The sequence below is a fragment of the Lepisma saccharinum genome, chromosome 2, assembly GCF_977018435.1.
Source record: "Lepisma saccharinum chromosome 2, izLepSacc3.1, whole genome shotgun sequence".
Lineage (NCBI taxonomy): Eukaryota > Metazoa > Arthropoda > Insecta > Zygentoma > Lepismatidae > Lepisma > Lepisma saccharinum.
The window spans coordinates 171,855,235-171,927,323 of record NC_139230.1 but is presented as its reverse complement, the minus strand read 5'-3'; the positions used below and the strand labels follow the sequence as shown (position 1 = coordinate 171,927,323).

General features: G+C 36.7%; 1 protein-coding gene across 4 annotated transcripts; it reads right to left on the bottom strand.

Moving 5' to 3' along the window:
• Positions 1–13,565: 13,565 nt before the first annotated feature.
• On the bottom strand, positions 13,566–70,900 carry LOC145984194 (ubiquitin carboxyl-terminal hydrolase MINDY-2-like). 4 transcript variants are annotated; one of them, XM_083117718.1, is made up of 10 exons: positions 70,706–70,897; positions 69,472–69,511; positions 67,047–67,773; positions 59,835–59,941; positions 58,134–58,324; positions 52,902–53,044; positions 44,751–44,944; positions 36,184–36,294; positions 23,840–23,942; positions 13,566–14,077 (listed from the first exon to the last, which is right to left on the bottom strand). In XM_083117718.1, exons 3-10 carry the CDS (start codon positions 67,761–67,763, stop codon positions 14,063–14,065), a joined length of 1,581 nt encoding a protein of 526 aa, XP_082973844.1. In that variant the 5' UTR covers positions 67,764–67,773; positions 69,472–69,511; positions 70,706–70,897; the 3' UTR covers positions 13,566–14,062. The 4 variants fall into 4 exon arrangements, with proteins under 4 accessions (XP_082973844.1, XP_082973843.1, XP_082973845.1 ...); XM_083117717.1 differs by lacking the exon at positions 69,472–69,511 and having other exon boundaries at positions 67,047–67,776; XM_083117719.1 differs by lacking the exon at positions 69,472–69,511.
• Positions 70,901–72,089: the final 1,189 nt, after the last annotated feature.

Sequence of the window (72,089 nt, the reverse complement as noted above, 5' to 3'; positions counted from 1 at the left end):
GGAGTATATTGTCATTATATTTTTCTTCCTGAATAACTCTTTGCAAGATTCCCTACAGCCTAGATTGTACATTATTCAAGTGCTCTCTTTTGAAGTCTCAGTATTCTGACAGTAGTATTATAAAATGACCCACCCCAAGCTATTATGCTGTATTGAACATAGGGGTAAATTAGTCCATAATATATGCATTTGTTAATTTCTGTTAAATTATATTCACCCATTTCTTTTAGCAGGTATAGATTAGATGATAGTTTACTGCAGATGTTATTAATTTGTTCTTCCCACGTTAATTTTTGATCTAGTGTTATTCCCAAAAACTTTACTGAAGATACAGTTTCTATGAGCACATTGTCTATGCATAGTGTTTACAGGGACGTCGTTAGGGGGGGGGCACGCGGGGGCACTGGCCCCGGCAAACGTCCACGTGGCCCCGGGAAACTGTTCTGTATTTGCTGGAAATTTTACTTCGATGACAAATATTGCAAAATAATTCTTCAGCAAATTTTGCTTGCAGTTTGAAACACTTCTTCAATTTTCAGTAGCACAAACCCAAGCAAGGTATTTCTTTCCTACTTCCCTGTTTCTTGCTTGTTGAACAAAAGCAGATGTATTGGGGGGGGGGGGTGCAGTTAATGGTTTTGTGGTCCGCCCCGGTCAGGGAAGTCTGAGACCTATTGAAAATGAACTTTTCCTCCCTGCTGCACACCAGATCCAGGATTCCCCCAAAACCCGCACTATCTCTTCATCTGGCCCTGCACTGGCACCATAGTGCCGAAAGGACGACCCCAAACAGGAAGATTAGCTACGGGTGGCTAGAACTTTCTGGGTTAATTATTTTATGGTTCAGAAAAGATATCCCCACACGTTTCAAATTCCAAGAACAGAATTCTATTGCTTGTCCCTTTTTCGGCGCGGGAATGAATGACATAGCGACACTTCTCATATGCACTCAACCCTCCTGCTAAGGACCTGCCCTGCAAAGGAGGGGAAAGGCCACTTTCTGAAAATTCGGAGAAACATCGAAGCGGTTGGTTCATCTGTTGATTTGGTGGACAGTTGATATCTGTCAGATAGTTTGAAGTAGGATTTGTGGTTCGGGCGGTGTAAACTTCTGTAGAAAAATGTAGCATTTGTGTGATATTTTTAAACTTTATGTAACGTAATGACCACCCCACCCCCATCACACACATAACTTACCTTCATTTAATATTGTTAACCTTTTGAAAAACGGAATTGATTTACAAAGCCCCCCCTGATAGCCCGTGAGCCCCCCCCCCCCTGGAGATCAATTCTGGCTATGGGCCTGAGCCTCCACCTGCAAATGCAGAAGCTGCTGCTGCTTAGGTGGCTAGGTTGGCTAGACATACAAATATAATCCCTAGTCATACAGCGAATAATACTTATACTTATACATTGTAATATAATCATGAGTTATGGAGAAGCAAATAACTTATCAAGCATTTTCTGTTTCTATTTGTTGTGCAGTGGTTAACAAGGTGCATTACGATGCCAGGGGTCCTGGATAAGAATCCCGGACTGGGCATGTGTGTTCTTTATGATGGTCCTCTCATCAATTTCACATCACTCATTTTCATCTTCATCTTCACGATTAGCCAAAAAGTGTCAGAAAAACGAAGTAAAATAAACCAAATTAATAATTTATATATTTCTATATTACGCCGCTTTTCTACCTCTTGGGTTAAATGCGACGATGAGCCGAAGGAATGGCGATGGGACAGACATGATATAACCATACCTGTCCAATGTCTGAACCTTAGACCTCTGGTTTCGTAGCGTGTTATACTCACGTCAGTGGAATTCTTAGGAAGAAAAACTGTAAAAGTAGGGTGAAAAGAAGCAAAGTTGTACTATGCATAAAAAGCCATGTTTAGTTCTTCTAAAACCTTCCAATTATAGAGTTCGTGTTTTAAGTCCACTGTATGCACAGTAAGGCTAATCGGGGATCCGAACCACTATGTGCCTCCACCGGGTATCGAACCCGGAACCCCTTGATTGCAAGGTGGCGACGCTACCACTGCGTCATCGAGGAGGCCGAGAAAAACTTACAATTAGTCAATAAAATTGATATTGAAGGACAAGGCCTGTGAGTTCTTTCATTCGGTTGCACGTGGTCATCACATCGAGTCCCATAGTTTCGAGAGCAGAATTTGCTTCCATATCGCTTTCAAGTACTTCCCAAATTGTCCTCACTATGTTGAAACAGCACAGAAATTTTCGAACTAATACAAGCAGGCACATATCCAGGGAAGGGGCTCGGGGGCTGCAGTCCTATCCCAAAATCCTACAAATATCTGATTTTTAATAATATGTAGTAGTAATTAAATCTACTTCATTAACAGGATTAAACATCTTGTATATGGTAAGTTGCAATATACCAAGAAATTCATCTTCAGTGCATTTACCCCTCCCGCCAACCTTTTCGTCTTTAGATGGCGGCTGCCGATAAGGTATAAGCCCCTTCCGAAATCAAATTCTGTCTACCTGCCTAACCACCAGGGATCGAACCTTGAACCTTTTGATTGATTGATTAATTGAACTGGTGTTTTAAGTCCACTTTATGCACAGTAAGGCTAATCGGGAGTGAACCTACAGCTTAAAGTGACATCAGAACAACTATGTGCCTCCATCGGGAATCGAACCCGGGATCCCTTGTTGAACCTGCCGAACCAAAGACGAGAGCGTAATCATTTGAGCGTGTGGGCACTTTGTTTTATCCAGTGCAATCATATATTCAGTTTTCCACACACAAATAAGATTAATTCTAAGAAATTAGACGTGTGCATATAATTTCTTATGGTCATCATTTCCCAAGTGAACAATCAGATGCCATAGAAGACTCGGGCCCACCTTATAGAATAGTGCTTAACGCGGTCGCCTTGAACTAAGAGATACCGGATTCGATTCCGGTATGAACTGTATATATGAGATGCCTAGCTTGAACTCATTATGCACACATTTCATATTTGCACTGTTGCCAATACTTGTAAACCTGGTTCCAGCACTTTATATCTAAAACCACGGAAAAGGGTTTTATCTACTTCTCAATTTTCTTCCAGCAAATTTACAAATCTAAAGACTAATAACATTGTTCTTGGTGTATCAGTCATTAAGCTAATGAGTTCATTCTGCATTTAGTTTCCCGAATAATGGCTATGAATTTCGCGAGAGTATATCCGTAGACTGTTGGGGGCTACAGAAGAAAATGATGTTCCTTTCCAATTTATTGATTGATTGAGTTGGTGTTTTTAAGTCCACTTTATACACAGTAAGGCTAATCGGGACGGGTTCTACAATGTAAAGTGGGATCCGAACCACTATGAGCATCCACCGGGTATCGAACCCGGAACCCCTTGATTACAAGGCGACGATGCTACCATGCGCCACCAAGGCTATTGCTCCTTTTCTTTCCAAGACTATATATATATATATATAAAAACACACACATGCATATATAATGTATGTATACAGCATAGGCCTATATGGTGTATAAATAGTTTGTTAATTTATAATAGTTTGATAGAAAAAATCATACGTTTGGCCCCCCCCCCAAACTGATCAACCTGAGTGTTTGTGACTCAAAATCCATATTTCGGATTGTATTGAATATCATAAATTTTGTTTTATTGTTTTTTATTATTAATCCGTGTGAAGTTAAATATTGTGCCAGTTGGTTTATGGTGATAAAAGTGTTTATTTCAAGCTTCCTAGGGTCAATACCTCTGGCAAGAACGGTTGTGTCATCTGCAAAGGTAACAATTTTTGTGTTTGGGTATTCTGGTACATTGTTTATGTACAGAATAAAGAGCAGGGGCCCCAGGATTGATCCTTGGGGTACCCCATTAACAATTTCCTACTTTGTGATTTAAAGTTAGTGACTATACCATGCATGTTGTAGCTTATTTGAGTAATTTGCATTCTGTCCTGTAGATAAGATTGGATAACTTCATAAGCTATCCCTCTTATTCCTATGTTGCTTGGTTTGACCATAAGCAAGTCATGCTTTACTCTATCGAATGCCTTGGAAAGATCTAGATATATAGTGTTTGCAGCTTTGTGTTTCTGTTACATAATCTATTAACTGTGCTAGAGCTGTGTTTATTGATTTCCCTTTCTGGAATACATGCTGGTTTCTGTTTATTATGTTATATTTGTTACAAAACTTTATAATATAATTTGATAAATTTTTTTCCAGTCTTTGAAAAAGCAGATGTTAGGGAGATAGGTCTGTAGTTCTCAATGTCTGTTTCAGCTCCTTTTTTGAATATGGGTATCACTGTGCTGTTTTTTTTAGAACTTTGCGGAATCTTCTATTGAATTGTTGACTGCATACAGCAGGGGTTCTAAAATAGATTCTGAACAGGATTTAATAAGTTCAGCTGACCATTCATCAGGTCCGTGAGATTTTTTGTTTTTTAAACCTTGTACAACTTTTTTTAGTTCATTAGCACTCACTTCTGGGATATACATACTGTTTGGCCGATTGGGATCTCTAGTGTTTTGTCATTATTTTCATTCTCTCTGTTTGTATTGGTTAAGTTTATAAAATATTCATTGAATAAGTTACATATGATATTCGGGTCAATTACTTCAGTGTCATCCTTAATGACTTATATGTTTGCTTTATCATTGTTTGTGTTTGATACACGGTGATTGTTTACAATTTTCCAAATTGCTTTTTGTTTATTAACAGACTTTTTTATTTGTTTACTGAACATACAGCATGCGCCAAAATATACAGTACTGAAATTAAAAGACGAACATTACATTGTTGCCGTCTGTGAGTTTATTTATCCTGAAAGAAACACTAACATATACACTATTAGAAAGTTTACAACTTTCTTTTCACTACTGAGAACACGAGCGGCTGAGTTATGCCCCATCGACAAACACACATGCGCGTTCGAAGTGCGTGAGTTTCAGTACTGTATATTTTGGCACATACCGTATTTGATTTTTGTTTCTTTATGGCTTTCTTGAATAGTTTTTTTTTACATTTTTGTACTTTTCCTGGTGCTTAGTGTCTTTTGTAATTCTACATTTTTCATATTACTTTTCAAAAGTATAATTTCTTCTGTTAGTGGCACTTTCTTCTTATTAGGGTATATTAGTTTTGTTGTTTTGGGACAAGCTACATTTAAATAATATGTTAAGTGGCTTATTAGCAATTCCCAGATATCATTCGTGTCAGTTAGTTGGTAAAGGTATATCCAATTTTCCTGATGTAAGAGGTATTTAAGATAATCTATATTTTGCTCACATGTATCCCTACATTATATTGTGTAATTTTTTGAGAATTCTAACCTTTTTGCTTGTATTGTAATTTTTTGAGGCGTGTGGTCAGAGATAAGTGTATGTAGGACTTCAGCTTTAATGTGATTTCATTGTATGTTTGTTATTACATGCTCAATTAGGGTTTCTGTACTTTCTGTTATTCGAGTTGGTTCTTGAATTATTTGAGTTAGGTTGTTTGACTTCAAGGTATCCAAGTATTGAGCACTGTTTGTGTCTTGTTTTAGAAGATCTATGGTTATATCTACAACTATTAATAGTTTGTTATGTTTTGTCAGATGGTTTAGCATGTTGTCCAAAGCATTTACAAAGAGATTTATGTCACTGTTTGGTGATCTGTATACTGCTATAATCTTAAATGTATCTAATCCTATATTAAGCTCTACACCACTAACTTCTAGTATATTTTCCATACAGTATTTGTCAAGGTTTAACACTTTTTTTATATTTTGTACACTATTTTTGATGAAGATCGCAGTGCCACCACTTTTTTAAATTGACCTGTGGTAAACTCCATGTAGATTGTAACCTGTAATTGTGCATAATTTATAATTTTCAGACCTGAGACCATGTTCAGTAACTACGAATATATCTGGTGTGCATTCACTTAGCATTATTTCCAGTTGGTCAATTTTGTTAGAAATGCTCTGTACATTGTTATGGAGAACTGTAATCATTTCTTCTTGGTTTGGCAGGCTGATTTTATTGGGCACTTGGTTATCATATGTACACTTCATCCGTTGAGATGACCGTACACTTGGAGCATTCACTTTTTCACTACACTTTTCACTGATATCTTCGGTGTCGTCACTGATTATAGCACAATCGGTTTTTTTTTTCAGATTGTACTTCTACCATCTGACAATGTCTTCCTTGTTAGGTTGCAGTGTTTTTGAACTAAACCTAAGAACGAATGGTTCCTACCATTACATAAGAACACGAAGGTGTCTGGTTTGAGTCTTCAGTGCCATGGCAGCAGCCCCCGCAATTAGTAGAAAAAATGAACGAAAAAATGGCCTAACCCGGAAATAATTGCAACACAAATGTCTTTTTTTGCGAAATGGTATTGTAAATAATATATTAAAAACCCATCTTTGAAAATTGCGACAAAAATTCACCTTAAAAATTAAAAATATATATTATCTCTAAAACTGCGCATTGTGCACAAAAAGTAAAGATAACCGAAATGAAAGAGCAGAAAATTTCCTAAATTAAGGTTTTTGTTTGATAGAGCTACCATAAATTTCAATTGAATTAAAAAGATTCAAATATTTTATTTTATTTTTAAAAGTTGGTTTCTGACACAAAAACAGCAAATATGTAAGAAACTATGTAATTTACATCCTAAAGTCACTGACAAATTCATAGCTTATAATTTCCTCTAGAGAATTGTTTTAGTTTCGTGTCTTTAGAGTCAGGGGTGGAGGAGATATGTAGTTTAATGCAGTCATGTGCCTCCCTAAATTTAAGTGTTCCAATTGTTATGATATTTGTGAGAACATAAATATATTGTCTTCTGCAGTGTTTCATTCACTTGCGTTCATTAAATGTTGTTTAAAAATGTATGCACACAGTATCGGTGGTTAGGTGTCTTAACTGAGCGATGGCGGGGGGCATGGACAGTTTACTTTCTACTTACTGCAATTAGAAAGAATCGTATTGAAAATGGAATTCGGGCAGATGATTTTGGGTCAAATCCACTGGTAGACAAGGCTTAGCATTAAGAGATCATAGTGTGGGGGCAAGTGTGTATGGGGGAGGATAAGGTAAAATACGGTTCTAAACCGGTCACTTTGCCTTCGAGTCCATTATAGAATTATTCGTAGATACCTGGTACTAACATGTTAAGTTCAATCATTTCCTCTACCTATAGACGTGCACTTGTAGCACAGGTGTTGGTTGCCCTTATGAAGCAAAAGGAGAACATATGTTAACTGATTGAAGATATGAACTCCAGTTCCCAATACACTTGGCTTGAATGAAATTCCGAAGTATATCGAGCATCCTAATGTATTGCAGCTCGAGAGTTGAACCAAATGTAGAATTTGTAGATATAGATTTTTCAGCACCTTGGAGCTTGAACTTACATCAGCGTCTACTTCTGAATTGAGCAGGCTAAGGATTATTGAACATCTCAGAAATATGTTAATTTGCAATGCATTTTGCTTCTTCAAGTAGCGTGAAGTGTTGCATAAACTATGAATGACCCATTGTGCCTCTTGCTATGGCTTTCTCGGATTGATTTGATTTGTTTTAATTTATATTACGTTGTTTTCTGCCATGTTTGGCTAATCGCGAAAATTAGGACTGATGATTATATGATGAGATTGATGAAGGGACAATATGGATGACAACTCGAGGCTCACATAGGATTATACCAACGGAGTCTAGACGCCAGAGCCTCGCTAGCCTTCAAAATGCAGTCCAAGGCATACTATTTCGAAGTGAGAAGCTTTTCCGGTGATCATAGGTTTAACAGTATTACCTCCATAAATGATCCCAAGGCTTTGTTGGAGGCCTGAATCTTCCATTAGATAACCAACACATCTCAGGAAACTGACCTTGATATGAAGACCACCCAGCCTCAACATGGGCTGCATCAGAGGCCTATCTGAGTTCTCATTGGCTACGATAGTGTGCTTTCAGAAATATTGGTTCATCAAATGTGATGATGTCGGTGTGATTTACATTTTTGATTGACTACAAATATAGCACAATGTCGAGATTGAATGCATATCTGGAAGTAAGGAAATTGCTGGTTTCCCTGGATGATCACCTTTTTTGATTATTTGCCACAGGACCTGCCACAGACAGACTTGTGTTGTGTCGTCCACGTGTGATTGTGATTGTCCATGATTTGATTTAGTTTATAGGTCACTTTTCTGCCACTTTTGGCCCCCCACAAGACACTGATTTGTGAAAGTCTTCTTATCTGTCTTCAGTTGTCAGTTGTGATTAGTCAGGGTATGTTGTTCACATAATCAAAGCGTGGAACATTATTGACGACTTCAGTGGCATATTCTGAAAATTTGACCTGGTTTACCACAACAATTCTTACTTATTGCATATATTTATTATATATTAATTAGATACAATAGAATAAAATACCAATGCAGGCACGCAAGTAAAAACTTCAAATTTTGCAGCAATTTCTATGTACATGAAAAAAGGTTTGTATAATGGCAGTAAACCAGGTAACATGGGAGAATACGCCACTGGATGAATTGTTTCACGCACTAAATGAAATTGAAGATTTTGTTAACCATGTAAAAACAAAACAAAATCAAGAACTTTTTTTAAGTGAGAACAGGTAGCTAATGTTTGTACACATGTATGATTTTGTGTGTTAATACAGTGTACTTACTTAAATGCATTTTCCATTTATCGGTTGCTTAATTACTATTGCGAGAGGAATTGCACTACAGGATCACACACAAAATACAGTATAATTTTATGGTAAAATCCACTGCATGTTCATTATTTTTGTTTATACTGTACTACAGGAATTATGTTCCATTGATTTTCTTCAATAATGCATGTTTCAAATTTAGGATAGTTCAAACTTTTTTTTGCCTCTCTCCTCAGAGTTCGAATTAAATCGAGTCCACTTTATTATGTAAAAAAATATATTTTCTTTTCCTTTTAACTGTGCTCGATAGGATGGGAGTTTCAAAATTTCATATTTCATGAAAGCCAGTTTTCCCCTCTCCCAAAGTGTCTTTCTATGATTGTTTTTTATATATCACTACACATTTGAAAAACATGCACCTGAATGCCTGTAAGCTTCTCATCCTCGAAAGTCTTACAGGTGTAACAAGCAGCTGCTTTTATCCTACACAGGTTTTTCTTCCCTTTGTTAACAGAGCTGTCAATGTATAATAAAGATTCTCACTATACATCCTATCGACCATTGCTGTTTTATCACATTTTTATGGAAATATAAAAACCTTTTCTACATTATCATCCTCATATGGGCATGCACATGTATATTTTATAATCCACATCATTGCCAGGGGCATGTAAATGTTCAAAAATACACACATATTTTAATGCATAATTTAATAACGAAATTGAATATAACAAATTAAATTTTATCTTTGTATCACTGTAGGGGTTACATTGTACATTTAGCTGCTTAGCAGGAATATGCAAACATCAAAAATATTCATCCAATTCAAACTCTTACAATAACTGTAAAGTTAAGCACATGCCACATTGCTGTTGGAAGATCAAGATCAACGGAGGTAGTCATGACTAATTTGAAGTACACATTTCCAATGAAAATACAAACATGAAAATAACTTTTTGTATTGGTATATATTTTGTTTACACTTAAAATGAATTTTGAACAGCAAAGTCACAAAAACCTGTACAACACAACAAAATATGTGTGTGTGTGTGTATATATATATATATTATATATTTACAATTCTCGCTTCTTCAAAAATCACTGGATCAATCACAATACACTAAAACCATTGAGCTTATCATAGAGTTCTCTTAGTTAATCTACAAAATCTCTAATTCTACAAAGTGCATTGTATTACAAATATTTTTGTATTTTGTTACATGCAAGTGCAACCTTAGACTTTGGCAGTGTATAGTGCATTTTACCAACTTACTTACACTGACTGCATTTCAATTTCAACTTTTCTGTGACCACAGGAATGGCATATTGAACCAAAATGCAGGATGAATAATTTCAAACGGGGGGGAAAAAAGAGAATAAACACACAAAAATAGTGAACACTAGCTTCTTGAAGATACTATACACATAAAACTTTATTATGCAAGGAGAAAAAATAAATTTGAAAAACACATACAAATCAATATGAATATAGCTTGCCATTTCTTACTCAAATATCTTCACATTTCTAACAAGTGTTCATCATTTTCCACCTGATAATGTTGTCACCAAATCTTTCACGGCAAAAATCTCCAATATAAGTGTGTATATGTGTATGTATGTATAGGAGTATATAAAGATGAAGGTACTTCTCCATTTGTAACAACAATGTTTAAGAAAAGAATACTTACAGTTATACGTACTGCTAGCACATATCCATTCAACTAACATTGGCATATTAACCCTAGAGTCTATATTACATAATATCCAATTAACCAGCAATACAGCTAGTTCTGACACACAGCTATTACCTTTTCTCTAAAACAAGACTTCTTGCCCGGCAGTGTGAAGTATGGGGGCTTTTATAACTTTTGAGTCAGGTTTTATCACACAATTTTCTAAACTAAATCTTTACAAAAATGAGGCTCCTCCAAGACTTGAATCAGGTGTTTGGCATACTGTGCCATTGGCCTACCAACTGATTTTTTGCTTTTGCTACTTTCCTCATGACACCATAGTATGTCAGACATCTGGGCTTGAGTCCTGGTTCAACCTGTATTTTTCACTTAAATTTCAACATGGAGCATGAACCAAAACATAAGTTAAATCCCCATAACTTATTTTCAAATGGTTAGAGAAAGCAATTTACACCCTCCCCCACCCACATACAAAATCATAATTTTCAATTGTGCACAAAATGGGCATTATGCTTGAGCATCGTAATGAAGAAACATGACATGAAAATGAAGAAACATAAATAATGGTAATTCAAGAAGTCCCTTTATTCTTAAAGCTGTTATCAATTTTCCTGAATAGTATGTTGGCATAATTTCAATAAAATAAACAATATTCATGCCAAGTACTACACCAATGGCATAGTCCATCTTCCACATGACAGTTCAAAACATTCAGATTTGTAGAAACCTTACTAACTTCACCTTATATATAATAGGACATTTGTCATAATAGTAATAATAATAACAGGAAACGTTACACACAATGCAGAGAAGCCAAATGCTTCAATATTTTCTTTGCCAAATTATATTAATTTACATATTAATGTTTATTTCTTAGGAACATTTAAAATTTAGCTACATAATGTATAAAAGCAATAAGTGCATGATATAAAAAGTATTTATTAAATAAGTAATTTGTGCAACACTGGTGGAAGTATTTTACTAAAGAAAAAGATTTCAGTAGTGAGTGCTCTATTATCTTACATGCAGAGATACACATAAAAGAAATAACACAGAAAATATAAAATGTAAGATCTATCTACAATGAGGGCAAAAATTCCCGAGTGCAGGCTTTCACAATATTCATGTGTAACTTAAATAAAACTTAACTGTTGGAGTATCTGGTCAAGACTCAAAAGTCTCATAATAACATGTGAATAACTAAATTGAAATGTTCAATGACTGACTAATATTATATCTTGCAGAGTCCTTGTTCTAACTTAAACCAACAAAAAAATAAAATTTTACAATGCATAACAATACTTTCTATTTAGTACATCCTATTCTTGTTCTACTGATGTGAGTGTAGTTTGTATGTTCTGGATCTTTACATAAAATAAACAATAAATATCATCTTAAAATAATATTGAACAATAGTAGTAAAGTCGAAGAAAAACTAACTGAAGCAATATGCATAGCATCTATATATACATGTAATTGTGCCTAAAAGACTAAAATTACTCACATTGTACCCTCAATCTGACAGCATAAGAATTGTGATATTAATATTCTATAACTAAATTAATACTGAAATTTTGACTTTATGTACTCAATGAAAAAACAAGACATCACACACACACATCTCTGGGAGAAGCAAGGTTTAACAAAACAACAGAAATGAAACTATTTCAGATATCTAACAAATTTCACTACTTCAAAAAAATGCTAATAAGACTACTCAATTTGATACTATGTCTGAAATTAAAACACATAAATAAAATCAAATTACAGAATATATTTAGTGCAACACTACTTTTAGTGGGTGGATAGTTACTAATGAAACTCCAATCATCATATTGCAGTACGATACATAAACTAATTTTCATGTGGTGCATCCACATTTCAGATCAATTATCATATAATGAATTTAACTCTACATCCAAAAACAAAATACCATAACATGGAGAAATTCAGCAATATGAAATAGAAAATCCGGTTCTTAATTTCCTATCTGATCATTCCTTCTAAGGAATATAAAACAAACAAACACTGAGATGAAAATGTAGTAAAAACAAGGCTCTACTACTGAAATGTTCAAATTAATTTAGCCTTAAGGTAATTTACTTATTAAAGACACATTTGATTCATAAATTTCCATCTGATTGTAAGCATATGACATACATAATAGCAGCTATACATAAATAAAACTGTTTTTTTAGACAATACAAAGACTGACGTCAACATGTAGTTTTTCTTCTTTACATTCTCATTTCAATTTACAAATATACAAATATAATATATGTATATATATATATATATATATATTTATTTTTAAAAAAAGTGAAATAACAAAAACATATTTTTATTTAATCATACATTTCACTTTCATATTACCTTTATGAAGACCTATTCTCAAAAAGCATCATGATTGTTTTGCTTTCTTATGCTGTTGTGAAGCTACCATTGCAGCATTATTGACCAACACCATTAAAACACCATACTAGTTTCTAAGCCCATCTCAATAGGCATCAATTTCAGACCAGAACAACTTACATATACATAATCCACATTCCTTAAAGGCACACTATTTGACACTGCTTATTATCAAAGTTTCAAGTGTACTAAATTGTAAATTCTTACCCGTAAAGGAAGTAAACTAAAAAACAACCACCACAATGGGAACGGATAGAATCTCAACACCCACCTTTTACTACATTCCTGTCAATGCTATTGCGGCAAACCACTGTGAGTGATTCAAAAATAATTTAAATAAAAAAAGAGCAAAGTGACCTTGAAATCATGTGCAAACCTATCTGCTTATCATTCCTTGAACCCATTCCTGCTTAACAGAAATACAATTGACAGGAAGTTTAAACAAGTGTGAGTCATCATCTTAATTCCTATTGTGTTGTTTGCATTTTTTAAATTGCTTTCCTAGGTAGGTTAAGAATATGACCTTACCAGCACAGGGTGCAACACATTATGCATAAAAGTGTATATTATTAAAAGAACATAATAGTTCCGGAACACAGACTTAAAATATATTAATGCTGTTTACTTTTAGAATTATGCTCATGAAATGCACTTAATAGTATTAAGATGCATTTTAGACAAATACACAACTTCATAAATAAAACAGAAAAAGTATTATCTATGCAGATTATATTATGCTACGTTTTTTGATAAATTTATACTTTCTGAAAATCAGAAACACTACATTACATTGCAGAACCTTCATCTCATCTCTTCACTCCGCTAAATAAAATGAAATTTCAAATCAATCCATATTGAACTATACTCTCATCTACAATTTTTACCTCACTCATATTTCTTTCTTTTCAGATATCTATCAATAACTTACTTGGTTACTCAGAATTTTAGAATACAGAAACAAAACTGAAAATGTGAGAGAAGAGAGAACTAATAGTAAATATAGTTTGAATTGAATATTGTTTTTTCTTGAACTGTTTGCACATACCTACTTCCAAATTTTTAAAACCATTTCAAATAGCTTTCAATTTCCTAACAATTCTAGCTACTTCTTCTCTTTAAGACAATTAACATAATAAACAATAAATATGAATCTCGTGGATGAAAATCCATTTTCCTTTCTTTTTCAAAAATGTTCTTAAAATATTTAAATCTCCTGGGCTGTATAACAATAAAGGCTTCAAAGTCTTGGTTTAAGTAGAATCACAGCATTCACATTATGGCTACTTTCTTCATGATGTCAAACAATTGTACACTGCAAAAAGAAATAGTTGTTAATGCATATTAGTTTTTTCATAAATGAATTTCTCAATTTTTTTCTTTTAAAAATATGGGGTTTATTCAGGTTATGCACAAATGTTTGCTACATTAACTCAGATTGGTTTACAGTAAATTTCATATCAATATTATTGGAGATTTGGTAATTTTGCACACTGTATTTCTACTGCATGATATGCACCTCCAAGGGTTTAGCTGGGACCACAGGTATCCTCCCCAAAAAAAGTAGCAGCTTGAAGAACACCATGCGGAGGTTGCATTTCACACATAATTTCTCAAAAACCAGAGATGATACTTCAGTTGTTTTTCTTTGGGGGGGGGGGGGGAGGGGTCATTTATACATGTGAAGATATGAGACACTAATTTAATGCAATGCGAGTGTTGGGAGTTTGTCAAAAGCTGATGTTATTTTTGTCTTCTTAAGAATTTTAAAGTGCAGGCTTTTCAAATGTATGCAAATGTTTTTAAAACTTTACAGGATGAAAACCATTTATCTCAGAGAGTTGAAGTTTATTTCACTTTGGATGGAATGGTTAAGGCTTTCATGGGAGCTAAAATGTCAGCATTCAGTCTCGATACACTTGTAACTGGAAAAAGAAAAGGGTAACTTACTCCCAAAATCCCTTTTCAGGCAGCCCTTGATCTCCCACATTACTCCAAAGTGAATAGCAAAATTCCAAAATTTAGGTTACTATATCCCTACAATTGTGCTAAGTATAGGTGAAAATTGTAGAAAAATATAATTAATATTGCAATAGCAAAAAAGTAGTGTTGCCATCTATTCATAAGTAGGCTATTGGTTCCAACAATGCCTACCTAAACTGGTTACTTGAATTTACATATTATAAAAGAACTAGTGGAGAACCTCGATTTTACGTTTTTGAGGGGACCAGGCTGCAAAAACTTAAAACAGGAAAATGTAAAATCAAGGAAAATTTTATAACATTTTCTGTGCCGAGACCATCAAGATTGAATGTGTAATGTGAAAAAATGTAAAATCTTGGAACGTAAAATCAGGGTTCCACTGTATTACTTCTTTGGATTTCTTGAAAATGGTCTACAAAAAAAATATAAAAACCTAATTTCCTTGGAAAATGTATTATTTTAAAATATTTTGTCAGCCCCTGTGACCCCTATTTAGTGCATGGTGCCAAAAATGGTTTGTAATAGTAGTACAGACATATCTATGCACAGTATCTGCAACAAAACAATATTTACCTATCTTACTGCTAGACTAGGGCACTTATCAGCAGCCATCATGCTTTCTTTTTACTATTACATAATCAAATTGATTTATTATTTCTTTTTACTATTACATAATCAAATTGATTTATTTTCAAAGAACTACTGTATTATCAACAAAATTTTGCATGGTTGTATGTCCACAAGAGAACTACATTCTATTTTTTTAAAAAAAAATATTCACATCTGTTTATTGCAAGGGCCACAGAGGCTTAATTTTTGTAAAATTTTAATTTTCTTCTTGTAGCAGTAATAAAAACAATTCTGCCTTTTGGGAATGAGATGCCATAATTTCCCTTCCCACAAGATGTACTTTGAGGATAAAAACAAAACCAATCACAACTGTCTATGGCAAATAGTTATCAGTCTACATTTTTTGTGCTGCACATCTGAAAACCACCTGCTTGAAAAACCTCCCATCATAAGAGGCTTAAAGGCAGGATAGGCTCTCATCCACTAAAGGATATGTGATAGTTTATTAAAAAGTAAATACTTATTTGTATGTTATAGCATAAATTTGCCTGTTTTTGACTAATTTCCCCAACTAATTTCCCCTGTTGTAACTTTGTCATACATAGAATATCGAACTCAATATTTTTTACAGGTACCTCTCACAGAGTACTCTTTATGCTGTATAGATCCAATTTTCATTTGGCCCCCCACCAGAGATATTTGGGCTCAAATTTTGAAAAAAAAATAAGGAAAACAAGCATTTTCAAAGAGCTATAACTGAAAGAGGAAACCAGTAACAGAGCTCAAATATTTGCTGCTAAAACTTTGGATGTAATGTTTCCACTAAATATATATACAGGGTGTTCCAAAATGAATATCGGGGTTTCAATGAAGTGTATCTTCTATTACATATACATTACAGAAATGAAACATAACTTTAAAGGAAAGGTAACTCAAACAGTTTTTGTTTCTACTTCGCAGGTGATGTTTCGTAACTCCGCCGCAGCACGGCGCTAGTAGTAAAGATGGAGATGACTCCTGAGCGTAAAGCCTTTGTCTCTTGGAATTCGCAGGGTGTAACTCAGCAATTGGAGCGCAACCTACTTTTCGGCGGGAATATGGATGTGATCCCCCATCGGATAACATCCGAAGATGGTACAACCAATTTAAGAATTGCAATATGCCTGTGCAAAGGGAAGAGCTCCGGAAGACCACGTCTACCAGATGAGCAAGTGGAACAGGTCAGAGCAAGTTTCGGTCGGAGTCCCAGGAAATCTGTAAAGCTGGCGAGTCGAGAACTGTCAATGCCGTCCACCACTGTTTGGAGGGTGTTACGAAAGAGATTGCACATGAGGCCGTACCGTCTACATCTGTTACAGGCCCTAAAGCCTGAAGATAATGTGACCCGTGCCAACTTCTGCGAGAATGTACTGGACATGGAAGATGATTTTCTTACAAGTGTGATCTTTAGTGATGAAGCCTCATTTCATCTTAGTGGACGAGTGAATACGAAAATCCACACCAAACAGTGCAGCACATGAGGGATTCGCCAAAAGTGAACGTCTTTTGTGCTCTATCCAAAGAACAAGTGTATGGACCTTTCTTCTTTGTGGAAAACACTATCACTGGTACTGCATATTTGGACATGCTCCAGCAATGGTTCTACCCTCAACTGGATCGTTAGCAAAAAAGAAACATCATCTGCCCCCACACTTTCATCATGAAGTAAGGAATTGGTTGAATGCTGTTTTTCCCCAACGATGGATCTGTCGTCATTGTGAGGATGCCATGGCTCTTCTGCAATGGCCCCCAAGATCTCCCGACCTCACCCCCTGCGATTTCTTTTTGTGGGGGTATGTAAAGGATAGTGTATAAGTGCCACCGCTACCTGCCGACCTCCCTGAATTGCAACGCGGGATTGATGCAGCTGTGGAGTCTGTTACAACAGACATGCTAGCGTCAGTGTGGGAAGAAATTGCCTACAGACTAGATGTGTGCCGTGTCACAAGGGCATCCCACATTGAACACTTGTAACTTGTGACAAAAAACTGTTTGAGTTACCCTTCCTTTTAAGGTATGTTTCATTTCTGTAATGTATATGTAATAGAATATACACTTAATTAAAACCCCGATATTCATTTTGGAACACGGTGTATATACAGAGGTTGTTCAGCGTATATTTGACCAAACGCGATTCCTCCCCCCCTGCACTCAGAATGAACTCACCCAACCTTGGTCAGGCATGTTTGTCAGTGTAGTGTGTGAGCTGTAAAAGAGTGGTTGTGTTTTCTCACTGAGCCAAAAATCCCACCCAAACTGAGCCGCTTTTTGGGAGGAGTGCGTTGTATAACTTTCCAAGTGTTTGAGTTTTCTCGCTTGGCCGAAAATGCTGCCAAAACAGTTGCTTTTGGGAAGGTTATGTTGTAGCCTTTTATGACGCAAAGTTCAGTGTGTCAATGATCAGGAAGTAGTGTAAGAGCAAGAATTGTGACGTTAGTTTGACTTTATTCAAGAATGTGATCGGCAAGTATAAGGATTGCATGGCCCCAGCGTTCGGTTCTCCAACAAAGGGGACGAGAACACGTCCGTGCACACAAGCCACCACCAGTATGCAGGTGCAAGGTGCAGTTAACAGTTTCCAAAGACATATTTAGATGATTTTCCATCTGTCTTTGGGTCGGTGGATTCTCTTGCATGCCCATTCTGCGAAGTTTCGCAGAATATCGGTTATCGGTATCGGTAAATTTTATATCGGTACTGTATCGGTATCGGCCAAAATTTCTTATCGGCCCATCCCTAATATATATATATATATATATATATATATATATATATATATATATATATATATATATATGAAAGGATTCATACCAAAATTGGATAATAATGGATAAAAGCAAGGAGGGCCAAAAGGGCTAAGTAAAAATCAAATAAGGTAAAAGGAAACACTCACCGGACAGTAGGAAAATTCAAAATTTTCGCTAATTTATAGCATCATCGGTGTGAGAAGAAACACCGTCTTCTGTTTCTTCTCACACCGATGATGCTATAAATTAGCGAAAATTTTGAATTTTCCTACTGTCCGGTGAGTGTTTCCTTTTACCTTATTTGATTTATATATATATATATATATATATATATATGTAGCTCTGATATTGCATTACTTTGCTGCTAAAATAATTTCAAAACTTTGAGTTTTGTTCAAAATCGAATATCAGTTTTGGCCCTAAATTTCAGCCATTTGCATTAGAGATGATAAAAAAAGGGTACAGAACAAAAAAAAAAACGTAGCTTGAAATATACTGAAAACAATGTTCTTTATCCAAGCTTTCTATCATTTTTCTTAACTGAGTTAACATAATTATCACAACTGTCTGCAAAGGCCAAAATTTCCACACACTATGAAACAAAAATGGCCACCATTTTCAAAAGAAAGTTAATTTTTTAAAAACATAATGCTTGTTTTGAACTGTCCTTGCTTAGGGTTACAAACAAAAAAAATATTTTTAAAAAACTGTCAAAACCAATTATAGTATGCATTGACTCACATGTAAATGTACTTTTCTAATAATTTTAAAATCATTTTCCTGCCTCTTTACGCTAATTATGATGATGAGGATAAACAATTATTAGATGGAATTGATGGACATTCACAAAGGAACGAGTTTTTGACACTGAACTGGGTGGAATCGTTCACTTTATTAGTCCTATTCACTAAGAAGGAAGTTAAGAAATCAATAGAGAGCATAAAAATTGAGAAAGAGGATGAAATTAGCAGCTTTGACATGGTCAATTTGTATCCAAGTGTACCCAGAGGGAAAGCAGCCAATTGTCTACAGAGATCGCTATTAGAAAAAGGGGTTCATATATTAATAGCTTGGGAATATGTTAGATGGTTTACACTGGTAACTGGATATAACTTTTTATATGTGAATGATCAGATTTATAGGCAGAAAGAGGGGCTAGCAATGGGCAACCCGGTTTCTGGTATTGTAGCCAGCATCTTCATGCACTATATAGAACAGGCTGCTCTGTTACAAACAGGGGTTGATATCAAATTTTATGGGGGGTACGTCGATGATATACTAATTATTTATTTATTTATTTATTTCAGAAATTGAACGCAACAGGTGTATTACCCATTAATGGCATTCATTATACAATAATTTTGTGATAACATTATTGAAATATTGCAGAGATGAATGTAGTATATAGACAGAAAACATTTAACAAACATACAAGTCTTAGGTTCTATCGTAATTTATGTAATTTTAGTATATTCCTTTTCAAAATTGCGGTCGGGCAAAATAAGTCCACACTGTTTTCACTTTTGATGGTATCATTAAATGTTTTACACATATTCTAAATTGGGGATATTGTCAGAGCGTAGGTTCTGTTACGACGGAGGCTGAAGAGTTGCCTTCTTGGTCGTAATTTGCTTGAGGGGACGTAGAAGTCGAGCTGTGACAGGGCGAAAGGAGCTTCAATGAGATTATTTAAAATTTTTTGGAGGAAAATGAGCTGATGCATGATGCATCTGTTGTTGAGAGTTGTTAGGTTAAAATATCTAAGAAGATTCTCACGGGATTCCATTTGAGGGTATATACCATCTAGTTTGTACTTTAAATGTCTTAAGAATTTACTTTGAATTTGTTCTATTTTGTTTATATCTTGCTGGGTTTGAGGGTGCCACACTATGCTTGCGTATTCAATTCATTATAAAGCATCATTAAGCTTCAGACATTTTTGAACTCTTGGCATGTACGCATTATAAATCCCAGAAATCTGTAAGCCTCGTTTGTTACAAAGTTAACGTGCACATGAAATGTAAGTTTAGAATCAAACAGAACTCCTAGATCTTTGATTGTTTCTACCTGTTTTAATTTTTGTTTATTTATGCAATAGTCATATTTTATTGATGTAGTGTTTTCGAGTATATGACATTTGGTTACATTTTTTTGCTATTTAAGATTAGTTTGTTGCTTTCACACCATTCCACAAGACTGTTTATGTCTGCTTGTAACTCGGTGCAGTCACTGTAACTGCAAATTCTTTTGTATATTTTTAAATCGTCCGCAAAAAGTAGTTTACCCGATTGATTCAGATGTTCGTGAAGATCATTTATGTACATGAGAAAGAATAAGGGACCAAGGTTAGAGCCTTGGGGAACTCCGGATGTAGCTTCAAATTCATCGGAAGTATTTCCCTTAAACGTGACGTACTGTTTGCGGTTTGTTAAGTAGGATTGACACAATTGTAACATCGGATTCGATAGATTGTATGATTTCAGTTTTCTATTAAGATTCTATGGTTTACGGTATCAAAGGTTTCAAAAAATCTGTATATATTACATCTACTTGAGCTCCGCTATCCATCGTGGTTGCGATAAAATGAGTGATTTCTGATAGGTTGGTACAGACAGACTTTTACATAAGAAACCATGTTGATAAGGAGAGATCACTGATCGTATGTGATAAGAAATGTGCTTGTAAAGAATTTGCTCTAACAGCTTGGCAGGTGCTGCAAGGACTGCTATCGGCCTGTAATTCTCTACATCATTTTGCTTATTACTTTTTGGTATCGGGGTAATTTTTGCTAATTTCCAAATATCTGGAAGTGTTGAGGTGGAAAGTACAAGATTGAACAGCGTGTCCAGGGGGTATTTGAGTATCTCACCGCATCCTTTAAATATGTAAGGTGGAATTTTATTGGAACCAATAGATTTTTTCGGTTAAGATTTTTAATGGCATATTCGATTTCTTGAAGACTAATATCTGATAGGCTTAGTTTATCGATTTCACTGTAAGATTGAATATTCAAAGTCTTATTTTTTCCATCATCCTCCTGGTACACAGATTGAAAATATTTAGCAAATGCTGGTGTTACTTCTAGAGTGTCAGAAAGTACTTTACCTTGATATTGAAAAGGTTCTGCTCTTTTTTGTTTTTTCATATTTTTGGCAAAGCTAAGATGAGATTAGGGGTATGAAGTATGTTATACTCTGTGCTTGAAATATAATGAGTATATGCTTTTTGAATCCCTCGTTTAACAATATTCCAAAGTTCTTTAAATTTCTCATAATTATGTTCAGCGTGGGGAGCGTTATTTTTCAATTTTTGCCTATGATATGCTTTTTTCCCCGATATTCTTTATAATTTCCCGTGAGAACCAGCTCGGAAATTTCTTCGATTGAGTTTTTGTTGAAGGTACACATTTGTTAAATATGTCATACACCATTTCATAGAACTTATCAATAGCGGCATTAATATTAGTGTATTTCTTCAGATCATTCCAATTTACAACTCTCCTAAGATTATACATTTTTAAAAAATCTGCATTCCTAAAGTTATAGTTATATTCTGCTTGAATTGAATTTTTCGTGATAGATTTAAATTTAGTCTTGGAAATGTCAATATTTAAAGCTGGATGATGAATGTCTTCTGGTACGAGAGGATTGGATTCCCTTGTGACTGTTATGCTATTAACGTTACTTAAAATCAAATCTAAGGTTCGTTCGTTATCATTTTTTATGTCATTGAAGCTGTTTAGTAGGTGGAGTGACATGAAATGACTCAATTCTACGCAAGCTTCATTTGAGAATAAGAGATTGTGATCCGCCCCCTTTATCTGAGGGAAATTAAAATCCCCTGCAATAATAAGGGAAGACCCCTGCTCAAAGTGATTCTAACGTTTGATAGAAGGAACTGTATACAGATCGATTCGTATTTGGGGGGGGGAAATAGGCTACACAAATATGCATATTTATTTTGGTAATTTTTGCTAACAAGTAATTTATTTATAGGAAAGAAAGGAAGCTTGATAATGTTTTTGAAGAGTTAGGAAAACAAGACCCATGGATTAAATTCACCAGGGAAAACCTTGTAGACGATAGGATTAATTATTTGGATCTTAGTATTACAAAATCGGATAAGGGAATAAAGACAGGTGTGTACCATAAACTGTTAGCTGAGGACATGTACATAAATAAAAAATCAGAACATCCCGGGAAAATAAAAACAAACTTTTTTCTCAATTTCTTCATTACAGCAGGAAGATTATGCAACAAAGAGAATGAAAAAGAAAAGGAAGTAGAATGGATTATGGAGGTGGGAAGAAAGAAAGAATGGGTTCACCAAACATGAATAGGATAGCCGGGAAAGCACAGACATCATCACAAGAGAGACAAACGTAGAGAAAAATGGGAAAGAGGAAGAAAAAAAGTAAGGGGGTGGTTAGTTTTGTTGGGATCCCATACTTCGAAGGGGTATCGCAGAAAATTGAAAAAAAGGTAAGGGAATATGGGATTAAATGTGGGATGAATGCCCCCAAAATTTGGAAAAACATTTTACAGAGTATAAAAAGGGGGATAAAGGGAAAGGAAACCCCGAGGGATTTAAAGGTGTATACAGAACCATGTGGAAAAGAGTATATAGGACATGTAAGATGGGGTGAACATGATAATATTAGATTTTTGGATTGGATTGATTTGGTGTTTTAAGTCCACTTTATGCACAGTAAGGCTAATCCAGACTGGACCTACAGTTTAAAGTGGGATCCAAACCACTATGTGCCTCCACCAGGAATTGAACCCGAGACCTGATGACATTAGAGAAAGGGTCCCCAAAACAGGGCTATCGGAGCATATAATCGGGAGCGGGCATAAAATTATCAAGAGGGAGGGTATCAGAAAAGAAGGGAATAAATTGAAAAAAAAATTGAGAGGCTGCAAATATTTGCATGGGGAGAAATGTAAAACTTAATTGGGATGATGGTAACTTGAAAGAGGCTTTTCAAAAAGTGGGACAAAGCAACGATAAAAGAACCTAACATTGGATTCCATGTTACTCTGGAAGTCGTCAAAGCTGCAGTGCAGAACAGAGTTTGCGCTGGATTGGTGACGTAAATGTGAGAGTAGGAATGGGATAGAGGGGAAATAGCTTTCACCTCTTCTCCGATTGTAGTTGTTTCACCGGTGCCAGTTGTGCAATCGTGCGTGTTTTTAACTCTTTTACGAGTTTCCGTTTCTAAGGGATCTTAATGGATACAGGTGTTTTCAGCTTAATGGGTCTTTTAAATAATGAGTTTTTTTTAAAATTGAAATATGTGAAGGACAGTTTTTAAGTGTTTTTATCCCAACCCTCCACCTAATCCTCATTTTACACTTTACAAGGCAGCATTATGTTTTAGTGCTTAGAAAGAATTGTGAACCTGATGAAGGGGGCAGTTGAACCCTGAAATGTCATTCTTCAACAATTGCATACTCACTTACGTAAGTAGTTCTTTAAACTAATTTTATACTATTTTTAGTATTGTCTATACATTAGTTAGATATAATAATAGAAATAAAACATTGATGCAGTCATGCAAGTAAAACAAGAACAGAAGTCTGACAACTTCAAATTTTCTGTCAGTTTCTATGTATGTGAAAAAAATTGGTTTACCGAATATGCCACAGGCATGCACATCTGTTAACCTAAGTGTCATAAATTTATTTTTAAAAAATCTTCAAGCTGACAAAATATTGCCTGAATCAAAAGCATCTTACATAATTCTTCTTTTTGTTGTCATCTGGAGAAGAAGGTGGATTTGACCGACTTGAACGTTGACTACATGCCTCTTCCTCTTGCAAACGCAGTGCCAGCTGAAGGCTGAAAATGAAGACAACATTTGTTAGCCCTCTCAGTCAAATCACCAATTATTGTTCACATTGTATAGATAAAGAAGCAATAAGTCAGTACACAACACAAACAACCATGAATATATACTGTCTGCAACACGCAGAAATGTTCCTTGAACATTGATTCTCAACACTGATGATTAAAACCACTTATCACAACATCACCTCCTTCAGCAACACAACAAACATTATCAATCGAATGATACCAGATATCCCCATCATCAGAACATACTCAGAATTACCTACATTAATAACAACTTTTTAAGATGAATATAGAAAACTGAAGCAGCCTGCACCAGGGAAACTTTCACCAAGCTACAACACCTAGACAGGCAAATTTCAACTTTGAGATGGAGTCGGGAGAGCAAAGTGAAGAAGGCAGCATCAACCTCCAAACATATATTTTTCCATTATTAAGTTTCATTAATATGTGTACATATTTCTTTTGAGGGTCTCGACTGCACTAGGTTACTGTTTTTGAATCCAAAGGGGGTAGGGGGAAGTGTATGGACTATAGTGAGAGTGGGGCTATCATTTTGCTATCTCTCTCTTTCATTTGTGCCAGTTTCATGGAATCACGTTTATTATTGCCACCAGAGGACAATAAAATTGGTACACAATGAATGGAACCTCTGTGCAACCTTGCAGCCATTCAGGCAGTGTATTTTGAATTCTGACACAGGGAGAGGAAGTAGTTTTCCTCAAGGATCAACCATGATATGCAGGAGAAGGCTGTTTTAAGTTCCAAACTTGCACTCACTATTCACATAATTATATTTAGTTCCTGAACCTTCTCTTCCATGTAACGTTCAGAAGTAATTTAATAGTGAAGCATTGTTCCTTTGGTTATCTTTAAAAGCGAGAGACCCATTTAGTTCATTGAATGAATATCAAACTGGCACATTGAGAAGAGAAAATGTTTTTCTTTCAGAGAGTTTATCCAAAAACCTATATTGATGTAGTCTTATGGTTCTTCCACATTATGTAGATAAACTCACCTCAAATGTGAGTGTCATCTCTACATACATTCGTAAAGCATAACTGCCTCATAGCAATTTAAGTAGACCTCGAAGACCTGAATCTTCCACTGCATGTACCTACAGGTTCGTGTGCATTAAACAAGCCAGTCTAACGTGCATAATATTCTATCACAAATTCCTCACAAAATTACTACATATCCAATATTCACAGAATCTTATAATTGGCTCCCTCATCCAGTTTGATCCCAATATTTTAATTCACAGGCAAGTACCACAACTTCAGTAGAATCGCTACCACAAAAGTTAATAATTTTGGATGTATGATAAATATACTGAAATATTTTCAAATACAAAGAAAAATTCAGAATATGAATGAATGATTTATTTTACTTCGCATTTCTGCCACCTTTGGCTAATTACATAGATGAGAATGAATGGTGATAAGATGAAATGATGAATGGGTCCAGTCTGGCCATGGGTCCAGATGCCAGAGCCTAGCAAGTCTGCAAAATGCAGTCCAGGGTGCACTATGTACAAGGGAGGTTGACATTTGGGTGTCTTGAGAAAGGGTCATCTCTTACACTCCAAAACTTCAGAATAGTTTGCAGCCTTTGAATATGTGGCGATGGAGATTCTCAGCATGACTCATCTCCAAACCACCTGAATTAGAATTATGGCTGCACTTGTCAAGTGTACAATCAGTAACAAAAAACTATATTTAAAAAATTTCTTGATCTTGAATAATTGTGTGCAGCTCATTCTCAGTTGATTCACCATGAAGTTTGAACAGGCTTCTCTGCATTCCCTACGTGCTGCACAGAGAGGCTTGGAGTGAGTGGGTACTATCTACACTGAATTCCCATCCTCATGCCAATATTAGTGAACAGACCTCGGGTTTTAGGTTTTTAACCTATTTTTTTCCTTTACAGGTATGTAAGAAATAATAAGTTACGTCAGAGTTTTGTTAATAAATGCAACGACTGATGAAGTTTTATAGTGCCTTAAGAAACATATTTTGCTTGTTAGAACTAGAACCTATTTTAGGTTTAAGTGTCTAAATCAAGCCTTTTTTAGGTTTTTATATATTTTTAAAGGTTTTACAGGTTTTTTATTGTCACAGAGGCATTTGCTTTGTTTGGTCACGAAAAAACTCAATGACGAACGTGTTTGATGAAATGTAGTCGATTTACCTTTCTCCAAGTCCATTATGATTTTTCAAAGCTCTAAACAAAGCAAAATGTCTGGTGCCACTGTTACCTGTACAATCCAAAGTGGTCCGATATGTGTGGTCTTGCTTACTCTTGCTTCACTTCGGTGCTTTGTAGCATTCACGTCTTGCAAACTAACATTTCAGCATTGAAGTTTGCACTACTAACTATATTTTGTTGAAAGACTATTTTCAGCACATAAGATGATCCTCACAGACAAAATTGCGGAGTTTGACTGTGGATAACATGAAAAAAGATTGTTGCCTAACTATACGTCGAACAGTGGATTTTAGTAGCAAATTTCCAATGGTAAGTTCTGCCATCGCCGTAGGGTTAGGCAACAAACATAATGTTATGCAAGATAGTGCGTATTTCAGGATATAGGTGCCCCATTTTCATTGCCGGTGACTATATGTATTCAGCATTTTTCAAGAAATTTGTACTATTTTAAGTTTTTTAACCTACTTCAGGATTTTTCGAGCCTAACTTAGGATTATTAGGACCTATTTTACGATTTTTAGAACCTATTTTAGGATTTTTAGAGCCTATTTTAAGGTTTTCGAACATATTTTAGGATTTTTAGAATCTCTTTTAAGGTTTTTCAAACCTTTTTTAGGATTTTTAGAACCTATTTTAAGGTTTTTTGAACCTATTTTAGAATTTTTAGAGCCTATTTTAGAATTTTTAGAGCCTATTTTAGGAACCTAAAAGCACACTTTCTAGAACCTAAAAATCTAAAGTCTAGTGATGAGAGAGAAAATATTGTAATATAATGAGTAACAACAGTTAGAACATAGCCAAATTATGTTGTCCCAACTCATAGTAAACCCATACATTCAAAATATTGGTGTTTGTGGTATTCCTTCTTTTTTCATTTATAGCATCATCATCATTATTATTATTTCATTGTTGCACTGCTCCTTCCCTTACAAATTGAGATATATATATATATATATATCAAGTACAAAGCATGAAACAAAACTTGAACTCTGCTAATTTCAAGGCATGATTTGTTTTCTTCCACAATAATTTATCAGTTTGCACTTCTTACCTCCTACCCTGGCAAGTAAGTAAAACTCAATAGACAAATGTATTTTTAGTGCAAATATGCATTATTTGTTGGGAAGTATATTAAATGTGATGGAACCCTCAGAAAATATCCCCCCCCACCACACCCAACTCATATTCTGCACTCATTACTATATGTTGATATTAGCAACCTACATACAAAAATTAATGTTACTGAAATCAATTTTACACATGTTATAAAACCTGACACTCCAATTTTGTGGTACATAGGCTTTGACTTTCCTCTTTTCAGGAGATAATTATGCAAACTTACATACCTCACACAAATTCAAAGAATTTAACCTGGCTGGTAACACGAGAACACTTGTTCAAATCACGTTGGCAGGAAAGCTACAATTCCCAAGTACCTTATAATTTGGTTGATTGATTGATTGATTTAGTTTATTTTACTTCGCGTTTTGTGCCTCTTGGCTAATTTGCAAAGATGGGGATGAGTGATGAAATGATGAAATTGATGAATGGACATTCACAAACAACCAAGCCCGACTGGGATTCGAACCCGGGACCCTTGGCATCGCAGCGCGATGTGCTAACCACTCAGCCACAGGGTCGGGCTTTATAATTTGGCACACAGGAGATGTACTATGTAGAAATATAAGTGATAAATGCAGGCTTGACCAGGTCTTGAACCCTGCTCTCTGGCAAACTGGGCAATTTCTATACCAATTGAGCTACCATGTCAGACACCCAGGTTTGGGTCCAGTTGAGCCTGCATTATTTGCTGAAATTTCTATGTAATATCAAAGTGTCATCAAAGCCAAAATGGGTCTGTACATTTTAATCTTTAGTGGACACACTTGGAAAGCCTCTGCAGATGGGACCTTTTCAAGTGCACACTTTTCAAACTTACTGCTAAGTGCAAAAAAAAAAAAAAAATCTTAGCTGGAGAACTAATTGTCACAGAGATGAAATTCATTTTGTAGCAGATGTAAAATGTATACATTGTGCATCCCAACAATAAGTGCTAAAGGAAGAAAGAAAAGAAGAAAATTAATTTTTTTAAATAAAACTTGCATATGGCATGCCCCCACAACAGACTGAAGTGAATTTTAAAAATGTAGTATGTAGTAATTGTACATTCCTATAACTATGCAAAGTTTTGTTGAAAACAGGCTGATACTTCTTGTGCAAAAAAAAATGACAATGTATAAGAGCAGCAGTGTTGCCAGTTTATGGAGACAACTTCCAAAATTTCAATAGTTACAATGGATATATTGTTTTGTAATTCAATTATGTAATACCTTTAGAGGTATACTAATGAACCAAAAAGACAGAACTGATGTTGCATAGTTTTCAAGATATGGTGCATTAATTGCTGCCACATGTTTTGGGCAAATTTTATCTTTGTCCATGCACCTTCCCCCCCCCCCCTGACCCTTAATTGTTACACGTTGCTTAAAGTGCTTCTTTTTAGTCATTACTACATGTATTTTTTTTTTAAAGCAGTAGTTTAGGAGTTAATAGCCATTTTTATAAATCTATCTCATAATATTACGAGAGGTAGCATAGGACTTTTTCAATCTCTGCTTGTTAACATGGATGTATTGTTTTGTAATTTGAGTATGTCCATGTGTATACTAATGAACAAAACAAACAGAACTGAAGTATCATGTGTAGTTTTGATCGAAACCAGCCATCTGGAATGCCATAATTTGGGTGGTTTCATTCAAAATCAGCCGTCCACTAAAGGTTAAATGCAGCAGCTTAATGTGTCATGTATAAGACTCAAGATCCAAAGATATTATTCAAGAATAATTTTATATTTTTTTGTTATTTGACTTAGTTGGTGAATTGTTGAGATAGATAGAGCAACAAAACCATGAAATTCCCATACCTTGCCCAGGATTTAAACTATGCTTATTGTTATTGATTTGGTTTATTTTACTTCACTTTTCTGCGACTTTTTGGCTAACTGCAAAGATGAGGATGAATGATGATATGATGAGGTTGATGAGGGACACTCACAAAGAACACCCATACCCAGACTGGTATTCGAACCTGGGACCCCCGGCATAATAGCACGCTATGCTAACCACTCTGCCACAGTTAGACTATGCACTTCTGGCATGTAGCATGCATGCTATACCACACACTCCACCACAGAGGCCGGCAATGTGAAAACAAATTTAATGCATTGTACAACTGTAAACGAACTAATTTCCAGGTGAAAATCATAATCTGGAATGAAACACTTCAAAACCACAAGTGACTAATTCGCATGCACTCAAATACACCACGCTTCTGAACATTTCATTATTCATTTAACCTGATTAGAATGAACATCAAGTATTCATAAATATGAGCATATAATCACAAAATATTTTATATGTTCAATACATGGTACAATGTCAAATAATTAAACAAACTGAACTTATAAATCAGCACATATTTCATGCATTGCATTACCAAAAAGTTTAAAACTTAAAATCAGATATTCTTTCAGACTTCTAAGTTTGAACAACACCCATTGTCTTCACAAAAATAGCTTCTTACACCATGTGCTGAACAATACAGGTTTGTCTCACAAAGTGTATTTTTAACAGTTTTACTTTTGTATGTTCTGCATTTCTTTTTGCAACCCTGATTACTGACAGGCAAGACAAACATCCACTGTCTTCTTCAGGGGAGGAAAATAATATTTAGAGAAGACAACAGGCGTTGCTGAGAATGTGAACTCAAAAATTCACGTGTGTGTATGTTAGGGCTACCATATTTTGAAATGCTAAAAAGAGGACATTTTCTTCGAAAGCCACACACACCATCAATTTATTCACAAACACGAAAACATTACATAAATCACACAATTTATCACCATTAAATAAAATATTATTCTCCATGATATTATACTGCCACTAACCTAACCTAACTTTATAGTATTGACGTCCACCCTGTTATATTGAACTAACCTATTCTTATGATTGTGTATTCTGGATTAGTCTTTTTATATATAGAAACACAGTACCTTGTTGTTTGTTTCCTTCCAACTGCTCCTTGTTCACAGTAGCCCAAGCATACTTTTCTGTAGAACTTATCTTTTTCAACAATTCTTTTTCATTCATCAGGTAGGCATCGAATTCTTTACAGCTGATGTCCTTGTAATTGTACTGCACTTTCAAAATTCCTCGAAGTGACTCCACAGACAAACTATTTCTTTCTTTTGTCCACTGACTCTGCATTAGGGAGAAGAGTCTTTCTACATTTGCATTGTGGGATGGAATGGCGAAGAAAAACTGAGCAATTTTCAGCAGTAACGAATGGCAGGAAGAATGTTTGGACTTCTCAAAATACACATTCCACTTTTTATGAGCTTGAAGGTTAAGAAAATCATGGTCATGTTCAAGTTCTTCGCTCACAAATTTCTTGAGGTTGCATACTTGATCAAAACATTTTTCATCATCTCTATCCAAAAGGTACTTAATAGTTGATTCCACATCCTTCCACTCAGGTGATTTTTCAAGAGACATCCACATGAAACCAGTAAACTCTTGCATGGGTGCCATCCATTTTCCAGATATTCTATGCAGCTGTCATACAGTCCAACTGCTGCTGCCATGAATTCGTCACATTCAGCATCCAGTCCATTTTTACGCCTTTCTTCCAGCAGAATTTTCACCTTTATTGACATGAATTCACTGGCTTTACGTTCAGTGAGCATGCACTTAATGGACAACAAGATTCCAAGAACTTCCACAAGTGAATTTGTTTCTCTCTCACCAGTGTTTTTAGGTGGTACAAATAAATTTCGCTGAATTCATTTTCAAAGAATTTCTTGATCACTGTAGGTGGCTTAGGTTGCGAAAGAAAGAAAGATTTGAGAGCTGGGAACATATGGATGAGTCTGGTTATGCCTGGAATAATGACAACCATCTTGTCTTGCTATGTGACAACAACTTCTTATATTCAACATCAGCAAATTCTGAGAACTCTTTAAGTTGCTCAGTCCGGACTGTGTAGATGTTAAAATCCTGATACAATTTGAAGATGATGCCTTCAATATCAAAATCCAATGTGTCTACAGCTTGATGTACACAATTATTCAAGATGTGTGCAGGACATCCCACACCAATTACGAGGGTCACTATTTATATTTTGAGCCTAACAATGAAAAAACAGGAATTTGGCATTGAAAACTGCTTTATTGTTTTTCGAAGTATTCTCCTTTATGGTCAATACACTTTTTCATTCGTTCGAACCATTTGTCAAAGCAGTTTTTCCAATCTTCTTGAGACACCTCCATAATATGGTTTTTAAACTCATCAACGGCGTCTTCCGCCGACGAAAATCGTTGTCCACGCAATTTATTCTTGACATTCGGGAACAAGAAGAAGTCATTGGGTGCCAAATCAGGACTGTACGGTGGATGACCGATCAATTCGATTTTTTGACTGTTCATAAAGTTGGTTGTTAGACGAGATGTGTGACAGCTGGCATTTTCTTGATGAAGAATGATCCGACGGCGTTTGTTTGTTTTCCATATTTGACCGAAGACCTCTGGCAAACAAATTGTTGTGTACCATTCAGAGTTGACCATTCTACGTTCCTCTAAAGGCACAGTTACCACATGACCAGTTTTCCAGAAAAAACAGGCGACCATTTGTTTCGATGTGCTTCGAGCGCGAACAACTTTTGTTGGATTGGGTTCATCTTGAAACACCCATACAGTCGACTGCTGTTTACGTTCCAGCTCATATGCATATATCCATGATTCGTCACCTGTTACAATCTTATATACGTCTTTTGAAGCACCACGATTGTATTTATTGAGCATTTGTTTGCACCAATTGACGCGAGCGTCTTTTTGAGTTTTTGTCAAATTGTGTGGGATCCAACGAGAACATACCTTTCTCACAGCTAAATGATCACGTAATATTTTATATATGCTGGTGGAACTAATGCCTATGGTTGCCTCAATCTCACAGTATGTCACATGACGACCTTGCAGTATTAGGTTTTGCACAGCATCAATGTTTTCTTGAACAACAACTGATTTTGGACGACCTTCGCGAATCTCGTCGGTGAGCGAATGGCGGCCACGATGAAATTCGTTATACCAGCGTTTCACAGTGGCAAAGGATGGGGCTTCATCGCCAAATGTGGAAGTAAGTTGATCGATGCACTCTTGTCTTGATAATCCACGTCGAAAATCGTAAAAAAATCATCGCACGAAAATGTTCACGAGTTAATTCCATTTTATTGTTGTCGCGCAATCTCCAAGGTAACTAAACAACACAAATCAAGCTATTGACAAAACATTTGAAGTACGTTATGGTCAATAATGCCAGACGATTCCGTGCCAACGTCAAATCGCGCCTAACTTCAGTCAGTGTTGCCAAGGCTCAAAATATAAATAGTGACCCTCGTAATGTCTTGTTTCCTAACAATTTCTTCAGTTTTGAGAAAACATTTTTCCATTCTGCATCCCGGCGTAGTTCTCCAAACATGGTATTGCAATTGTCTCCAGTAAATGCTATGCACTTATCAAGCAGCCCCTTACCCTCAAGTGCATTCCTTAAAAAGGAAAAATAGTGTCTGCAGTCTCATTAGGTTGCTGATCTAGTTCAATTAATTTGGATTGCAAGCCACCAGTTTTCCAATCAAAATACTGAATAATTATTGGGAAGATTTTTACTGAACCATGATTACTGCTGTCAGTAGAAACACCACAATAAGCAATCTCATTATCTTGAATTCTCTTCGTGGCACTATCAATAGAATGAGGACCTAGCACAGAGTTTACAATTGCTTCTGTTTTCGTTCTTGCAGTTGAGAACTTTCTAGCTACATTGGAATCAGGAAATAATGATTTTATCAAGCTTGATGTGCAGTCCATCACTTTATAACTATTGTGATGCTTAACAGTATGAAACGCGAAAGAACCTTCTGCAGCACTTAACTTTATCTTCATGTTCACTGCCAGGTTTCGTGAAAAACTGAGAGTCAGTTTTGTAGATGAAGCTTCACCTCTGACGGCTCTTTTGTGCTTTTCGCACTCCACGTGTGCTTGCAAGTCTAGCCCTCCTTTGTTTGCCACACACACATACATATGTACAGCTGACCACTCAGGAGAAGATCCCTGACGGAAGTGAAGTGACGTAGCAGCAGGCGACTCCACTATTAGGGTCGGGGGTGTGCACCCGAGTGAAAAACACATGTGGGCTCGCTGTAACCGGTGCAGAGACGCAAGTCGTTTAGGGTTACCAGAAGTTCTCTTTTACCCGGACAAATCCTGTTTTTCGGGTACTAAAAATGCTCCGGGCAGGTTTTTAGGAAAATTTGGAAATATCCTGTTTTTTGGGGTATAGACAGCTGCTTAAGATTAGTAACAAAATGTTATTTGTAAACAATTATTAATATTGTTTCCGTTTTCAATTTCAAAGTAAAGAAATACAACACTCTCAGTTGCAAGCGCAAAGAAAATAAACTTTTCTTGCAACAAAGAAAAATTGTTGGACCTTTGCGTCTCTTCTGTTGTCACCGCCGCCCCGAGTGAGATTTTGATTTCAAACCATTTGTGACATCTACCGCGGCTCTTGGTGAGCAGCAAGTTTCTGACAATAGGTAAGAATATGCAATTTGCCGCGGCTTACTTTGATTTGACTTTCATGGCAGAATTCAGAAATAAACAGTATTTTTTAACTGTCGTACATTTGTTGTTCCATGGCAGTGGAGTAGTGAAATTCTGTCGATCAGCAATCTGAACCATGCCAAAATGCAAATGTGTTTTTAGTGACGTCTTACAAAAACGGTTTCGTGAATTAAGGCCTGGAAGAAAAAAAAAACTCCGAGGCAGAATGTCAATTTATGCCATTTTTTTAAAGTAAGAAACCAAGCTTCACAACCGTATAATATTAGGAGCATAGTGAATAAATATTAGAATATTAAGACATTTGCCTACAATGAGGCCTATTATTAGTTATACGGAAAAGGTGTAAAATTATTTTACAGGAGTGTGTGATCTGCAAGCCCACCAAAACACCAGTAAGCACAAAACGTGTGTCTTCGTCTAAAGTTAACAACATTTTGCAATCTAAAAATGCCTTCTTTTTTAAAGTTTGTCATTTGGTAACCCTAAAGTCGTTGCCGTATATTCTTTTAAAATTCTTTGAAATACAGTGTAAATAATGCACAGGATAAGCAATACAAAAGTATTCTGGCCACTGAAAGAAAAGCAGTAAACTGTTGCTGCGGACACACGCTCTGCGTGCTTGACGCAAATCAACTCAAACGCACTTCGAAAAACCGGAGCGGAAGGCTTTCTGCTACCCCTAAAATCTGCAAATGAACCGGTCCTTTCCTCCACACCCGCTCCCCGTCACCCCTCGTTTGGGTATCTTCTCGTGAGCGGTGAGCTGTACCGGGTTTACAAACCATACACTCGCCTTCAAAATCGTCTCTACCACGTCTAAAACATGAATACTTTTCTTGTAACTCATTAGTAAACTTGCACTTTCATTTAGGCATATTAGTAGCTTACACCGTGTTCGCAAACTCTAACTTCCACTTCGAAACACAAACAAAAGAATTACGCGGAAATCACATCGACCGGAACTTGAAACTGTAACAACAAACGACTAACGCTTAGCACATAGTCCAGTACTGCAAACATCAGACGTTTAATGACTTGAAAAGTTGTAACTTCGTGATCTCTGACCTATGATGATTGGATAAAAGTAAAAACCCGGACATTTTAACAGAAAGTAAAAACCTGCCCGGACGCAAATTTCAGGGTCTGAAAAGAGGACATGTCCGGGAAAACCAGGACGTGTGGTAGCCCTAGTGTATGTAGAACATTTTACACACAAAATGATAATTACTACAAATCTCTAGATATATATTTTCACTAGGGCTGAGCTGACACCAATTTGAAACAATACTGATATCAGTTACCGATTCTCACTGATACAAATACCGATACTTGAAAATTGTAACAATTCAAAACAGTTCATAGTATTTATGAATTTGAATTTATCAGTTGTTTTTTTTTTAATAAAACTATAACATTTCAATCTACCAGTTTTGCTTAAAAATATTAATAATTTCACATGAGAAAATCCATTTCTCCTCACAAAATTGGTGCAAAAATAATGAAAATAATGGTATAACTTACAGGATATTTAGACTCTGCAGAAGTGTTGCACGACATTTTTGAATACCATGGAAAACATCGGGACTCTTAAAAGTATAGGAGAGTATCAGTATTGTCTCAGCCCTAATATTCACCAATATGTTTTGTATGAGAATTACATTATGACTGACAGCAGTTATGGACAATTAATTAATTTAGCAAATACTACATTTAGGCATGCCACTAACATGTCTACAAATACTACGCTGAACTCAAGCAACACTGCAACAAAGCGTAAGTTGGTTTCTCTGCTATGTATCCAAAAATATGTTACTACCATGAATGCATTATCTTTCATCTCAGTCATGCATCAGTTATTTCAGCAAAGACATGAGTGTCAAACTGTCTCTGAGAGAAGTTTAGGGAGCTTTCAGACCAAAACGACAAGTGACATTTGTCTCTTGGAAGCGAACCCTCAGAAATTAATGCAATTTTTCCAAGCAAAGCACAACAAGCTGCATGTGTCTGTTGCTTGTATGTTGCTCAGACTGGGGTAGATTTCTCAATGGTGTGCATCGTGCTACCTCAGTTTGTTGTTCAGGGCCAGTGACACTTGTCACTTTGGTGTGAACGCTCTCCCCCCATTGTCACTTATCAGCTGTCGCTCATCACTTTGGTGTGACCCCCCCCCCCCCCCCCCGCTGTCACGTGCCGCTTTGATCCTCTGAAACCTCCATTAAACATGCATGCAACAATAAACACTATGATTCAGCAACAATACTTGTTTCTAGACTAGCACATGAAGCAAGAGCACAGCTGTGAAAAAAAAAGGGAGGAGGGCAAGCAAATATGTGTCATGCAAAAACTTACTCTGTTACATTTTCTTCTGGGCTGACTAAATTCTGTTTATATTCCTCCCATGAAGTTTCCTTAACTTGCTGTTGCTTCTGTTCTTCTTGCAATGACAAAGCCACCAGGTAACTATTGAGAAAAAGTTTTTCAGTGGTGGTAGAACATAGAGTTCTCTCTCCCTCTCTCTCTCTCACTTATTAGAGTATTCAATTTATATGCTCCCATTTAGAAGGAACGAGTTCATTTGTGCCTCACATATTTAGTTATCACCATTCTTTTGTAGCATGTATATATGCGAGAAAACATACAATTTTGACAAACATTTTACAGAGGCAATAATGACATAATAATTTTAGAAAGCACCCAAACTTTTCTTATGCAACTCTTAACAGAAGAGATTGATGAAATTCTGAAACATTATGGTAGAAAAAAAAATAACAGGTTGGTAACAGCACAGATGAGGGATATGTAAATTCTGGTTTCTATAACCATTTCTGTTTGTGGAGAAACTTTTCCTTATTTGTATAGCATACACAGGATGTATATAAAAAATGTTAAAATTGTCAATGTATAAAGAATAATGGGAGGAAGTGAACCAGCGAATCTGACAAAGCAAGTTCAGAGTCAAATATCAAAAATATAAAATTCCCTTAACCTTGTAATTTTTCCTGGTAATCTGCAAATATTTACTATGAGCAACTGCCACCATAAAGATCTCTGTGTGTAATGCAGGAAACTTATAAATACAAGATATCATATATTACACAATATATATACAGGGTGACTTGTAATTAGATGTATTCCCTGAAAGGGGTTAAAGTAGAGGCAATTTGCAATAAATTTGACTATATGAAACCCTGTCCGAAAATTAGTAGTTTGAGATAATTGAATTTCTATTGTTTTTTTTTAAAAAATGACAATTTTCCACATAAAATGATGAATTGAGAAAAAACTGCTCTTGTATGGCACATATTTCAGCATTTTCTGATAGCTAACAAATAAGTGGTTCGTTGAAAAAAAAAGTTTTTTCCCAAATAACAATCACATGTAAGTAATGGGTGGGTCTAAACTTACAAGTGGTGATAAAAACATACACTCTTAGTTTACTAGGCAACGTATTAATAACAAAAATGGTATAACACAAAGCATACAAATTACTTCCTTGAGTCATCAGCTATCCAACAAGGTACAAATGTTGCTAACATTCACATTTGTGTGCAAGAAATAATACTTCATCTTCATGTGAATGGAATCAATGAACAATACAATTAAAGAACATTACACGTCTTCCTCAAAGTGGGCACCTCCGTTACGAATGCATACACGCAGGTTTTTACGGACATTTGGTCTCCTAACTCGTGATGTGATGGTGTCCTTGATGTGTTGACCAGCTGTTAAGATCCTCTCCCTGAGCTCTTCTTGCAAGTTTACCGGTGTCTTGTAAACTAAGTCTTTCATGTGGCTCCAAATGTAAAAGTTGCAAGGCATCAAATCGATCGGGGGATCGAGCTGGGCAGCCATCATGCTGGTAAATTATGTCACGTCTTGTAGCTAGAGGCACATCCTCCAACAACATCGCCATCCTGTTCCTCAAAAAATGTTCATAATGATCAAATGATTGTTCATGACACCCATCCATACTTCTGCCTGGGCGTGTGACAGTGGCTGGATAAAAATTACCCAAAGAAATGGATTGGTCGAAGCAGCAAGATTCCCTGGCCGGCTCGATCTCCCGATTTGACGCCTTGCGACTTCTTAATTTGGGGCCACATGAAAGACTTAGTTCACAACACACCGGTTAACTTGCAAGAAGAGCTCACGGAGAGGATCTAACAGCAGGTCAACACATCAAGGACACCATCACATCACGAGTTACGAGACCAAATGTCCGTAAAAACCTGCGTGCCTGCATTTGTAACGGAGGTGCCCACTGTGAGGAAGACGTGTAATGTTCCTTAATTGTAATGTTCATAGATTCATTTCACATGAAAATAAATCAAGTATTATTTCTTGTACACAAATGTGAATTTTAACAACATTTGAAAGTTGTTGGATAGCTGATGACTCAAGGAAGTAATTTAAGTAATTTGTATGCTTCGTGTCATACCATTTTTGTTATTAATACGTTGCCTAGTAAACTAAGAGTCTATTTTTTTATCGCCACTTGTAAGTTTAGACTCACCCGTTACTTACATGTGATTGTTACTTGGGAAAAAACTTTTTTTTCAACGAACCACTTATTTGTTAGCTATCAGAAAATGCTGAAATATTTGCCATACAATGAGCAGTTTTTTTCTCAATTCATCTTTTTTATGTGGAAAATTGTCATTTCTTAAAAAAAAAAACAATAGAAATTCAATTATCTCGAAAACTACTAATTTTCGGACGGGGTATCATATGGTCAAATTTATTGCAAATTGTCTCTACTTTAACCCCTTTCAGGGAATACATCTAATTACAGGTCACCCTGTATTTGTACAACTATTATCAATCACAGTTTTTATTAAAATATCCTATATTTCTATAAAAGTATACTGTCTTGCTAACCGCTAGGTTATTAGGATGAACTTGCATTTTTCTTATTTTGCATCACTTTCCACTTTCACTTTAGGGTAATTTGATGATGAAGATGAATGTGAACAGATGAAATTAATATGTGGTCATTGAATGCAAAAGGATGAGAGCATAGGTAGAGAGATGTGCATACTCAGCTGATTAGGAAAGCTAACTAAATCATATTTTGAAAGCTATTTTTATCCATCATCTTGAAATGTGATACCTCTAATAAAACAATCTATAGATTTATGTATGGAGGAAAAATCAAGAACACCTCATTATACAGGGTGGCTCAATAAGTCACTTAACACCCTCAGTACAAGGCCACTGCGGCATGGAATTTGAAATTGGCAATGACCAATCGTTATCTGGCCAAGGGGGAACCACATTGACGCCACCCACACGGTCGGCGGCCATCTTGATGTCCGCCATCTTGAATTCAACTTCAGAATTTTAAATGGGAAGGGGGTCGTGCGACATATCAAAATGGGCTAGAATTTCACGAGAAATGCAATGGTGAAGGTTTCTTCAACGTATCTTTAACCAGTAAGTTAAGTTATTTGAATTCTTGTACCAATTTGCTCCTTTTCGAGGTGTTAGAAAAATGACTTAAAATTTGTTTAGCGCTTCGGTAATGCATCGAGATCAAAGTGACGTCTATGGAGAGACGTTCGCATGCCATTGCACATTATTTTAATCAGATACATCCATGAAGAGCTGTGCATTATGAATGGTTGTCGCGAACAATTTACAGTGTGACGCTTCCATTGAATTAAAAGTCCTTCACAGTGACAAGGCTAATGTTTATGTTCATAAGGAAGTTCATAAACAGAATATGTGACCCTTGTCATCTGATAACTAACTTTGGACAAAAACTGGTTCATAACGTTCCCATAAGTGTTCTGGTGTTCTTCCCTATTGAAAAAACTCTGTAAAAAGTACCTTCTTCCATAAGCAAGGATGAAAAAAACTGTTTATTTAACAAATCCAAGTAGCCCTAAGCATTTAAGGTTCCGTTGATGAAAAATGAAAAATTGACTAACCAATCGTGTTCCACACAGCATGCCACACCATTAACTTACCAACACTAACCATTCAGCTTTGATCTGTCGAAAATGGGTTATCAGATAAAAATCATCGAATATTCTGTTTATGAACTTCCTTATGAACATAAACATTAGCCTTGTCACTGTGAAGGACTTTTAATTCAATGGAAGCGTCACACTGTAAATTGTTCGCGACAACCATTCATAATGCACAGCTCTTCTTGGATGTATCTGATTAAAATAATGTGCAATGGCATGCGAACGTCTCTCCATAGACGTCACTTTGATCTCGATGCATTACCGAAGCGCTAAACAAATTTTAAGTCATTTTTCTAACACCTCGAAAAGGAGCAAATTGGTACAAGAATTCAGTCAACTTTTTACTGGTTAAAGATACGTCGAAAAAACCTTCACCATTGCATTTCTTGTGAAATTCTAGCCCATTTTGATATGTCGCACAACCCCCTTCCCATTTAAAATTCTGAAGTTGAATTCAAGATGGCGGACATCAAGATGGGCGCCGACCGTGTGGATGGCTTCAATGTGGTTCCCCCTTGGCCTGATAACGATTGGTCATCACCATTTCCATGTTGCGCGCTGCAGTGGCCTTGTACTGGGGGTGTTAAGTGACTTATTGAGCCACCCTGTATATATATTCCCATTCCCCCAATCACTTTCATCAATACTTCAATTACAAGACATCACTTCTACATAAAAATAAATAAATTCAATAATTTTAAAACATGATGATATTCATGCAGCAAAGTATAATTTCATCCTGGTTAAACTACTGTATAAAGAAACTATCTCTTGCATTCTAACTGATCTGATGGTACCTGAACTGTCTGTAATACAGTGCATTCATTTCCTGGGTTTTGTTAATAGACATGTAAACTACACTATACAGATTTTGACCATCACAATTCTAAAATTTAATGAATACAGTACAGTAATAAGAGAACATGTTTGCTACAATCCAATAAAACAAACTTCAAATGCTGCCTCAGATTATCACCATTGTGCATGAGTTTATAACAAGCCAACTAAATACAAGTTGACGTCAACAAATTACAAACTTAACTAGTACTGTATGTGTAAAGAAATCACAAAAGAACACATGGGAATCAACAAGTTTGATATTTTCAGATGTACTAAAGGAAAACAGCAATCTATTTTCATTAACTTATCACAGTGTCATGCATATCTCTACCAAATGAACTATTTCACCATCCTCCTAGGTTTTTTTTAAATATGAATGGGCCATAAATAAGTTAATGACAATACATTATCTTCCTACACTTGCTAAGCTAATTTAATTTGATGTAATGGAAACAGGGATGTTTGCAGGTTAGGTCTTGGCTAGTATATGAGGGTGTGGATGTGTAAGAACTAGACAGAATAGTACAATAGGACCTAGGAAAAAGAAAAAAAAAACCTTCCCTGCCATATAAACAAACCAGCACACCATTTCATGAAAGTCTTACTCCGTAGACTCTCATTATCCTTTTATTTAAACATCTACAGCTTATTACTTATGTGAAATTTAGAAAATTTTGCACTTCCGCATTGCACAATTTACTGGTTAAATCCTATTAATTTCAAAGATCCACTGTCATCATTCACAAAAGGGTACGGCGTTTGAAGCGGAGATGGTACCGCATCACTGCATTGTTTGTTCCCAGGTGGTGGTAGTTGTGATTTCTCCCGTTCAGCGGCACTGGCATGAGCATCCTGGTTTGCGTAGTCTGCTTCCTGTTGTCAGGTGGTGTTGCCAGTTGGTGGTTGGGGGGCTGGGCTGTGCTGTTCACCTGACCAAATGGCTCCTCCAAAAACTGACCGCTCAGAATGACAAATTTACCTACTGCCTAAAAAACAGCCTTGAAGCAAAATAATTTGTCACCTCTTTCGTCACAGCCAACAACTGCAAACTAGCCAGCATAGACGTAGTGGATATGTTCTCCTCCATTCCAATCAGTCTTGCACTTGACTCCACCAGAACATGACTCCTCAGCAATAGCATGCCGCCATTTGTAACAGATGAAATTTGAAACCTTCTACAAGCCTGCGTCACCCACAACTATTTCCAGTTCGAGGACAGTTTCTTCAACCAGACAGGAGGCCTAGCGATGGGCAACACCCTTTCTGCACCCCTATCCAAAATTGTACTGCATGTGGCTGAGAAGTCAATACTCACCCAACCAGAGTTTGCTCATATAAAATACAAAAGATATGCCGATGACACCCTAGTCATTTAAAAACAAGAAGAGGACCTAAACCATCTCCTAACTGCCCTCACTTTCTCGACCTCAGCATCCGATGACACCAAGACAAATTCATCACATCCATATACAGGAAACCAGGTTCGGGCACCCAGTACATCCATGGAAAATCCAACCACCCACCAAAACAGAAAGCTGGAGTATGGATGAACTTTTACAGAAGAGCCTTCACACACAACTGCACAGTAGATGACCTCCATATGAAATAGCATGGGTAACTGAAATAGGACTAAACAACAGTTACACCAAGTGCCAACTATCCATGTAGTGTGCAAAAACAGAAGACCAGCTCAGACACCCAAGAAACAAGAGATAACCCGAACCAAAATCCTAAACCAAATGGATCGCTTTTCCATACCACCCCACCACATCTGGCAAATTTGCCAAGGCCCTCAAACCTTTCAACATCCGAGTGGCACACAAACCCATATCCCAAATCGGAAGAGCACTACCCAACTTCAAGAGATACTACCTACACAAACTTGCATCCCCTGGTGTCTACAAGACCACATGCCAATGCTACAACACCTACATTGGCAAAACCATTCCACTGTCCAAGAACGGATTAACAAACACGTAAAAGATGCCAAAAATGACACACCAAAATCTGGCCTCTCTCAACACCTCCACTCCACTAACCACACCATCTCCTCCATATCCATACTTCACCCAACCGGCTCTGTCATAGAAAACACTATCAAAGAAACCCATGCTATCATCCAACAGAAACCAGCACTGAACCTGGACAGGCACACCCGACTTGGCACCCTGTCCTCAGAAAGATCCCGACCTGAAAAAAAAACTCGACCCCCATCCAGCCACGAGGGGAACAGAAATGGCACCATGCCAAGCAGCACACCCCAGCCCCCCCCCCACCCCCAACCACCAATTGGCAACGCCACCTGACAACAGGAAGCAGACGACGCAAACCAGGATGCTCATGCCAGTGCCGCTGAACGGGAGAAATCGCAACTATCGCCGCCCGGGAACAAACAATGCAGTGATGAGGTACCATCTCCGCTTCAAACGTTGTACCCTTTTGTGAATGAAGACAGTGGATCTTCGAAAAAGTGCGAAATTTTCTAAATTTCACATAAGTAATTTTAAACCACGTTTACCGCAACCATCATGAAATCTACAGCTTGTTTGGATACTGACACTCAGTCTTTCCTTAACTGGCTCCATTATTTCAGATTTGTGATGGCTGGAAGTGTGGTGTGGGATAAATGTTTCATTTTATCACTGCCCAAAAGAATTTCAGTACCGTCAGTGTCTCATAAGGCACTACAACAATTTTACTTGAACAAATATCAACACAAAATATCGAAACACTTCCTGTGGTGATGTTCTCACCTATTACAGTGGAAACATTATTATACATTCCAATATTTAAGTTTTGTCACCTAATATGTTCAATCATTCAGGTCCCAGCGAAAAGTAATTTTAAGCCGGTATAATGTACACCTATACATTTGATGCATGACTAGCATGAAACTGCTGTTAAATGTCATCTATTGAATGTAGAGATAAACTGAAACAGTTGTACACAAGAGGCCTGAACTTTATTGCCATCTACAGGGAAAGAAAATACTATTTGTTCCTTGATATTTCTATAAATCAAAAAATCACACCTATGAATCAAATGTTAACAATGGATGGCTTATTGTGACTTGTAAATAAGGAACAGAACAAAATCTTGTTTGGAGACAGTAATATTAGGAATTTAGATTTTTACTTCCGATACAGCAAAAAAGTGAACTAGATTATGTGCAAGAAGAATTATTGCAGATAGTGAAGGAGACAAACATGTATGCCAAACTATTGCAAAGCAGTGACCAATTTAAATATCACAGTGGACTCTTTTTAATTTGAACTTGGATAATTTGAATTTTTCAGTAATTCGAAGAGAAGTTTATTCCCCTTGAAATTCTTATTGAAACCAATGTTAAAAATTTATATGTAATTCGAATTTTTGAACCTTTTACTTGGATAATTCGAAGGCAGCTATCCAGAGACAGCCATAGGGAAGAGAAAGTTTATGTTTGCTGGTATGCAGCTTCCCCCCTCTCCTCAATAATGTGAGATTGCCCACCCCTTTTGTGTGCAGGTGTTCATCCATGAACCCTTACTTACTAGACAATGATTTGTGAGCCTTATTATCTGCCTTGTGCTGTCAGTTGTGGTTTTCTCAATAATGCATGTTTTTGTCAATTCAAATTTTTGGATAATCCAATTTTTTTGTGTGTTCAAATTAGAGAAAATCCACTGTACTAGGATTACAGCAGGAAGGACATTTAGAACTTGGTTTGAGGGATTAAGGAGCTCTCACAAGTGCCACATATCACCTGAGAATGCACTAGTCAATAGTAACATTTCACACTGCAACATCACATGCTGCATAAGCCTACAGCCCATTCAGAAACATGTGACGTGTTTGCTTCAGTGTAATATCGAATGCCTGATTCATACTTTGTTAGTTCTCTTGAACTGTATATTGATTGATTGCATTGGTGTTTTAAGTCCACTTTATGCACAGTAAGGCTAATCGAGATTGGACCTAGAGTTTAAAATGGGACCCAAAGCACCATGTGCCTCCACTGGGTATCAAACTTGGAACCCTTGATTACAAGGCAAGACGTCTTGAACTGTACACATTTCATAAAATATGCTATCAGTATCATTGTTAAAATTAGTAACTACTTACTCAGCTGATATCTGTTGCTCTTCTGTTATATCACGAGGTAAGGCTGATGAATATGGACTAAGATCTTGAGGTGGCACTCGTACAAACTGATGGTCCACAAATATTCCATCACCTTCTATATTTGTTAATGTTTCCCATACAACACGAGGCTCATGCAAAAATCCTTGGTCAGTAACCAGCTGGTACAGTGAATCCTGAAAATAAAAATGAATTACACTTTAAGAAGCATTATTTACAAATTTTAGTTATTTTATGGTCACATAGGCAGTGAATGGGTGTCCAAAACAGATTTGTTTGCAAAATTTAATTCATCCACACTATTTATGCAGTAGTTTACCAATTAATAATCATTTTTGTATGTGGGATGTAAATAAATTAGTGGCAACACACTCAGGAAAAGGTAATGACACCATGCATGTGCTATCAGGCAGTGAGCAATGTCAGTTTGGAGCCATGCTGATGTGTGGAGCAGGGACATATTTTGAAAAAATTGGAAAAATATTCTTGCACTAGTTAACCCTTAACCGGGCAACCAGTGTCTATCAGACACTGTTGCTTATATTTTTTTGTCCCATACTCCAAACTATACTTCCTGCGAACATGATATTTCTTGACTTTGTTTGTTTCTCTTTTTTCTCATTTCACAATATTTGACTTTGTTTGAAAAAGAAGGTCAGGCGTAGAAAAATATTTTCCGTTTCACTTACGTAAATGGGCAAGCAGTCTGTTGGACACAGTGTACGAACAAAAGTTGTAATATTACTTGAATATGTATTAACAAATGTTCAATAAAAATAAAGTATTTAATAAGAATTAAGAATTCACATAAATATATTATTAACCCTACAATAGAAAAAATGAAAAATATATGAGCAAATAAAACAATTTCCTCACACTACCTTCCAGCCTAACAGGTTTCATATACTATGCTGCAAAAATGCAACTACAATGATGATTAAGTTAAATATCATGTTACTCGCTTGTTTCCAAAGCGATGAAACATAAACATTTCGCATTAGAAGGGAAAGATCCATTTAAAACAATGCAGTGTCCAACAGACACTGCTTGACCAGACACATTACAAAAATAGCTTGCCTGGATAAGTGTTAAATGAACATGGACTCAAGTTTTCGGTACCAGCAAGAAGTAAGTGACAGGAAGATCCATTTGCAGATAAGAATCGCAGCCACATCTCAGCAAATCAAAAGTAACGTGCAATTATCCCTGTAGGAATTCGTTGCTTCTGTTTCCAGTTTTCCTTTGAATCTTCCAGGTATTGTATGTTCAGGTGCGGTCGGTGTCAAACAATAAACCCAGCATACCCCGGTGGAAAGGAGGGGTGGGGGGAAGAGAATTTTAAATCTCTTCTTTTCCATCTACAACTACATTGCACAGATGCAAGGACTCCAAATCAGGGGGGCAAGTGGAGGGAGCTTGAGCCTTCTAGGTAAAAAGTTGAAGGTGGAAAAAATTCGAGATGAATGCCAGACAATGCGGTGGTGTAGTCGGTAGGGCTTCTGACTCCCACGCGGAGACCCAGGTTCGATTTCCGGGGTGGGTGATCTAAGGTAGGAATTTTTCTGCCCTTGTCCCTGCATAAATCGACTCCGCAGCTCACCCAGCCTGAGAGTTCAATGCAGTCAGAGCTTGGTGCTGATCTCACCAGCTTTGAACATGACATCTAAAACAAGGAGTAAACTTTTCGTAAATCTAAATAGCCACTCTATATCCCTTGTTTGTTCCGCCTCTACACAGTGCTTTCAGTATTGCCTGATGTGAAGAAACCACAGAGAAAGGACAAGATTTGTCAATTTGCTCCCCCTTTCCCCCACTTTCACCCTAAAAAATGAGACCATATGTATTTCGAGTTATCTTGGTTTTGAAGAATATTTGGAAAAATATTTTTGCACTAGATTTGTGAACCAGCACTCAAGTTTCCGTTAACAGCAAGAAGCATGCGACATCGCAGTCAGGTCTCCGCAAAACAATTATCCCCGTTGGAATTCCATGCTTCTGTTTCCAGTTTTACTTTGAAACCTGCCAGGTTTTGTACCTGAAAGTGTGCTCACATTTAACAATACACCGGGGAAGGGGACAGAGGACAGCTTAACATTTAAATCTTCCAGTGCAATTTCTGAACACGAGCTTCCTTTAAGGACCCCTTGCTGTGAGAAGATGCATCTTGCAAGTTCTTGGAAATTCAAATGTAGGGTAATCTCCCCTTCCCATTCCAAATTTAGATGGGATGTCACAGTCATTGTTCAGAGTAAAATAAATGCAGATGGTGTGTTTCAGCAGTTACTCTGCAAATTGTAGTGATGAGTTTGGATTTCCTTCCGCACCAAACGATACAATTGTGTAAATCATGTGCAGAAAGTACACGGATTGCATCGGAAGATCACTGCACTCCACTAGTTGCCTGATATAGAATCAAAATAGTGGTAGGTTTTACTTCACTCCTTAAGTTTTCTTTACTAATTAATATTTTTTGTGTGAAAGGATAGACTAGAGACAGACAAGTATCGTCCATTTCTTCTCATCAGGCATCAAAATATCTATGGTGTCTTTGAGTGTTTTTACGAAGCTGTTACACATGCACGGGATGGACAATCCAATCGACAATCCGAGATTCAAACTGTGGGCTGCGAACTGGACGCAGACAGTTCTCGAATATTTCTCTCAGATTCGAGCCTGAACACCACTAATGTGTCTTGTCCTCCCATATTTGCAGCTCTTATAAAAGCCGAAACACACCAAATTGTTCATATTCAGGCCTAAGCACTTGCAAGTGTTCAACATTGTCTGTCACAGCTTCCGCAGTCTTGTCATATATCGGCACAAAGTAAAAGAAGTCTTCTAGAATACAGCTCGATTGCAAAACAATTAATGCACAGTGAAAACCCTTTCACATCTAATCTAATCTCCCAATCTAATGTTTCTTCTCCCAATATGATCAAATGCTTACTCATTTATCTCCAGTGACATGCCCAAGGGAGGGTTGGTGGTGTCATAACCCCGACCCAGTATTAAAAAAGAATGTCAAACACAGGAAAAGATGGCAAGATGAGGGCTGACCACCAAAAATAGTATGCGTAACCCCTCTCCCTTCCGAAAATCCTGAGCACGCCACTCTTTATCTCGGACACATTTTTTAAAATCAACTCACCAGAAGTTATCATCATTTCGTATTGGAGACTGAAATAAGATACGTTCTTCCTGCAGGTTTGGATGTTATCCTTTAGCATGCTGTCGCCTGCCTTCGCACCTCACCTTAACAAAGCCCTAATTTTCCATCCTTGTGACTTGGATCTTCTGGACTTAGGAAGATTGCAGACCGAAGGGACACGCGATGCATGTCGTTTGGAATGAGCCTATCAACAGCAACGTTTCACACCATAGCGACACAAAAGGCTGCACAAACATACTTTTGACTTGTGAAATCCCCAGGCGACATGGTGTGAAATCTCCCTTAGTAGGTCACTGTCATCGTCACCTCGAAGTTGTAGATCTTATTGACCACAGAATAGAAATTTATCCTCAACTGGTGGGAATGCCCCTCACTATACAGGCAACATCTTACGATTTGATATACACAGGACATGTACTATGTAGACATTCTAACGAAAAACAGTTGAAGTCAAGGGTGGCTCAGCTGGTAGAGCTATGATTCAGGTCCTGGTAGAGCCTGCAATATCCGCTAAATGTCTACATATGCAACATCTTATTGCTTTCTCTTCTCGACATTCATAACATTTTCGGCTGTCCCTTTGTGGTAGTTAAGTGTTTGAATGTGTGTCGAACCCAGTAGGCTTAATCAAAAGTATTTTTTATGCCATGAAATTCTCGGGACTGCATACACGAAATTTGGTCCTGGCAGAACTAAAGCATCACTGGAAACTTTGATTTTCAGTTGATCTATGCAGCTTATTTCCTTTTTAATAAACCACTCCAATACCCACTCCTGCTGAAATATTCACTTTTGAGAGAGAAGCCTTCAATCCCTTCAGCCCTTGACCCGAACTAGCACTACACTGAGGTTGTAGCCACGTATTTATATCCTCATTATATTCTACAACTTTCCGCAGATAAAACGATTCGTAAGTATTGTCAGTAGTTCAACTCTCCTTATTCAAGAACGTTCAGTTCCCCTGGATCCCACTTTAAACTGTAGGTCCAGTCCCGATTAGCCTCTCTGTGCATAAAGTGGACTTAAAACAACAAATCAATCAATCATTCAAGAACGTTCCCTCTCTCGCTTTCCAGAGATTAAAAATTACAATGAATCGCCCTACGTGTGGCGCTACCTTTGCTGTGCAGCTTATAAATGCTGACAAGTCTCTATATAGTGCTCAAGTTCGCTGTGATAACAACACCGAAAAGCGCAAGAAAAGTTTATGTGCAATATTATCAACAACAGGGTTATAGAATATTCTCAGTCTTGCCGTGATAAGTATTTCTCTCCTTAAATTATCGTCCCTTTATTCAAGAAGACAAAAAGCTAATTTTATGTAGTGTAAACTGAAAAATTTCCTGGGGGGCTCGAGGCTCCTGATCCTTAACTTGGATACATGCTATTAACAATAACAGGGTTATAGAACATTCTCAGTCTTTTCTCGATAATTATTTCTCTCAAATTTTCATCACATTATTCAAGAAGACAAAAACCTAATTTTATGTAATGTAAACTGAAAAAAATTCTAGGGCAGAGGGGGGCTCGAGCCCTCTGATTCCCACTTTGGATATGTGCTATTAACAATAACTGGGTTATAGAACATTATCTGTCTTGCCTTGATAATTATTTCTCTCATTAAATTATTGTCACATTATTTAAGAAGACAAAAACCTAATTTTATCTAGTGTAAACTGAAAAATTTCCTGGAGGAGAGGGGTGGGGGCTCGAGCCACCTGAAGCCCACCTTGGATACGCACTATTAACAAAAACAGGGCTACAGAACATTCTCCGTCTTGCCTCGATAATTATTTCTCTCCTTAAATTATCATCACAATATTTTATTTCACACCACAAGAAACGAAAAACCTAATTTTATCTAGTGCAAACTGAAAACTTTCAGGGGGAGGGGGGCTCGAGCCCCTAAGCCCCCCCCCCCCCCCCGGTTGGATACATGCCTGCCAAGAAGCACGTTAGGAGATAGATTGAGAGCAATTCAATGTAGTATGGATGTGGACCTGACACCTCGGATGGGCTGATTTAAGAAGACGTTTGATGACAAAATGGAAAAACAATTACTTTCGTATATGAAAGACTTGGACAATAAGTTTATGCCTTCAGTAAATAAGAAGACAAAAAAGACAACTGTAGAAACTGCACAATGTATAATTTGTCTAGAGTCCTTTGAGGAAGATTGGGTTCAGTGTACTGAATGTGGAGTTTGGTACATGTTAAATGCGTAGACCAAGAAAATATTTTGTATTTTTGTGACTATTATAAAAATTTAAAATAAATGTAAAATAAAAATGTGATTTCAACTCCACTTTAACGGACTTTATTTCCACATTTGTTAACTACCACACCTTTGTACACATAGTTCAGGGTTTCTTCATAAAACTGAAGCATTTATCAATAGTTACCACCATCTAAAATTAATATATTGACTGGCCGATACTGGACGACAATTTTTCCACTCATTGAAAATTCAGCTTTTCGTTTTTTGTATATATCTTGTAGTTATGAAAACATTTCATAGAAATCAAACCAGTGTTCCTTAAAGTATGCATTGAGGTATCATATTACTATGTTCAATCCAACTATCTGCTAATCCTTTATCAGTTATAATCAATAAGCTTAAGGTGGCCGGTACTGTACGACACTCCCCTACTGCTTAATTTAAAGCAGCTGCATCATTTGGAACAAAAATATATCGAATCAGTATTTCTAACTTCTTGTCACAGGAAAAGTTTACTTTAACAAGTTAAATTTGCACTGAAGATAAATTCCACATAATTATTGTTATGGGTTAGTAATATAATTATATTTACCCCAAGAAAATGGAGGGGAAGGGGGATGAGTTCTTTGAAAGAGGAACCGTATTATATTATTGCCCTGAGCTTTACTTTGTGGGGATTACTACTACGTATATGGTTTGAGTGCACGAATAATATAATTTGGGGTGATGCATGACATGATTTTTGGGGGGGGGGGGTTGTTTTCTTTGCTTTTTGGTGCCATTCAACACATGCCAATTTTCATTGATACCAGCTCACGCAGAATGCACACCCACCCCAGTCCCATCAACATCTTTGTTCGCGTCCTTTGGGGAATCCCTTGTGCTGACATTGCCGCGTGATTTTTTGACAAGAGCGTATCCAATTTCTTAGTGGACTGCCCAACACCGACGACTTCTCTCCACCCGTTTTGCCATTATTCACTTTGGAAAATCATTTTCCCACGTTTTCAAACGTCAATAACTCGGCAACAAAGCAGTTTCCAGAATTTCGTTACAAGAACTTTTCACCTTATTTTCACTCGTACAATCACCTCCCAAGCATTGTAAACGAACTTACGAAACACCCTGTATATTTATTATTTATGTGGGGGGGAAGATATTGTAAAAACTAGTTGATGGATTTGAAAACCTGCCCCCCCCCCACTCCAAAATAAGTTCAGACACCCCTGGTGTGGAGTTTCAAAAGTGGTCAGTGCAGAGAGTGCTGTTGTGTATGTGGGAGGTTGAAATGAACACCATTTTCTGTACTGCTCTAAAACATGTAAAAAAGTGATTGTGGATCGAAATCCAGGTTTGATCATGGCAAAAATGCACAAGAATGTGATCAAAACTTGCATGAAGCCTGAAACAACAATAACTAGCCTTACCTGATGGTTACACAATGTTGACAATATCGGAAACCCAGCATGATGCAATTTTCCTTATGTTGAGGTTGTTCTCACGGATGCGTCGCAACCTCTTATAGAAATGCACTTACCCATTATGCAACCATCAGATATGGCTAGGTATTGTTGCTACAGGCTTCATGCAAGTCTTGCTGACATTGTCATGCATGTTTCCCACAGGCAACCTGGATTTTGATCCACAATCAATGTTCTACCTTTGTAAACATGTTTTAGAGCAGTACAGAAAATGGTGTTCATTTCAACCTCCTACATACACCACAGCACTTGCTGTACCGACCACTTTTGGCACTCCACACATCGACATGGGCCCAAACTGACATTACTCACTGCCGGATAGTACATGCACGGTGTTATGACCTTTTCCTGACAGTGTTGCCACTACTTTATTTACAACCCACGTATGTTCTTTCCACTTATAATATAGAAAAATTAGACCAAGAATATTTTCACTACTGACCTAACATTTTTACCACAAATTTGTGTATAGTGCTTTAAAAGTATTCCTACATAACTCAGTAAATTACATTTCATGACAAAAAAATAATTACCAGTTAACCCAAGACTCCAAAACTGTGATAAATCATACAGATCATTGATGGTGAATAAAATTGATCTTTACACATGCAGCATAAATATTCCTTCTCTCTCTCTCTTATGTTGGGCATACCTGTACTTTTCAAATGTCACATGTTGGTACAGATTAAGTGAAGGGCAGAAAAGGCAATTTTTACCTTTCCCCAGAAATATAAAACTATCCATAAATCATCACTCAACATAGGAGCAAACTGAAATCACCCTTTTAGCATTTAAAATTTAACCATCAAGCTCCATGAGATGTCTTCAATGAACCTAGTAGGTTGCAGCTAAAAGAACATAACTCCTGTTGCTACAGACTACCTGAAGCAAGGTTAATCCACATTTTCTACCTACTAACATCTGGTTCCTCTTATATCATTTTTAAATATTTTTTTTTGGCACACAAAGCAAATTAAATTACTAATTGGACAGCAGTGGTTTGAAACTGGGACTAGTATTTTGTGCTAATGCTTTAAATAACTGAGTTACCAGGCTAAGTTAAGATTTCATCACAATTCTCAGTTTTACTATATTTTATTTATATTATGTCTAATTCAGGCAAACAACATTTGTCTGTTGCTATTCACTAACCTGAAAATATATATGGCTTAAAATCTGTGAAGCAACTCAACAAAAATTCTCTCCTTATGTGTTCATTTATTTATTCACTGAAATAAAAAGAAATGAAACAACAATGAACTTACCCCAGTCTTAATAACAGTAATGAAATGATTGTTCCGAAATAATATGGCCACCTCAGCATCATTCATAGTATTATGTAGTTCACACAAACCATGGTATGTAAGTTGTGAAGCTGAACGTTCTAGAAACTGTTCTGCTATTAAAGCTAAAATGGAGAGAAGAAACAGTATTAAAATAAGTGTTACTCATCAATACTACTTCAGTATTAGAAATCTGATAAAATCATTAGTTTAATAAATATGTAGTTGTTGATAATGATGATGAGTGAGAATTACCTGTGTGGTATGAATTTAAATTAGCACTGAGCTGATAACAATACTAGTGTTGATACTCATTGATTGCCACCAATATCAGTACTTGAACACTATAAGCTTTCTATTGGAACTATCAATTTACCAGAACTTTGCTTTAAAATATTCATAATTTCACGAGTTAATCATGTAATCACAAAATCCATTTCTCCCTACAATTTTGTTGCGAAGATAATGAAAATCATGCATTGTGCATAATTTCCAGTAAATTTAAGACACTGCAAAAGTGGTGAGTGGCAATTTTGCAGATTGTGCAAAACATCCAGACTCCCAAAAGTATTGAGCAGTATTGTTGATTAAATTACAACCAATACTTTCTGATATTGATACAATGGCACTGGTATTAGCTCAGCCCTAGCACATTGGCATGATGCAAGATAAAATGTAAAAATAGGCAATTAAGTTTGAGTGCATAATTCTGTCTTACAAGAGTGTGGACCTGAGAAATATGGCTTTCATTGTTTAGCATGGTAAACACAATCAAAGTTTTGTACATATATAGTTTCATATGTCCGCATTGCTATCTTTGTTGATTGTCAAATTAATCTCCACCACAACCTCACAGAAATATTATCAAAGAAACACATTCAATCATCGAGCATTAAACTTAACGGGGGGGGGGGATCTTTCTCTCTCCCTCTCTTAAAAGACACCGGACAAACCACACACAACACCCCCTGGCCAGAGTTGGCCCAGCCCAGTTTTTTTTCCAGAAAACCCCACCTCAAAAACCCAAGTCAAAAAGTGTTCCTTTTTTTTCAAAAAATGTAAATTATTGATTTAAATGCTTGTGAGGTTCTACGATTGTCAAAAAAAAAAATTGAAAACTTGTGAAGAAAAGTTTTCGTAGAGCTTATAATACTAAAAATAACACTGTTCTACAAAAAAAACCTTTTTCTTTTTTCTGGAGGAAAAAGTTCTGATTCCTATTGCAAATTTTGCACCGATTTCAAATCTGCATTTAGATTTTCTGTCAGGGATAGTTTATGAGTAATCGTGATTTAATTTTTTTCTAAAATTCTTGCCATTTTAAGGTGAATACTGGGTGAACTCATGGAATAATTTAATCATCCTTTCTCGAAACCTAGTATATTATGTTTAAAAGTTATGTGATATGTGACACAATATTCGTGCACATTGTTACATAATACTTATTTCCAAAAAATATAACAACATTTTTGCAATTTATATTGCATATAACATTATATCCATGCTTTTTTTTCTTTCTCTGTTAGATAAGCTTCAAGCTCTGGATTTGCTGAAGTTCTCTAATTTGAGATCTCACAAAGTACCTACCTTTCCCCTTTGGTGGTGAAAGACAAGGCATTTTGTTTGAAAGACACTTAAATCTTCTTCCAGTTGTGCCCATAGCCTTTAGAAATTGTTTCGTAAGGCCTGGCTTGGTGTGAAGAGGGTGAAGAGGAACATCACACGCTGTATAATTTTTCTCCCACTTGTCAATTTCGTTGAGACAAATTCTTTTTTGTATAGTGGTTCTTCTGTCATGGGTATACCACTTGCAGAGGAAGCAGGTACACTTTGTGTAGCCATGTTGCATTCCCAATATCATTGCAACTATCTTGAAGTTGCCAAATATCTTCCACTTATGCTTATTACATTCCATGGATCTCTTCTATCTCTGGACCTAAAGGCAATCAGTAAGGATGGAAAATATTGGATAGATCTTGCCTAGGATAGGGACAGATGGAAGGCTTGTGTTGCTGCAGCCTAAGCCTTTGGGCTTAAGAAGCTAGAGAGTTAGTTCTAATATCTCACAGGTTTCTTTGTGACATTAGAAGAACGTATGAATGTTCATTAAACCACTAAGGTCGTTGCGATCAGTCAGTAGGTGGTCAGTTTCAAAATAGGCACATTTGCCTAAATTTAGTAACATTTGTGCTGGGGTGGAGATTATATTAGTCGATTCCAAGGTAATGTTTGTAGTATACTTCTTCATGATAGATCAGATCCTCCTCTTCTGCCTTGCAAAGGCCAACCCTCCACAGATGTAGCAGAAGCTATATATAGAAGTATATCAACTTAAACAAAAGCTGCAAACACAATGCTTAGTATTTTGACAATAACTTGCAGGTACATCATGTAGCTTAGTAACAAAATTGCCAACGTCTGAAACAGAAGCTCAGAAGCAGATGTTGCCTACTGCTCATCTGACAATTCCCTGCATTTATCACGAATGGTGAATCTGAGTTAAATGAGACTCTTAATTTCTTATAACTAGGGCTTGGAAGTTGAGGAAAAATCCTTTTTTTCCTAGTGTCCTAAGACAAGGCCCAACATAATATATGTTCATTTTGGGTCATTGTAGGCCAGAAAAAGGTGGGTTTTATTTGTCCTTTTTCGGCGTTTTTGGCTGATGGGTCCTTTTTTAGCCTTTTTTTTAGGTCTTAACGGCTTTTTTTTTTGCAACTTCACCTTCTTTCGACTAAGTTTTTACTGCCCATTCTCAATTCGAATCATCATCAGTTCATCACTTCTTAAACATCCTTTCTGTAGTAAAGAAATAATAATAAAAAAAAAGAAATAAATATATTTGAACCATACCTGAAACGAGAAAATCATTTTTGGATGACTGAAGGAGGTATGGTACAAGGTCCTTTAACCATAACTTGTCTGGAAGGTCGCGCTGTAAGTGGCAACTTTCTCTTGTTTTGAAGCTTTCAGTTTTTTTTGCACTGTGTGTTCCATACCACCAGAATTTTTTATTTTTTTATTTATTAAATATGTAATTAAAACTGGTTAATTAATTAATTTGGATCACATTTATACATCTTTTTTTCTGTTTTTAGGTCCTTTTTGGCAATTTATAGGTCTTCAACTTCCGAGCCCTACTTATAACTAAAAAAAACTGTCCCTAATAGCAAAATTCTAATTACGGATTTGAATTTCCCATACCAAATTTTTTTAGAAAAACTTATTTTCACATAAGAAATATAACCTTTGTAGAACAGTGTAATTAATGTAGTACAAGCCAGTGGGCTTTTTCAGGATATTTTCCTCAAATCATGGACTTTTAACAGAAATAAAAAGAACATAAATCCAAGAACCCCCCCAAAAAAAGTATCAGAAAGTATGTTTGCATTGATTGATGCAGCATAGTTGAACAAAGCTTATAATTTTGAAATGTGGTAGCACTTTGGTTATCAGTCACTTCCCTATGTGGGGGAAACCATAGTGGCACAACTTAGTTTCACCTGTGACGATCAATTGATACAATAGATTTTTGCATTTTTAAAGCATTATAAGGGGGAATTGAGTACTTTTATTGAAATCTCATTAATTGTGACATAATTATTAGGTATTAGTTCTACCAGTTTTTGATAGGTCACCATTTAGTGGAGTACCAACCTCACAGATGACGCTGCCAATGCGTGAATTTGTGGTCACGTAATTGGGAGAACATTAAAGCAGCAACACGTAGTGAGTATGGATGATGAGCTCTTAGTGGACAGAGTAGCGTATGGGTGAACTGGAGACTGATAAGGAACACATCAGGCACTGTATACTTTTTGAGTTCGATAAAGGCAGTAGCTACTGCAGCCGCAGCCTGCCTCAACATTCGGCAAGTGTATGGGGCAGATGCAGTTGACGATAGCACATGCTGTCACTAGTTTCAAAATTTCATGGATGAGGGGGGGTAGTTCCAACCTGTGTTTCCTTGCTTTCCTGGTACAAAAATGACTAATTCTTGCCACAGATCGTCACAGGCGATGAGAAGTGGATTATGTACCGAACGTAAAACTTTGCAGGACTGTGTGCCGAATTTCTGAACCACCCCAATCGACATCCAAACCAAAACTTTATCCCAAGAAGGTGTTGTTGAGTGTGTGATGGGATGACAAGGGAGTAATTCACTGAGAGGTCCTGCAACCTAATCATTAATGCCACGATCGAAGCAGCGAGGAGTGATCATCTACCACGAGTTATCACATGTCAAAAATTAATGGAATTTGGTTGTGAGGTTTTACCCCATCTGCCCTTTTTTCCTGTCTTTGCCCCTACTGACTATCATCTGTTTCGCATGTTGTGGAACTCCTTCACTCAGAAAATCTTTGCTGATGTGGAGGCTGTGAAAACTGCCTTGCAACAGATCTTAGACTCGAAACCTCAAGACTTTTATTGGAGGGGGATTCATCTCCTATCAGCAAGATGGCAAGAGGTCATCAATTGCAATGGCCATAATGCACAGTCCTAGGAGAGTTAGTTTGCGTAGTTTGCACTTCTATCTGCACATCAAAAACAGGGAGAACTTTTGCACGTACCTAATAAATCCAAACACTCTTTAAATGATTTTTTCATTTCTCATCATAATGGGTTGCTTGCCTATTCAGGATAAATGTTATTTATGTCTGTTGAGGAGCTCTATACCCATGTAAGTCATGCACTTTCATAATCTGCCACAATTTCAGTTTTTTTTCCTTTTATTTTTTTTTTTAATGGTGTGGGGTACTCAAGTAGAGTGTACATGTATACTTTCATATATTGATCATTTTTGAGATTTTGAAACCTTTGAGCTTACAGAACAAAAAATCCCATAGGTAACTGTTATTAGTGCACATAGTGAAAAATTGAAAGAAGGGTAAATTGTTGGAAATAGGTGAGTATCTAAAGTGCTTGAATTTTCAATGTAGCATGCACCGTTCATGCTGCACACTGGTACAAGCCTCAATGGTAGCCAAAAACATGCTTGGTCCAAAATACTCAATGCCATCGCAATACCACACAGTACTGGGTAAATTCAGAATTGATGATGATTATTACAGGCAAATAAACAAGTAAAAAACATGAACAGATAAAGTGTGCACACCAAACATTTATTCCACTCGTAACTTTGGGTCCAGTGTTGATTTGGATTTGTGGGTTGTGAAGTTTAAAAGAAACTCCGTGAAATAAGTTCACACTTACCATTGGTTACTAAATCTGGATCCGAGGACCCTTTGTTTGCTATTATCATTTCAACAAGATTATTATATCCTGAAGAACCTATTACAGCAACTGTTTCCTGGCACTGTGGATCAACCACCCAACCATGGTACAGAGGCAAATCCAACAAATCAAAGATAATGCATTCTGGTGTATATTCAAAGTGACCCACACTGCAAGAAAAAAGAAAAATATTACCCAGTGTATATACAATAGCAACTGGGCAAACAAATGTCTAGTATCATAAAATGTCTAAAAAGACCAATATAATCAATTCTTCTAGTTCTGAAGTCACAACCTCATGAAAAAAGGAAACATATTACATGTACACAAGTTATCTACTTACTTTCATCTATACATAATGAAGGTGGCCTGTAATACCATGGATGATGATATTTGAAAATGATTGTGTCACCGAGAAGATAGGTAAGTCACACTTGTCACTGGAATGAACCACCGATTGAAGTAAATAGAAATATCAATGTTGTTCTTAATGGTTCACATAACCACTGTTACAAAATATAATACAATGAGTGGTTTGCAAAGTGATTAATCTGTTGGTGACGCTTTATTCCAGTTTTGCAGAATAGTGTGATAACAACAGTTACCAGAAGGTGAAGCCTCAAGAAGAACACAGCCTGGATACAAATTATAAAAATGAATAAAAACAACTTCCAAATTTGAATTATTCATTTGTACCATTTCTGGTTATATTTTGGTTAATTAACATCACTGGCATATGTGGCAAGAGTGGTCAGCATGATGTGCTGTGAGGCCAGAAGACCAGGTCCAAACCCTGATCAGGTCAGTGTGGATCATGGTGTTTGTCCCATCATCCATTCTGTTAATCATTCATCCTCATTATGCAATTAACCAAAGATGTTGTAAAGACACGTAAAATAACCAAATTAGAAAAGTAGGTTATTTTGTATTGCTCCTCATTATCTTGAATTAATAACAATGTTCATGAATAGATGGAATGGATAATCGAAGAAATATAATTAAAACCATACATGTCTTGACCAGAATTTGAACCTGGGATCTCTGACTTCACCTCACCTTATGCTGATCACTCAGCTACTCTGCTATTTTGTGAAGTGTCTTTTATACATATATAACTTGGTTTACTAAATTTCTAATATGTACTATGTTTTACAAGGCAAAACATTTCAGTGTTACAATCACACACATTAACTGTCGAGAAGAACGAATCATTCAGGTTCATAACTTTTTTATCCATTTTATACTGAATTTGTTATTGTAACCACATATTTTCTATTAGTACTTTATCAGTCTCAATCTCTATGCATATAAAATCAACTACAAAGGCACAACACACATTCACTCACATCTCCTAGTTTCACATTATTAAAATGTTGTCAATATCTGATTTGAGGTTTTTCAAGGAACCTGCAGTATTGACCAATCTTGACTTACTTGTCTTCAAGTGATTTATTCACTTTGTATTCTTCTTGATGGAAATTCAAGCCAATCTAGTTGATTGAGATTGATGTAATTTTTCACACAATGACAAATCTTCAAAATGCAGTGGCATATGAAACCAATGTCCATGGCTCAGGTTCGAATCTTAGTGGTATTTACACTATTATTAACACAATGAATAGAGTCTCTGCACACAAAAATATCACAGTAAAATTTCAATATGATTAGAGAAAAACTTACCCTGTAAATCTAACATTTACATCTAATCCAGTCTGTAATTTGGGCAACACTGATATAGCATCATGCATATTTTGCTCATAATTTAGCTGATGGACTCCAGACAAATCCTGTAAAGCAAAAAGTAAAAAATAATAAATAGACTCTTCTATATTACTGTAACAGTTGCATCCATACAGAGAGTAAGGAAAATACTACCACCTGCGACCTCTTCATTTTCACTTCTGCTGTCCTCTTTCCAGTGCTGTTCCTGGATCAGACTGAAAATTCCCATTACAACTTTAAAATTCCTGGTTTGATCCCCCTTTATAAGAGTTCAAAGCTATAAGGATATCCAGCTTCGTAGCGCATTATATTCACTACCTAAATGGTACACACATTTAACCTACATGCGGTCCTATAAAGCACATACTTGTGTAGTGCATAGTGGTTGTATATAATGCTGTTTGGTAAGTATAGGAACAATATGAGCGTCTGAACGTGGGATCGAACTGATCCATAGAACCTCCCCCCCACACACACACACCCACACCGAATTGACATCGTTTATTGCAAGTTACAAAATAGCAGAACGTTTGTTATTTTTATTGTTAATAACGGAAATAAAGTCCAGTTAGTTAGTATTCGAACAGAATAACCAAAGTAAAATGGCATTAAATCGAAAAATTGAGGTTACAATACAGGCACCAGGTTATGTTTTATAATATAATCCACAGTTTTCAAAATTCCAAAAATTAGTTTTATGTGAATGGTCAAACAAACTTTATGACTAAAATATGTGTCTTACTTTTCAAGATTTTTCTTGAGGTATCTGAAATTTAGTAACAAAATATAATAACTGCGCATTTCAGTACACACTGCACGAAACGTAAAAAAAATAATAATAACAGTTGTGCTGCATATTCACACTTCTGATGAACAGAGTAGAAAAGTCTGCTCAAGGATATAAGGACAGCAATAATAATAGTAATAATAATAATATGTATGGAATCAATTAGATATTTATTATGAAATTTTACTTATTATTTCTATTATTCAAATTTCTTGCGATGCCCATGGGAACAATTGTGAGTGAACCCTACCCGAAAATTTTTCCTGCCTACGGCCATGGTTCGGATCCTACTCGAAACTTAAGGTCTAATCTATATTAGCCTATCTAGCCTTCAAGTGGATTTAATAATACCAATAATTAATTAAAAGGGGAGGAGTTGGGAAGGGAAAATGAAATATGGCCCTGTAGAGTATGAAATTGCCATTCTACAACATGTCATCACCAGATTTTCTTCTTGCTGTGTATTGCTACTGCATTAAATAATAACACTGGAACTTTAAACAGAAGTTCACTACTATTAATGTTAGGTAGCTTACGAATTTGAACTTTCACCAAGGATCAAACCTCGCACCAACTGTACCAAAAATAAGAGAATCAACCTTTTGGTTATGTCAAAGTTTTGGAATGTCAACTTTATTCTGATAGGCTAAATGGAACTGGATCTACAGTTTAAAGTGATATCCTAACCACAGTGAAATGTGGCATGGGGCTGGTGACCGATGAAGCACCCTCAAAAATTTTGACCGTTTTTTTAATCTACAGAATTCAATGTTTTACAAATCTTCAAATGTATTTCAAGATGCAAAAACCACAAATAAGCAAGATATTTAGCCCTGCAGTGTGTCCAGTTCATGTCCAAATCCTCATATCCTGGACCACTTTCAACATTTGTTTTCCTTAAAGTGAGTAACATTACACAGGTACAAAACATGTGAAGATTGGTAGAAAAACATAAAATTACTATGAAAATCACACCTAACTCTTCAATTCACAGATCTCAAAAATAGTGAAGGGTTCCTGCGTAACCAAATGGTTAGCACTCTCGCCTTTGATGTGAGCTGTCCTGGGTTCGATTTCTGGTGGAAGCCCCCCACCCCCAATTTTTGCCTTGATGCAGTGTTGTGAGTACAAGTGGGAACTACTTGAAAAGAAGAAGTAGAGAGGTCAAGACGCGAAAGCCAGAAAAAGCAGCAATTGGACTCCATGCACTGACCACACTTCACGAAATGGAAAAGATGGAGAGAACAATAGCGGAACAATCTGAAACTTACATCCTTGCAAGCATCCGAGCATCACCTACACAATAAGTGCAATGAGAATTGAATTGTTAAGTCCACATTATGCACAGAAAAACTAATCGGGACTGGACCTATAGTTTAAAATGGGATTCAAAGCACTGAGCCATGTGCCTCCACCGGATCTCAAACCTGGAACCCCTTGATTACAAGGTACAATGAGTGCATAAAAGGGCAATGAGAAGACAACATGCCACAGCTGGGTCACTGATGTCACATCAATAATACAACTAATACAATAATACTATACTATGTACACTGAAACATACAATAACTACATGAAAATTGTTTTCCAATACATTTCCCACACTTTACTACATCATAACATTTAAACATTTCATATGTAACACTAAAAAGAAGCATGTAACAAGTAACTTCTCACATACAGTTTACATCCCATGGGACAATGAAGTCAACAAAATTAGAAATAAAGAAAAACGTGAAAAAATGTACAATATGGCAATTTAAGTATAATTGCATTCATTTATAGAATTATGATGATGAGAAAGTAATGACATTTGAGATTTATTGCAAAGCATATTGCAATTAACAATCTGGATTTATAACCTGCAACAACATAAACGAAAAGTGGTGTTATGGCTGAACAAAGTCACAGCAGAAGATGAAGGGAAATAAAAAATACAACTGACTTATTAAGTCGCGCAACAGTTAAATTTTACAGCATATTTTATGTATTAATCTGCTCGAGAATGGCGCTCAGAATCTTCCGTGCCACTCTTGGCTCAACCAACAGGCTGTTCATGTCGCAGACAATGAGAAAATCAGTAGTATTGCAAACCACACAGCACATGTATGTCAAGCAGAATGTACTTTTGCTTCTTTTTGTCTCCTGAACCATACAATTTTTAAAGGACTTTCTGTGCATAAATTATGTAATGTGTGTGTCCTTTCTTAGTATAAAATGCAAAATATCTTCAAAACATGAGGGTGTGTATGTGTTGAGATTGAAGAAAGAAGAAAAATAAAAAAGTAAATGGCAGGCCCCTCTATTGGTGAGCTATTGTGTTTGATTTAGAAAGAAATAATAAAAAAAAAAAGTAACCCTATAGCGCTATGGCCCAATATTGGGCCCTGACTTACCTACAGACTGCTGGCCTCCCTCCCATGCAGGCCACCAGGGGGGCGTGGAGATCTACAGCCAGACTAGGGGGATGAGTGGTTGGCCCGACCAACCCCCAGCCGTTGTAGGACTTCCCGACCGGATTACGCTCACTCACTTGGAACTCCCCAATTTCCTCACGATGGTGGGTTGCCAGCGGCCATATACACATGCTGAAAATTCCCTGATACTGAACCCAGGATTGAACCCATGCCGTCCCGCAGCCGCCGTCTAAAGCAAGGTGCCTTAGACCGCACGGCCATGGAGGAGGACTTACCACAAAGAAATGTATTTCAATTTTTGAATCACTTCACTAAAACAGGATTCAAATCTTGGTCTGTGCATTTCTAGGTGATAATCACCCTTCCTTTCTTTGCACAGAATGTTAAAACATGCATCTTCAACAAAGCCTTCATTGCTTCCAATGTGTGAAACAATAAGCTTCCCCCTTTCGCGTCAGTTGCTTCAGCCCTTCAATGAAAGCCTGGTCGTGGTTTTGCATGGTGGTATCCTCACACGCTTTATTCAATGCCCATGCGTTGACGCATGTCTCTCTCACGGCAATATCTTTTCATACCGCCAAGATTCTTGTTTCGGTAAACAACAATCGTTTCCTCCTAACCTCAAACCCAAAATCATTCAACACCCGAGAGACAGTTCATGCGCACATTGATGGCAAATAACTACCACTTGGCTGCGACAGTTGAAATTTCATTACGGTGATGATAAACCTCGAGCACTTTCTTCCGAATCAGCTGGGCGGAGAAATCATTAAACACCACCATTCTTGAATGGCAAGGGGCCTCTTCTTGCCTGGTGTTACACAACGTTACATGACATATCACACGACGTTAAGAAAAAAACACTCTTCATGGTATAAATGAAACATCTGTCAGCACCAACGTTATATTCGTCACTTCACCCCCTTTTATATATTTTGATCTTGTTGCCCTAAGGAGGAAGATATACATTTAAAACAACTTGCTTGATTCTGAAGTGCTTTTCCCTTCGGATGGTGTGATGCCCAAAATAACACTTGGGAAAAACCGCAAGCTGAACAGATCTCAATTCAGCCATTCTCGCTGCTGCACAGCACGATTAGCAACACATCACAGTAAACAGAGTTGAAATAGTGGGGTGTGCAACACTAGTATCACTGATTCCATGTGCTCTGCAACGTGTTCCAGCCCTCCTCGACTCGCTCTTGAGTTTCAGTGTTTCTTCCGCGCAATAGATTGCCCAGTCAGCAAATCTGTGGTTCCAGGTTAGTCTGTTCAGCAATTGTAACTGATCAAGTCCATACCTACTAGTGTATGTATTACTTTGTCTATATATTACAAATAAAATAACTTGTTTTGTTCCACGTGTACAGTTATGTCAAAATAGAACCCGTCTCAGCAGAACTATATTCTGCGCGCACGTTTAGGTCTATATATGCAAAAAGTTGCTGCAAACTTAACCTGTCACGTGCCTTAGATGAAAAAAAAATATTTCCCAACACACACAGTATTAGGACTGCTTGCTTGATGTATTAAGTCCACTTTATGCACAGTAAGGCTAATTGGGACTGGACCTACAGTTAAAGTGGGAACCGAACCACTATGTGCCTCCACTGGGAATTGAACCTGTGACCCCTTGATTACAAGGCAAGGATGCAACCACTGTGCCATCGGGGAGGGTGTAGTATTAAGACTGCATTGATCATTTAAGGTAATAATGGCTTGCGTGGCCAGGGACATTTCAAGGTGGTACTGATTGCACTGAAAGTCAATGGGTTAGTTACAATTCAGAAGTGTCCATTACTGTACAACGATTAAAATACCAAATATTCCAAATACATGAGATTTGATTACAGTGGAATCTATAGATCTTAGAGAATTAGTTAATCTGAGGTAACGGTTACGAATGTTTAATGATTTTTTCAGAAGTTTCATAGGAGAAAGACAACGTACTGCAGAATTCTAGAAATGACTGTTACAGTAAATTTGAGCCTTGATGAAAGCAATTCCCACTATTTGGTGTCCTGAAAAGGGCAATTGGAAATGATTGTGAAAGTAAATTTGAAAGCTTTCTGAATGTAATTAGCACTGCTTGCAGTTCAGAAAAGTCCTATTTATCGGTGAAAAGAAGATGTAAAAGGTACCTTGTGCAAATATTCCCGCTTCCCATTTGCAAGGCATTCTATGGTCTAGTGCTGACATGAAGCTTGAAAGGGTGTTGTGCTTGAGACCAGCATCAACATAATGAGATGTTGAAAGGATTTAGGGAAATTATTGTAATGCTAAGAGCCCTAAACCTAGCCTGCCTAACTTAATCACAAAAGCATTGGCTCAAGTTCAGATTGTTTAATTCCGAATTTATCATGGTGCACAAGCATCTTTTACATGGTTTGATATCTAATTATGTCTGCAATACATACTTCAGTGTCTTAGTGATTACTTACTGTATGTTTTCTGGAGAACGGTATTTTCCTTCCATATATTTTACTTCTGTATGTGTTTGCAAGCAGCTATTTGTTCTCTCATCTTGGATATGGACTGCTTCTGCCATCTACTTAGCATGCATGAACCATGAAAGTGGTTTTGTAGCTAAATGTTTCCATTGTTGGGTTAGACAGATCAGGTCAAGGATTCTTAGCAATAATAAAATATCCCAAAATCCCTTCGTTAGGTTAGCATTAAAATAATGCCCCTAAATGCTTTCAACACCCGATCATGTGATATCTGGTGTCAAGCAGAAACCCCCCTTCAAGCCTGTCATGAAAATCCACAGAAACTCATGCCCGAGTCGACCAGAAACTAAGGTCTGCTCGAGCAAGCTACATTTCAAAACATTATTTCTCTGGTAACGAAGTGAAGTGAGGCTTCACTTTAGTTTCTAAAAGTTACGAACCTACTCCCACAATCATTCCCAGTATTTGAAAGCACTTCCTAATACTTCTATAAAAATTGTGAAAAATCATTAAACATTTGGAACCATTACCAAAGTATTTAGAGAGTTTATCTGAATACTAAGAGCCCTAAACCTGATTCATCTAATCTAACTACGGAACCCCTTCACACTGCACACATGTGATCTAGATGGCAGCAGTAATCCATAACTAAGATTTCTATTTATGCCTGTTAACAGATAACTCAGTCTTAGTGATTGATTGAGCCACGGTAGCTTAGTCGTTAGGCCGTTTGACTACCATGTGAGAGACTCACCAGGTTTAATCCTGGTTGGGGGGAGAACCAGGATTTTTTCCAACTTTTCAAGCATATCTGGCACCCACACAGCATCCTCCAGGGTACCTGGAGGAAACTCTGGTGGGTAAAGGTGGCCAGGGCATGGTGTTGATCACATCACCCCCACCTTCAAAATCAAGAAAGTGTGGGGCCCTAACTCCACCCCCCCCCACTACATGCCCTCATGGCATGGTGCAAAGCACAGGGGAGCACTTTACTGCATGTTTTCTGAAGAATAATTCTTACCCCCTTTATACCCCCATGTGATTCTTTGTTTGCAAGCAGGTCAGGTATAGCATTAATAAAGTAATCCTAAATGCCTTTGTTGTTAGGTTAGGTGGGTCAGGTTAAGGGCTCTTAGCATTAAAATAATGTCCGTAAGCGATTCCAACACCTGATCACATATTATATGGTGTCAAGCACGAACCCCCCCCCCGCAAGCCTCACAGAAAAATCTGCCAGAACTATGTCCGAGATGACCATAAACAAAGAACAGCTGCTCTCTGCAAACCACGCATGCTCACATAACAAACTTTTCAAATAAAAATTTATCTGGTAAATAATACTTAGGGAAGTTCTTAACTGTGCTAATTAGTCTCTCCAAGCTTCGATCTTCCTACCACAATCATTTTCAGTATTCTAAAGCACTTCCTAATACTCCTAAAAAACTTGCAAAACGAGATTAAACATTCTGAACTGTACCAAAATCACAAAAGTATGGAAGGGCGGAACTCTACTTACCTTAGGAATATTTAACATGATGGCATCTCCTATATGCTCCATTAACTGGTCTGCTGTGATATGTTCCAGGATAAAAGGCAAATGAATCCTACCACGAAGGAGAAGCGCATTTATTATTGCAATCAATGGACAAGGCCCATTTTCATTTTGAGTTATAACGGCAATCCTTTTCTCTCTAAATTGAATCCACTTTATTCGATACACTGAAGAAGGTTTTGATCTCGCCTCAGGACTAGACTGAGAGGATGTATCATTTATCTGTATACCAGTATTCTCAATATGCGTTTGCTCACTTAACACTTCATCTACTGGCTCATCCTGTCGAGTTTTATCAATCACTGCACTAGGTTCTGTAACTGTGTCATTTTGAACAGAACACTGGGAGTCTAAAACGTGGTCATTAATTTCATGCAAATCTGCTGCATTACCTCCTTGAAGAGTTAAATCTTCTAAACCTATTTCTAATTCTGTATTTCCCTGAGTGTGGGTTATGCAACTGACTTCATCTACATGAATGTCTGTGTTGATGTATTCATCTTTAATAAGGTTGTGATCACCCGATTCATTTGGTAATGTAGATTCACTTGAGTCACCCTGAGTTTTGGTTTCAATATTGTTCTTATGGACTGCACTGTTATCACTTAAGTGTTCATCTGATGTGACATCTTCTCTAGGTAACTTCAAAGCACATGGATCAGGATGTTCCTTGCACTCCATTTTCTATTACCTGCTAAAAAAAAAAGGTATTATTTTTTTCTATAATACAGTATGGAGAAATACATAACACTACTGGGAATATAAACAAGATATAAAATGGAATTACATACACAGAGAAAGAGTAAATGTTTGTGTTCTTAGGGATAATTAATTTTCTTCTACAGTAAATATGTTGGCACCATGTCTCTAGGAGCCAAAACATTCTCATGTACTGCCCGACCCTGTGGCCGAGTGGTTAGAACATCGCGCTGCGACGCCAAAGGGTCCCGGGTTCAAATCCTGGTCGGGCTTGGTTGTTTGTGAATGTCCATTCATCAATTTCATCATTTTATCACTCATCCCCATCTTCGCAAATTAGCCAAGAGGCATAAAACGCGAAGTAAAATAAACTAAATCAATCAATTCTCATGTACACACCAAAAAATAAGTGGGGCCATTGACCCACTGCACTCCTTCGAGAATTACATCAATTGTTTTTAATCGACAGATTACAATGTTTTAGAAATTGCAAAATAATTGCGAAACATTGACGGTAGCCAGACGAGCCATTGACGCGTGGTTAAGTTAGTTTTGGTTAGTTTAGGCAAACATAGTTAAAATTTGGTGTCATGGTAGTATCAGGATCTAGAAATTGCAAAATAATTGCGAACCATTGACGCTAGCCCCATGAACCAGTGACATGTGGTTAGGTTAGGCAAACATACTTAAAATTTGGTGTTGTGGTAGTATCAGGAATATACATATTTCCTTGTGAAACAAAAAATTTCGTGAAAATCGACGGTTTCCATTCCGAAAACCAATGACTTATTTTGCAATTTCTAAACGTTTTCGATAACTTTTAACTACAGATTCGTGATTAGGAGGCCTCAATTAGTGAGTAAGCCAAATATGAAGAAAATCGGAGAGGGGTCCAGTCATCTTAAGTCGTTCTAAAGTTTCTAAAAGATATGATTCAGGAAGAATTACAGTAAAACTTAGATAGCGTCCCAACGGATTTCTTCATTATTACACAAGAAACTATTTACAGAAATGAGTTTCTGTAGCATTAAGAAGTTCTTGTTGGTATTTTCTTTCATCGAGAAAAACCGATGTTGTCCGTATATGCTAAATTAAACTAAATGAGTGCTAATGGAACCTAACCTAACCTCGTAGGCATACCTCGTCCTCGTGATGGTTTGTGGGGCTATCGTGAATGGTTTTTGGGGCTACCCATGGATGGTTTTTGGGGCTAACATCAATGGTTTACTCTTTGTCCAAAATTGAACTTTTTTCGTGAAAAAAGCAAAATAGCACCTTGAAGAATCTTTTGCAATGCAGAATAGGTAAGTACGAATGTTAAAAATGACGAAATAAACAAGTGAGAGGTGTTGGGACGCTATCGAAGTTTTACCAGAATTACAAAGGACAAAATGTTTTGCATCCTTATGTTATAGGCTATTAGGGCAACTACATAGATGCAGAATTAACATTTTGAAACTTACAAAGTTAATATTGACATGTACTTTATACATGCTTTAGGGAATTAAAGACTAATTATTCTGTATATATTGATGATAATTTCACTTTTGAGTTAAATACGTCTGAGAACTAGATATTTTGATTTCACTTTTCATGCAGTTGTCCGTTAAGGGAAACAACAATACCAATTAACCAAAAGTCACAACACACGTCATCACAAAGTATCTAATAAATATCTTTGTACTTGTACCTTCTTATTTTGTATCAGTTCTCTTCATCTTTAGCCCAATCTGGATGATAAAAAGAAAGTGATGAAGGACAGATTGATTGATAAAAAAAATCAGGGTATGGTAGTACATCAGGTAATTTGCATAAAAAATCATTAAAAAAGGTAAAGGAACACCCATGGCAAGGCTGGGACTCAAACCTGAAACCATTGGTGGCAAGTGTGTAATAAAAAATTTACCATCTGTAACTAGTCAAGTGGTGTATAGAGTGCAACAGGGAGCACATCAGACAATGAAACAAACATATCTTGATGTACTGGTAATGCTAATGATAGTCATGTAAAAATGTATATACATACAGCACATTATTCACACTTTTCTGTATCTCTAAGAAAATCGTTAAAATGTAAAAAGTTTCAAAATAAACTTTGTGTGCTTCCACTGAAATAGAACGTGCACTCGTAAATCTACGTTATCCATGGAAGTAGGAAACTGAGCAGCTCAATTTTATCTGTAGACACTGATGGTTATTGTATGACTACTCAATCAAAAGTTATTGAATTAGGCAACTTTTATGTTGAATAAAAATTAACATATGCTAACTAAAAAAAAAGTAGAAAATTGGCTGATACTTGCATTATGTTTGACATAGATATTTGGAGAGATACAAGGCTATATGAGGAATTTGCTTTTGGAACCTTAACTGTTGGGATTAATATTTTCGCAACTTAGATTTTAATCTTAAAATATATTAAAGGCATTTTGTTTGAACTACCTGCACAGTTCTCTTCTTCTATTTACAATTAACTTCCGTCCTTCTACAAGAACGTTTTTGTGCAAATGTGATTTCCCCTTAGCTATACTACTTGGTGCTACCTCAGCACAAATGTAAACACTAACATGTATGATATTTGTTCTCTAACTCTTACGACATTTGGAAAACGGCAACATTTTTTATCTATTACAGTTCATTTGCCCTGGACTATTACTTGGTTAACCCCTACTGCCTATGTATCTTAGAGATCCACTTATTTCAGCGATGACAAAATTTATCTTATGGCTACACATTTAAGACTACAACTTTATTTACTGACACATAATTCTTGCTTCAATGAGCACTGTGAATACAATCAATACAAATAATTTAGTTTCGTTTAATTAGCGTGTACTGAAATTACTGAGTAACATGTCATGAGTATTAAAAAATGGAAACAACGTTTCTCCAACACTACATACGTAGTTCATAAATTATAATACCTTTCACAGCCTTTAGGCATTATAATCTGTGATGCCATCTATATTAAATAACTTCGATTAGAACATCCAATACTTTGGCAATAATCATACGACTATTTCCACACACGTAACGAGAGACATCTACGTACTACAGAATACAGGTAGTATTCATAACTACACGTTTAGCATTCTTTGGAACATTTAGCTAGTGTTCACAAATCGAGCCTTAACTCAACGGTGGCAATCTTTTGCCACATGCGACATTCATGCCACACGCCTCCACCAAAACTAAACAATGAATCATAGATGCACTTGTAGCTAGCAACCACTACTAACCAACGGAACTACGAAGATAAGTCATTAATGTTTGCAAATAACATGTTTTCTTCTAAATCAATTAATCTGTTAACTTTAGTAGCTTTCCCGCCAAGTTTGAGTTTGAGGTGCAGTGTAAGAAAACTTTGATGATTGTTTCTGGTAAGGGTGTGCGGGTTCCAGAAAAGTCGGTACTGGGATTGGGAGAAAAAAATTCCCGTCCCGATCGCGACTTTGGGAAATTACTTCCAGACTTTTCGGGATCCTGAACAGTCCGGAAATTCAAAATGCTCATGTTTAAAACTTGTTAATTCTCCATGTTTTCTGCATTGTAAGAGTCTGGAACTTCTCACAAACTGTTAGTTTTTATTCCAGAAATGCAAAAACAGTCATATAAGGTGAAAATGGCCTGTAGAATTCGAGATTTCCAGAGGGTCAGATAATTTCTGGAGACACCCAATAATGGACATTTCCACTCTAACCTAAAATATGATTTTAACTGTATCACTGCATGCCATTCATTTTATATTAACGTTGTGCAAAATAGTTTGTGTTAAGTCGAAATATTTTGTGAGAAATTGGCCTAGCGGCCATCCATTTGCAAGGATGCATTTCCCGCTCAAGGTCGCTGACCCTCGCGCGGGGCATGACAACAGTTTATTGCTATCCCAACCAAATGTGAAAGTGGATGGAGGTTTGCGAGTGGGATCAAGTTCAAAGATCCCTTCAGTTTTCAACAAAATTCAGGCATTCCAAATATTTGGAAGTTTTGCTCAAGTCTGGCCAATTCGCGCGAGCGAAAAGCTTGCTTCGCCTTTGTTTTGGTGTTCGATGGAGGTGGTTGGCGGGTTTTGGGGGGATTTTCTGTATTGGTATTTATGCATACTTTGTTATCAGGCGCGAATACACGGGGAGGGCGATGGGGGTGATCGCCCCTCCCAAATCAAAAGCTTAAACTAGGGTTTTCCATATATTATAGTTAATTTACATTTCATTTGTTTGTCAGTATTATACAGTAAGCTCTCCTGTATTTAATTGGTGTAATCATTATAGATGGTCATTATGAATATTTTATAAATATTGTAATACC

Bases quoted from the DNA above. Each gene is read 5' to 3' on its own strand.
- LOC145984194 (XM_083117718.1), bottom strand. From the start codon at position 67,763: ATGGAGTGCAAGGAACATCCTGATCCATGTGCTTTGAAGTTACCTAGA. The intron at 53,045-58,133 runs GTAAGTGTGAAC...TCTCCATTTTAG, and splicing joins TCCAGATTTAGTAACCAATG to CTTTAATAGCAGAACAGTTT. The intron at 36,295-44,750 runs GTAAGTAGTTAC...TTTTCTCAATAG, and splicing joins GAGCAACAGATATCAGCTGA to TTACCTGGTGGCTTTGTCAT.